Source organism: Dermacentor silvarum, chromosome 5, assembly GCF_013339745.2.
Source record: "Dermacentor silvarum isolate Dsil-2018 chromosome 5, BIME_Dsil_1.4, whole genome shotgun sequence".
Lineage (NCBI taxonomy): Eukaryota > Metazoa > Arthropoda > Arachnida > Ixodida > Ixodidae > Dermacentor > Dermacentor silvarum.
The window spans coordinates 139,330,516-139,402,604 of NC_051158.1; positions in this window are offsets into that span (position 1 = coordinate 139,330,516).

Genomic DNA, 72,089 nt, shown 5'->3' on the forward strand with positions numbered 1-72,089 from the left:
TTTGGTTCGATATATACTTCACGATAATACCTCACAGGAAGGATTGCCCTTGCACATGCAAGGGCAATACTTCCTGTCTTTTGAGTATCATTTTGCGTATCACATACAGTCACTAATGATTAAGTATTGGCTACACAGGCACGATTATCACAGCGTGAAGCGTGGTTCCCACACCGAATTAAAACCCTGTATTGCGTGATGATATATTGCAGAAAAATTCAGCAGAACCCATCTCGTTATGACTGTCAACGGAATTTCTGTTAGGTTAGAATCAACATAGCGACACGGCGTATTGCGACCATCGACACGCCTTGTGTATGAGGCGTGTAATGCACCGGGTCTCCGACGCCACCGCGAAGACAGCACGTGGCCTCCAAAAGCGATGGGTATTTCGTAGCCTACATTAGCACACCTGTTCGTGTCAATGCTGAGAGCTGTTCCTTTTCTGGCCGCACACCTAGTGAGAATACCTAGTGACCCAAGTTGGCGCCAGATTCATTGGAGAGCGGTACATATCCAGTAACTTTTACTATAGGCTGATTTCAAAAGCAGCAGTAGAAGGTGGAAGTAACGAACCAAGGCAACGATTGGGTAATTTCTCCCAAGTAACAAAGGACTTAATAAACAAACGACAAAGCATAAAAATGCCTAAATCAACAGATCCGATACAATTCGCTGAACTGTCAACGTGAATAGACAAGAATAAAGTAAGCGATATTCAAAATGATAACTTCGGAAAGATTGAGGAAGTAGTAAAACATGGCCGCCACATGAAATCAGTCAGAACTTTGCATAGGACAGCGCAAGATGTATGCAGTGAATAATACGCAACGTAACGTTATAGTATAAGTGTCATATAAGGATAAGCGTCATAGTGTAAGTATATTATTGGCATTCTTCCTGCTCTCTGGTACCCTTGAAGCCGTGAGGCATCGCATATAAGGGACCACATGCTTTTGAGGCATGATATCTCCTCTATTTTTGAATAAATGCACTGTTATTCCAACTTCTGCCGTTTTGCGGCCACCGCAGCCGGGATTCACACCCACCATCTCCGTGCTCAGCTTGCAACGAAGCTATATCCTACATTGCTTTCTTTTATTGCGATTGCAATTATATGGACACTCCAAAGCAGATTTCTGCCGTCGGCGTCGCCGTCGCCGTGAGGTTGCGTATGACGTCAATGGAGATGAAATCGTCGCCGCGCGCCGCCGAACGCTGTATGTGCGATTGAAAGGGCGCGAGGGACGCGCGCTTTCACGGGGAGTGAACGCTCGGCGGAGAACAAACGCGCGTTCTGTGCCGTGCTTCCTTAAGGGCTGCAGAAGTAGGCGTCTCTTTTCTCCTTTACCATCACCATATATGTAGACCAAACGCGCCTTCTTCTGACGCACGAAAGGCCGTGGGGGTGAGGGGAAGGGAAGGGAGGCGACGTTTAGCTGCGGCACCAAGTGCCCATTTATATCAGAGGCTCCGGCAACAGTCACCAACGCCGCACGCATTTTGTGCGAACGCGGGCAAAACGCCGAGGGCGTCGACAACAGTTCTGCGTGTTGCCGGTGCTGCTGCATGTCCAAGTTTATACAGCTGATAAAGCTACTATCATTACTCCGTATAGCTCTCTACAAATTTGCTATCGCAATTGATGCTTCGCCTTTCAGGTGAAACTGCGACAACTTTTTTTTACATAAAAAAAACTAACATTTCTATTTCCATTTGCAGAATGGTGCGCCTTTAGAGCACCAGGGGATTAAACCAGCCTTCCACACTTTATAAACAGACGCCCGTGGCCATATCGATCTTGCACCGTAGCAGACAACACGCAGTGTTGTAGCAGGCACTGGGTTAATTTTCTCTCTAAATCCGGCACATACTGTAGCATTCCCATCACGAGAGCTCTTCCAAACCAGTGGCCAAGATTAAAGTCTTTTTGTACAAAAAAATACCCGTTTCAGATGCACAATTTTAGATGCGAAGCATCTCATGCTCGGGGCTATGTCACTCCCTCCTTCCCTACCTCCCTCCATCCATCCAACCGCCGTGCGTCCACACCCTTACTGCGCATGCGCATCCTCCTCCCCCTCCTCTCCTTGTCTCATCTCATCTCTCGGCATTCATGCGCATCCTCCTCCCCCTCCTCTCCTTGTATCATCTCCTCTCCTCTCGGCATTCCTCCTCTCCTCTCCTCGCCGGCTCTCCTTTCCTCTCCGGTTTGTGCAACGAATGGCAACACCTGCGGCTCCCCACGCAATAATGCGAAACAGCTTAGGTTAGAGACGCGACGGTAGGCGCCCCAGAGGCACCGGCAAGAGTCACCAACGCCGCGCGCGTTCGGTGCGAACGCGGGCAAAACGCCGACGGCGTCGACAACAGTTCTGCGCGTTGCTGGTGCTGCTGCATGTCCAAGTTTATACAGCTGATAAAACTACCTTGAGTCGACCCCATGGCTGCTTCGCATACTACTCAGGGTTCCCCTACGGGACGATGGCGTAATTTTTTTTAACACGAAAGTGTTTTATGCCGGGGTCCACCAAGACTTCACTGACGTATTTCCGTCACGGAAATACGTCATACGGAAATACGGAATGACGTTCTTACAATGTACACGAACATAATACAAAGAAAGAAACCAGAAGAAAAAGTTCCACAAACATGCAAAATTTGGAAATCGAACCCACGACCTCTCGGTCCGCGACGATAGATCGCCGAGCGTTTAACCCATTGCGCCACAAACGCATTTGCAGAGAGCTACACAGACGCGCCTTATATATCTAACACTCCTCCGTGTACCCGCGCTCTTGCTCGGGCGGTGCTGCCGCCTACGAGCAGAAAAGAGAAGTACTGCATTATGACACTAACGCGCACCGACAGTGAACGCTTCGGTGGTCTCAGCACTACGACGCCTCGATGCCAGCATTCGAAGGGACGCTGGCATCAAGAAGCACTACCAACGCCACCTAGGTGGCGTTCACCGTACTCAGCACAGCGGAGCGTGGCCTCCGCAATTAGCTCTGAAAATGTTTCTGATGTTGATCGCGGAGGCTGCAATTACGACGCGCTGTACGCGCTGATTTGACTCGGTGACGATTCAGTTACGTGCTTTGTCTTGCGCGTTGTATTAGTGTGTCAGTTACGTGCTTCGTCTTTCGCGTTGTGCTAGCGTGTGCAGCGTAGTGCAGCTTCCATATGCACGACGGTTGCTCATGGTCATCGACGTTGGTAGTCGTGATGGAGGAGACGTGCCACCAGGCGTCAGCGTGGGTGCATCAACGCCTAAGGGCGCTTTAGCCACAAAACACCAATAGACATTATATATCAGTGTGCAATAAACATTACACTACTTCTGTGAAGACACGTTTCACTTTCGTGTTCTATACCGATTCCTATATAAGAGGGATCAACCACATTTTTTTTAGTGGGACTATTTCTTTAGTTGAGGAGGCAATCGGCTGCTGCGATTCGGTTATGTGGGTGGAGCCTCTCCTGCCTTCTTAAGTTGTACCCGACTATGGATAATCGTGCTCCTGCACAGACTGTTGAAACTGACTGACCATCATGGTTTAAGAGGAAGCTTTAGCTCGGGCCCAACTCCAATGTCTCCTTTTCAAACACATGTCAAACGCAGAAACAATTTTCTAAGATAACCAGCTGGCTCATTTTGATGAAATTTGATGCATTTGAAAGAAACAGTTGAATTATAGTGGCTCTTGCAAATAGAATTTTAATTTATTGTCTGAATATGTAAAAAAATCAAATATTGGCAATTTAGAAAAAAAAATGGAAGCACGATGTTTACATAATTGTAGCTATAGACCAAGAACAGATTTTCCAGTTGTGTAAACTGCAATCGTTAGAGCATCCAAAGTGGTCAAATTTGTTATATTAACTTATACCTTACGTGAACTTGTTAAGTCGTTTACAAGGCTTTCGAGCCACAGTGGTTGCTCAGTGGCTATGGTGTTGGGCTGCTGAGCACGAGGTCGCGGGATCGAATCCCGGCCACGGTGGCCGCATTTCGATGGGGGCGAAATGCGAAAACACCCGTGTACATAGATTTAAGTGCACGTTAAAGAACCCCAGGTGGTCAAATTTCCGGAGTCCTCCACTACGGCGTGCCTCATAATAAGGACTGGTTTTGGCACGTAAAACCCCATCATTCAATTTTTTCACAAGGCATTCGCAGAACTTCTACTCACATCTTAGTGGTCTATTTCAAAGCCATGTATAATACATGAATTTTGTCCGGTTTATATGCCGTATTAGATGTAATGTAGAGAATAGTGACGTCATTTTTCATTGCTGAGTTACAAAGTTGTAAACATGATGGCTTTGTTTTCTGAAAATTTTCGATTTTCAAGAACATTTATGAACGCACTGACGGCCTAAATCGAGAATCCGCTACCAACAGTCAGTAGATATTACCTTCATTTCATTTAAATGTCCCACACCTCATGAAATTTGGTGCAGTGGTTGACGAGAAAAGCGATTTCTTCTTCTTTCCCGTGCATTTAGATAAGATAGTAGCCACTGAGCTAAAGCTTCCTCTTAATAGGAGTGGGAAAATCACCATTTTCATCACGCGGCGAACATGAGAAACAGCGAGATAGTGTTGGAAGCAGTAACGTGTGCGTGCTTGTGCCTATCTTATATATTGCTACGCACGTAACAATATTGTACTGCGGTTCTGAGTTTGTAAGCTTCGTTACATGTGAGCAAATAAAGAAAAAAGAAAGTGTTTTAATGGTTAAAATGTTGGGCTGACGCGCTGTGCGGCAGAGGTTGGAGCCACGACGTAATTTAACCGCCGCTAGGTGGAAAGGTATATACACTCGGACATTGTTGTCAAAAGATTTATTCAGACACACGCAACGCGCGGAGTTCCCGGAGGTTACAGGAAGACACACTACATAGGTAGTGTGTCCCGACAGAAGCTTGAGAGAGGCGCGCGGCTTCGGAACACTCCTCATATTTGACCCGTTCCAGTGGTGGCAATGCGCTGTGTTGCTACATTGCTTCAGTGCTAATCACATTCACGTAGACAATCATTCTGAAATAGTTTCTGCTTGATTTATTCTGACTGCCCGTCATTTTTCCAAGCGGTAACCACTCTGAAATAAAAGATCGAGATAAACTCTCCGTGGGATTAATCCTATAGGCGTCAATACGTGTGTTAAACCAAGGGTTTTAGTTTCTGCAACACTTCAATTAGCTCAGGAAAAGCATGAAGGTGTGTTCTGCAATGTCGGTCGTCCAAACATTTCCACTCACGTGGTCAGTACAAGAAAACATGGTACTGACTTTTCCCCCACCGATATCGTTTGCCACTCGTTCTTGACTTGATCCGCTTTTATTAGAATGCTCACTTGTTTCCTTCATAATTCACACACTCGTTTAGGCCAGAGCCACAGTTAAGTTCGACGTCACGGCTCTGCAGTATCAACAAAATAGGGAAAGGTCTCGAGAAAGGCATCTGGCCATGGAACTAGAATTGGTAATTACACAGTCAATAGCAATAATCGAGTTCTCCACCAAAGCCTCTTATACGTGTCTCCAATGCACTTTTCTTGCTGATCGCCAATTGTCCTACTGGTAGAAAGAACAAAGGAACTTGTTTTTAAATATTGCTGATGACCAACTTTCACCTGCTCACAGCTAACCCTTGAAAACACCCAGAGTTATTGCCGTGAAAACCAGCCAAAAAAAATAAATGACTCTTTACAACGACATAGTTTTCATAAATGTGACGTTGTCAAAGAAGTTACTGCACAGTAAATGACAATAAATTTGTGTTAAGTAGTACTCGTGAAACATCGTATTGGATATCGTACCTTCGTCGTCGCTGGTAGCTACTGTACGTCTGTAAGCAACCAGATCTACCGCTTTGCCCAGATGACAGCGACTAATGGCCTGTACGTGATGGGAGAACGTGCACAGCAAAAAGACTGATCGGATTACAACAGGCGTTGGGCGCAATCGAATGCACGGTCAACTCGAAGAGCAACAAGCTGTGCGATACCTTCGGTCAGGTTTCATAAATGGCGAGTTTCCTTAAGCACCTTCTTGATTCGTTTTTTTTCATGGCTACCAGACCAGCAAGGTGCGATAGAGCAATTACAGAGAATGTCATATTGCTAGTTGACGCCTGCGTAAAGACGTAAGGTAGCGCATCGTAAAAACCACGAAGACACATAGGCACACGTCACCAGCGTTGTGACGTGTGCCTCTCCACATTTCTCATATAGTAATGTGTTGCTGCTGTTGTTAAATTGAGCATCCCCAGTGCAAAATATTTTCCAAAATTTGTAGTTGGCAAGGCTAGCGAAAATCTGGCTTATTTATTCCAATTGAAGGCGCTGCATGAAGCAGTTTGCGCATAATTGTGACCTCCCTAACAATTTTCGGGCACCATTGCTTCTTAATGGCAGTGGCCATTTGGACATTACCTGACTTTTCATATTAAATAAAGGATGGGATTGCAATGGACACTACAGGACTTTTGTACGTACTGATAGATAAAAAGCAAAATCAGCATAGAGTTATTAGTCAAGGTAGAGAACCTTCGAGGCATATCCTCTTTCTATTTGAGCGGGAACTTGATGCTGCACTCAAAAAATAACATAACAACGTAGAATTCATCTTATAACGAGAAGGTACGGTTCCGTGAAGCTCTTCGGTTTAGTAAAAATAAGGTGTCTTGGATATCGGCTTTGAGTTAGTCGATGATGGATGCATACCGGGGCACCTTCCACCCAAAAGAAGCTTTGGGTCGCCCGATCAAACATTCAGAATGATGCCACATAAATACATCCTTCGTACCCCTCGTATTTATAGAAAATAAGTCAGAAGACGTTCGGGAAAGATCGATTACTGACATATGTAGAACGGCAGCTGCCAACAAAGTGGGATTGTTTATATGCATCGGTCGCCATAAATAGCTTATTTTACTCACAGATAGGCTGCCCTCTGAGTTTTCATCCCCAAACTTCTAACTTATTCACTTCCCTTTCAATCTTCCTCTTGAAGCGATCTCAGGTGGGTAGGAGTGATCTCGAGAATCGGCATCCTTTCTGGGATGTCAAGAGGAAGACGGAGTAGAGAAACAAAGCTGAAGGAAAAAGGAGATCACTATGACAACAGAAAAAAACTCGGATCATGTGGAAGATCCACTGACGTAAATCGAATATTTTCTTTTTCCTATACGTTAATAAAGCGGAGCTTTCTTTGTGAACACTGCCGGACTTTGCTATGCCGGCTTCGGCGGCTGCCTCGCCGAATAACTCGCCAAAGCACAGCACTGATATAATGAATCGGCTCATATGTAGCCACCTTATATAGTTTATAGATGTGCCGCTCACTGCACCTGTGCCTTACACTGTAAAAGGTGCCCGTTTTTATCACGCATTTTCTTTTTCTGTAAACATTACGGCGCTATGCCTGTACAGAGAGAAAACGGAAAGGTTCCAGTTATCAAGCCACGCGCATGCACACTGCATGCTTGAAGAGCAAGTGAGACAAGCTGGAGCATAATAGTGAGAGTGTAATGCCTTAAACAAAAATAGTGTGGGCTCGCACAAAATGCGTGCGCAATTCATCATTTGCCTTCGCCGTGAAGCTTGGCGACTGCGTTCTACTGTAGGAGACACTGCAGGAAGAGTTCTGCACTGTCTGCTCTTGGGTGAAAAAGTTAGTGACGGACCTTGCAGGCGATTGCAGCAATAAGGTGATATTGTTTCACCACTTCACCTAGGATTGTTTCTTCTAGTGCGGCCGAGCATCTACAGTTGGGTGCGTACGCTTTGGGCTTGATAGTGTTTTGAGATTCCTGCTTACTTACAAAAACTTGGCGCAAGTGAAGTTAAAGGCAATACATTGCGTCCTCGCTCGTGTGCTCGCTCCCGTTTCTTCGCTTTACATAGCGCTCTGCGTAGCTCAGAGCATGCGTCCATGTCTTGTATTTGACGTTCATGTCACGTGGGGGAGCATCATGAGAGCTGGTCGGTTTCGGGGAGACACACTTTTGGGATGTGCTCGTCAGTTCGGTAACGAGAGCAGTCCTAAAAAACTACCTTGCTCTTCTGCTTCCTACTCTCGCGAAAGTGTGCCGTAGGCTACTGTGACGTGTCATATTCACGGAAACAAAGTTCACGAATGCAGTTGTTCAGGCTCCAACTTCTCGCGCTGAGCCGTGCTCCCTCAAGGGCTGCAGAAGATAGCGCCAACATTTCCCTTTCCACACGAACCACTTACTACTCCAACTTGTATGATCGAGCTCGTGGAATTATGAAGAAGCGCAAGCGATCCCGAAATTTTTTGTACCTTGAGGCAACTTGTAATATTGTTTGTCTTATTAGAAATCTCAACTTCACTACCTCTGCGAAGTAAACTACGTACCTCACTGTAGTTTTACTAAGAATTCAGTTTTAAAATGATTATCAACAAAGAGGTCAGTGCATTATTCGCAAAATCAGCTGTCTGTCTCTTTATCGATGAATAGTGGTGCCCTCCATTTGCATTGTTACCTTTCGTCGGGCTTATATGATAGAGTTGAAATATTACCGTATTTCTGCCTATTTAACAAACCTAAAACCAGCGACTTCAACTTTCTTTTCCATTCAGTTTACCTCCTTCCAGAACATGCTTCGCGATCAACCCAGGTCGTGGAATAAAATCAACAGCAACACTAACACGTCATAAAAGCTGTTAATCCTTGAGTATCGAATCATTAAACTACACTGACAATTTTGGTATGATATATTTTGGTATGATATATATACCTCAAGCGTGTTTCTTTGAGTGTGAAATTTAAGTGATTTGTGCGTACTGAGAGCGGACACTGCGCAAACATTTGCATACTCTAGAATTTATACATTGTCTGCGTTTTAGGCCCCACAGCTCAAGCATGCTGCCATTCTCCCGTATGAACTTCACGAATTTTGAATTGGTAGCAAAAATGCATTTATTCCGCACTTCCAGCAACCACTGTTGTGTGCAGTTACTCTCTACCTTTTTACTTTATTCTCCAGAGACCCAAACATAACGACCGTACATATTCGCTCTTCAAGGTTATTTTTATTGTCTATTGTTATGTTGTGAACTCGAAAAACAATTTTTTAACCCTTTGCGGTCCGTTGTCGGGCAGGGCCCGACAACGCAACACGGCCGTAGAGGTCCGCTGTCGGGCACCGCCCGACAAGGGTGTTCGGGGGTTAAATTTCGCGGTTTTTCTCAATGCAATTCGTGCGCATTCTCTGTATACATGATGCGCCATCTCTTGAGGGATAAATAAACATTGTTTGTTGAAGTTTATTTCTTTTTGCACTAGGGTGCAGCACAATGTTCAGCACGGCTGCTGGATACCAGAGCGTTCTCACTTGCGCGCGGAACAGCACGTTCGCGCGCAATAAACATGATGCGCCATCTTTTGAGGGATAAATAAACTTTGTTGAAGTTTACTTCTCTTTGCACTAGGGTGCAGCACAATGTTGAGCACGGCTTCCGGATACCAGAGCGTTCTCACTTGCGCGCGCAACCGCACGTTCGCGCGGTTCGCTGAGAAGCATGACCACATTTTCACCGCGTGCGTTTTACGGTGGTGCATTTAGTGAAAGCTTCTAGGGGTTTCCATTGTCAATAACTTTATTTTGAGGCGCACACAGCTGCAGAATCATGGTGAGATAGAACAGCGACACCTGCAGTACCGCCGCAACCTCGTCCTACAGCTGGTGGGTGACGTGAGGGCTAGAGCCAAAAATCGAGGCCCGTCTGCGCGGAAGGAGTGCGAGGAAAGGCTAGATGGGAGGATCCATTTCATCTACAAGCTCCCAGGCCGAAGCAGCAAGGACTGTGCCGCTTGTAGCGATCGAAAAACAAACGGAGGCAGCAGGGAAACTGTGTTTTTCTGCAAAACCTGCAGTAACAACCCTGGCCTGCACCCAGGAGAATGCTTCGAGCGGTATTACACGCTGCTCAAGTATACGTAGAGGTGTTGCCTGCAGAATGCAAGAGAAAAAATATATATCCTGTAGGTTTTTCTTCCACAGTTGGTGGTTTTGTTAGCGGCGCCACAAACAGGCAAAATAGTTTCGGACTGGAACAGCCGGAAAGTGGATAAAAGTTTTGGACCGCAAAGGGCTAAATATAAATACCGCCGCTAAATGCCAAAAGCTGCGTCTCCGTGTATTTGAAAAGAATAACTATCTGAATAATCTACTCATGTTTACTATGGTAAAAAAATTAGTAGATTCTCCCCTATTGAGGAAGTGGGGGTAAACGAAGCTTTTGTGTTTCCTCGCTGTTCCTCCGAACGGATTGCACTGACGAGTACGACGTTGTGTTCGAACCACAACTGGTAACAGGCACCGCAGCTGGCTCCGAAGTTCCGGTTGGGAAACTCGCATTGAAACTTGGCCGTCGCACCAGGGAAGTTGGCGCTAGCGTTGCCGAGGCGTGCAGTACCGTTGTCGGGTTCCTGGAGGACAAGACGACGCTGACTTTTGGCCCCGACATTGCGCTCCCGCAACTAGGAGTCGGCGGCTCTTCGCTGACGTTTCTCCTTAACATCGCGCTCCCTCAACTCGGTGTCCGCGGCTCTTCGCCGACATTTCCCCTGGGCTTCTGAAGCCCTCACGCTAGAATCGGCACGTCGACGGCGAGCCCTTTCCCGAGCGCGTCCATTCCGGATAGATTTCCATGAAATTTCTTCAAAATTAAATGTGTCCGTTACGTAAGACAATGAATGGTTCATACTTCCTGAAGCAATTGCTCATACCCCCGTAAACGCGGCCTCCCAACTACAACGACAGAAGTGAAATTCTGCGCGGGAATGATTAGCGGCAACGCAGCCAGCTGTGGAAGCAGACGACGACGATGAACCCGTGAGCAGTGGCACGTGCGCACGAATCCTTGGCGAGCACGAGCGCCTGATGACAACCTGCGCAGCTCTGAAAACAGTCGTTTTTTTTTAAGACGATAGTTTTCCTTGAGCTACCTAAACGGGAAAAACTTCTGTCACTCGATTCAAGCGCCCGGCCAAAACCGACTCAGCCGCCCACACAAAACCAACCAAGCAACTAGCACTGGTGGCACGGGGTCATACACGCCAACAATAGACATCGCAAAGGAAACCTCAGGCCTATTTGAGGCAAAATGTATGTACATAACCGTGATTCGCAGGGTTCATTTAATTAAGACTACACATTGGACTGTTTTTACGTTATTAAATGAAAAATCAACGCATTAGAAATGGCGTCGAAGGGACGCTACGCGTTAAAAAGAAGCCGACAGAAGCCGCGGCTCTGTAGCCGGCTTTAAGCCAACAGTAACAAATGGTCCCAACGCGCCATCTTAGGTATTGGATCTTAGGAGCGAATTAGGTTTCGATTTATCCTACATGCGTAATGGACAAATGGTGCAACAGAAGGTCCCTGGACTGATGTACGCAGACGACATTGTGCTACTAGCGGGCAATAAAAAAGACTTACAGATACTTGGGAATATCTGTGGCAATTCAGCGACAAATCTAGGTCTTAAGTTTAGCACAGAGAAATCAGGAATTATGACCTTTAATGAAGAGACGAGTAACTTCGTGGTGTCAGTTCAACAGCAAGTAATACCCATAGTGAAGCAATATTAGTACTGCGAAGTACACATAAACGAAGGAAAGAATTACTCAAACAACCACCAAGATAATCTGAAAATAAAGGGGAAGCGGAATGCAGCAATAATGAAACACAGAGCACTGTGGAGCCACAATAAGTATGAGGTGGTGCGTGGAATCTGGAAAGGAGTAATGGTGCCATAGCGCACATTCGCAAATGCCATTCTGTGCTTAAAATCGGATATCTTGTCGGGTTTGGAAGTTAACCAAAGATCAGTAGGCCGGTTGGCTTTGGGAACCCACGGTAATAACACAAATGAGGCAGTGCAGGGTGACATGAGTTGGGCCTCTTTTGAAGTCAGAGAAGCACAGAGCAAAATTAGTTTTGAAGAAAGGCTCAGGAACATGGATGAAAATAAATGGGCGGCTAAAGTGCACAAGTATCTCTACATGAAAAGCGTGGACACAGAATGGAGGAAGAGGTCAACGAAGTTGGCAACCAAGTACAGGATAATCGAAACTGTAAATAGACAACCAGGAGTCATCAGAAAGAAAGTGAGAGAAATAGAGACCGTTAATTGGATGCAAAGAATTGTAACAAAAAGGACAATGGAGATTCACAAGAATGAGAAGAAAGAAATTAGAAGGGAAAATTTGTACGATAACACAAAGAGCAGTGCCTTGCTATTTGAGGCTCGAGCCGGTTGCCTAAGACCAAAACATACTGGAGCAAACATTCGGAACTAGATGACGCATGTGTATGCTGCAGTAAAGATCCAGAGACCACTCAGCACATATTAATGGAATGCGACGGGATCCACCCAGCGAGAACCGTAGGTAACGTGCAACTCCCAGAAGCGCTTGGGTTTAAAGTGGAAGGAAACATCAACAGATCAGCCGTAGAGATATAAAAAAGAGACGAATAGCGTACTGGTGGAAAAAAAGCAGGGAAAAGATGGATACGACCTGATCTCTTAAAATCGTACGTAGCGGTACAAGGTAAATTTTTGAAAAAGAAAAATAATAATGAGAGGTATACAAAAATGCTAGATACAGTACATGTATAGTATACCTGATTAAATCAATCAGGCTAGGTGACTATTTGTCGCCGCCCCTTTTCAAAGGGGATGCCGTTAAATAATTATCATCATCGCGGGAAACAAATGGTCCCAACTCGCCATCTTAGGTCCCTGGACTGATGTACGCAGACGACATTGTGCTACTAGCGGGCAATAAAAAAGATTTACAGATACTTGGAAATATCTGTGGGAATTCAGCGACAAATCTAGGTCTTAAGTTTAGCACAGAGAAACCAGGAATTATGACCTTTAACGAAGAGACGAGTAACTTCGTGGTGTCAGTTCAACAGCAAGTAATACCCATAGTGAAGCAATATTATTACCGCGGATTCCTGATTTCTCTGTGCTAAACTTAAGACCTAGATTTGTCGCTGAATTCCCACAGATATTCCCAAGTATCTGTAAATCTTTTTTATTGCCCGCTAGTAGCACAATGTCGTCTGCGTACATCAGTCCAGGGACCTAAGATGGCGCGTTGGGACCATTTGTTTCCCGCGATGATGATGATGATGATTTATTGAATTCAGCAAAACCTCCATTGCATCCGGCATGGCAGGACTGAGACGGGAGGAAAAGAGCGTGAGTGGTGGGAAGGGGAGAAGAGAAGGTTTTACGTATCAGGGGCGGCAGAAGACTACCGTCTTTCGACGTCATTTGCAGCGAAGCAAGCAGATATGCGGCCAATTTTTTAGCGTTACATCGCCAGTGCAGGCTAGCGTATACAAGCTTCGCTTGAAAACTGCACTTCTTTTCTGAAAGGGAGACATAAAGATGGAATTACGTGCAGTGCTGGATTTCCTGCGCGACAAAAATGCAGGTGCTGGGCTGTGGAGGTCGCGTGCTGGGCTGTGACAGTGTAAACGTCACAATTGTCCATAGCCTGAAGCGAGCGCTTGGAGCTGGCGTCTCATCAGCGTGCTGGCCACGCACGCAGAAGGAGCACATAACCATGCGCCCGCAAAATGGCTCCAAAGCGTGCACTCAGCGCCGAGGACCCACAGGCCCGAAATAAGGGTCGCGCGGAACAGGGGCGTCTTCGCTACGCAGCAAAACGTGGTGCAGACCGCGAATGTATTCTGGCTCGAAGACGTCAGGCGCGACAACGACGCGTGGTGGCCATGAAAGACGACGACCGTCGGCAGCACCACGAACAGAAGCGACAAGCAGAAAAAATTATTTTTGTCAGTCAAAGCAAACAACATACAAAGCTTCACTTACATCGATTTTTAAAATCATTTTAAAACTTATTTCTGAGTTGATGAGGAAATTGGACTTATACTAGGTGATTTAGGATAATTTATGCAGCTTGAAACACGAATACTTCTTTCTTTTTCAATTCGAAGAAGCAGCCGTATCGAGTTCAACCCAAATTTCACTAACGAGAATCGCAACGACCTACCGCTGCTGTTTTCGAGGGCTGATCCCGAAGAGAGTGCAGTTTAAGTCGGTCATCTGGTCCCAAAGATAGCGTAGTGTAAAAGTGTGGGCTTATTTTGAAGGTAGTGAAGCGTAAAAATGTGAGCCATTCGCAGTGTTATGTGCCACTCGGTATGTGCCACTCTTCCATGTTTCAATGCAACTTGGGTGTATGGGTAATGGGGGCCGTTGCTGTGCACTGGGTATGTGCATCTCTTCAATGAACATCTTTGACGCCACATTAGGTCACTGGGCAAAGCGGGCCGTTCCTGTGGGTATGTGCCTCTCATCAATGAACCCCTTTGACGCATATTTAGGTTCCCGTGTAACGGGGGCCATACCTGGGGTACCTCCCTGCTTTTCCTCTGTTTCTCTCTATCTTATGTGGGTATGTGCAACTAGGTATGCGCCGCTCTTAAATGTGCCTCTTTGGCGCCAGCTTGGGTCCCCGGGCATCTCAACAACTCACTCTGCTGCAACAAGTCGCAACCCTGTGAAAATGGAGCAGCTATTACCCGGTGCCACTGGTTATGTGGCCACGCATACCCACTTCAGGAAGCAAGGAAAACTGCGGTTAAGAACTCAATCGCCTACCAGAGTGAGAACAAAGTAATCTACAAAGTAATCCACAGACGGTGACTCCGTATTTTGCGAGACTCCATAACATTCGAACAACGGCAAGTTGAGTTTCGTCATGAAAGGTTCTTACAAGATTCCACGGAAAGTATCGCCAGTGAACTATGAGATCAACCGCCCAGTGATGCCATTAGACGGAGACATTGATCATGTAAGCAAATTGCGGCGTTATTTTCCACCTTCTGAACTGCGATGTTATCGAGGGCAGGGGGAAACGTGGGACGATTGAAGAACGCTATCGCTGTAGAAGCGGACGACGAAGATGTGGCGCGAGCTTCAGAATAAAAAAAGTATGGCGTCTCAGCCACGGCCCGTCTGTTGCTTTTGACGTTACATAAGAACTTGGAATTATGGACCGTATCAATAGTGTCTTCATTTCGAGGTGGGGAACACCCGTCAGCCATTGTACACTTCTTGAGCAGCTTGTAGTCTACACAAAATAGCAGCTAAGCGGTTTTTTATAACAAGTACCACAGGCGCTGTCCATGGGCTTAAAGAGGGCTAAATGATTGCCGCGTCAGGTATTTCAAGCACATATTCCGCCATCACTGCCCGCTCTCGTTCCGCGTACGCCCACAGTTACACACAAATCAACTAGTGATCATCCATGGGTACACTGCCCCAGAAAACTAGCGCCTGGGTGGTCTGCCATGCTATGGGCGAGCAATGGCGAGGAAGTACCCAGGACGACGTAGGGGTAATTGAAGGATCATCTCTTGGTGACGGAGGGGTCGTGGAAGTGGCCATGCTGCCATGGGTAGGGCTATTCAAGCAGCAATTTTAAGAGGCACAAGAAACTAAATGCTCGAACTTATGAATTACAAGTTCTCGTCATGAAATCTGGCAGAAAATGTGGCTATAAATATTTTCATCAGAAATGCGGACGCTATAGCGGCAACCAGGCAAGCGGCCTCCTAAGGCATCAAGTTATATAAGGCAAACACATTGTTCGCTATCTCGCTCTCCGCGCGGCTAGGGTATTCCGCATTAGCGTCTCGAATTTGTTCAAAGAAAGATCTCCAGCCCCTCCCATGTCGAGAAAATGGGGGAAAGCGAAGCTTGTCGTGTCTGTATCGGACGATCGGGGTAATTTTCTTTATTTCTCTCTTTCTTTCTCTCTCTCTTTCTCTGTCTTCCTCTCTTTCTATTTCTTGCTCCTTTTCTATATCTCTTTCTTCCTTTCTCTTTCTTTCTTTCGTTGTTTCTCTGGCTTTCGTGGTGATTTTCTTTCGCTATCTCTCTCTTTCTTTCTCTCTCTTTCTCTCTATCTCTCTGTCTCTATTTCTTTTTTCTCTCTTGCTTTCTCTCTTTCTCTCTTTCCTTTTCTCTGAACTTTGTGGTGATTTTCTATCTTTCTTTTTTTCTCTCTCTTTCCTTCTTTATCTCTGTCTCTCTTATTTCCTCTATTTCTCTCTTTTTTTTCCCTAGTATGTGCCAATGAGCTGGGACCTTTTCTGCACTAGCGCCAGGATCGGCCCACTTTGGCGCAAGTTTTTGCTGGGCACATGAAAGAACCGTTGGTTGGTAGAGGCATATAGCTTCGCTATAAAAGCCTGCATAGTGATCTGCACACGCGTTCTCGATTCTTAAGTTGAAGTATTAAAGACCGCTTTTCTGTTGAAACAAACCGATGAGCCCTTTCGGCAAAGGACATGTCGACTGCTGCTGGTTTCTGTTCTCCAATGTATGCTGATTCTTGCGAGAGGTGTCCATGATTCTGTTACATTTGGGAAGTTTATCGATATTCGTACTCCTGAGGACTATTTGAAAAATGCTGTCGAAATAGAAAGATAACGCGCCTCGTAACAAGCGACCTTGTCATGTTTTGTAGCATCTTGTCATTTATTTCCGTTCTTACTGTGTTGCTTTCCGTAATGCGCACCTTTATGATGCACTTTTTCATAGACAGCACAGCATAACGAATCCTACGTCGATATATTTTTGTTCGCCATGATTTCGCAATGCGGGCTGCATTTCAAAAGGCCGTCTCCCAAAGCCCTATGATTTGCGACAATAATTTCTCATCACAAACATACTCAACGCATAGCAGACTAACGTGAGAAAATGCCTCCATTATAAGGCTGCCCGTGTGTCTTTTTACGTTCCACCAGTAAGCGGCTTCGTCGGAACATCACCAGTATTTTGTGCCACTCTGGCGCTAGACGTCGTTGCTGTAATTAAACATTCCTGAGCGCTGTCGCCAATTCGGTAGTCTCATGGGCGTATCCACACGTCCAACGCACGTCGCTAAAGGTGCAGTACATTCTCGGAGCGAGGCGTGCCACCTCCACTGCTCTGGAATGTGCGATTGCTGTACGGTAACTTCGGCACTCGAAAAGGAGGCTTAGCTTGCTCGTCCCCAGCGTGCTCGCCTAACTGTCGATTTGCTTCCTAAGCCCAAGATGAACCAGTAAACAGTTCTATTCTCCTCATTTGTATTTCTCGCATTTCAAAGTTTTGCTGTCCTAAAGCATTGTAGCAGTACCTTTGTCTCCCTCAGCTGCGATCGCCTATAAAGCAGGCACTCCAAAATTTTCAAATCCACAATGATCTGTTACCAGTGTTATTACTAGCGCAGTCGTGAGTGGTGAGCAACCATCTCTGTGCACTGTAAAAAGGACATCGACACAGAATGTGTTCAAAGGTCTCCTCGAGATCAAAGTCACCACGCATTGCATTGCCGAACGGACTTCGAACGGACTTCGAAAACATACGGAAGAGAGGGGCAGGAACGTACGACACCAGTGCCAACTAGGAAAAAAAATTCTAGAGGGAACGGTGATTTAAAAAGAGCACTCTTACAAGTGCCACCTTGTACTCAAATCAACACCGCAACAAGGAATTATCCAAACTATGAGTACATGCAGCGGCCCGACTTTCTATACCAATCAATCCTGTGACATGTGCTACGCGGACACGAGTATTCGTTTTCCGTCAACAATGTAGACGGCTGCCTGGCAAAAGTTGTTATCGGCACCTGTATTTTATAAATAGACAAAGATCAAACTGACAGTGAAATCATACAGTAGTTCCACATAAAGAAAACATGACATGCCCGTGTGTCTTTCATTCCTTCCACATCTCACTCCCTTGAATTCTGACGAACCCCTGGTATGAATCGTTACGAAGTCGGCAAGCTTTCAGTTTTTACACTTCTAGCCATAGCCGACCCAGCAGGTCAGATGGAATGTGGAAGAGGAGATTACTTTAGCTTTAAGGGATCTTCATTGGGCCGCATGTGGCCATGTGCTATGGTACAGGTCCAGGGTCGACCACATCTAAAGTGAACACCTCATTAGTACTTCTTTCTGGGGTTTTACGTGCCAAAACCAGTTCTGATTATGAGGCACGCCGTAGTGGAGGGCTACGGAATAATTTTGACCACCTGGGGTTCTTCAACATGCACTACAACGCAAGCACACGGGCGTTTTTGCATTGCGCCTCCATCGAAATGCGACCGCCGCAGCCGGGATTCGATGCCGCGATCTCGTGCTCAGAACACCTCATTAGTATTAAAGCCGGTAAAACTACAGCGTTTATTCTATTTCACGAGTGAAATGTTCGTTATACGATGTGTAATCACGGTGTCGATAAACACAATAATGATTTTTCGAGTTATGTACTGAACATCAGCTTCTATGATGTCTTGAATAGTAGTGAGGTGTTCACCTTAGATGTGGTCGACCCTGTACATACGCTGTGGTGATCGTGGTCTGCTGTGATCACGTGTATGTGCTTTGTCTCTCACTTTCTCGCTTTTTCTTTCATATTTTGCTACTTGTGCCTCCCTCCTAGTAGGGTAGAGAACAGGATTCTAATTTCGGGTCTACCTCAATGGTATACCCCTTTCCTTCGCTGCCAATTTTTTCGTCGTTCTCAATTTGACTTTTCGGTTAGTGCTTCTGTTTATGCGCTGCCACTAAACAGTGACGTCTGAAGAGGTGTTGTTCATGACAGCGCTCGACGCCGCAACACAATTCCACGTAACAAGAAGGGCTAAAAGTAGCAATAAAAAGTATTTGGCATTGTACGTCCTTAGATCTAGTGACGGCGTTACACCAAAGCTGTGTATTATGTTCGATATTTTAATCAATATATAGCAGACAGCCAAGCCCTAACGCCAATGTAGTGGGTCCGAAAGCAATTTTGTGGAAAATTAGCGCGCGGTACATGACTGCAACACACTGACCTAAATGCGCACACTAAGAACTCCCCGTAAACAAATGGTTCGAATGGTTAGTTTCGGAAACAACTACATAAGGATTACGAAAATATAGCCCGGTTGTAAATTTTAACAGCGAAAGCTGTTTGTATAATTTCTCTGAACGACGGGTTCTATGCCACGAGATGGTTTGCAGTGACCCATCATAACAAATAGCAGTGTAATCAAGTATTAAAATTCGAAACACAAAAAACATACCACTTTCTCTTGTTTCAATGGCATATTAATTGTGTTAACCGTAATAAACCTGCACTTAGTAGCTGCGCAACGCAGACTCCATTTTGTTCTATATCACACTTCTTCTTTATTCTCTTCCCATCCCCTGCCCCTTGTCTTGTTTCAACTTCTTCGATTTGCAGGCCGTCATAGGATTGCTTCATTCCCACCAGCATTGTTTGCATTGCTCCTGGGATGGTACTCGAGTATATTTCAAATAGCAGCGGATTTCATGGTGTCATTGGGACCAATGTACCATATGGTCTTGTTAGTGTCCTTGTTGACTTGCCGTCTTCATCACACGAAATGGCCCGTTATTGGACGCGTTCAGGCTTGGCCCTCTTTTTACCAGCACGAAGTCACCGACGTCGAGTGTTGGCAACGTTGTATTTTGCCTCTTGTCGAAGTTTCTCTTTATTCTTTCACGATACCTTGATGTACTATCTGCAGTTCTAGCTGCTTCTGTGAGCTTTATGTTCTTGTCAATACCAAGGCTAAAATCCGCAGGCAGATAAGGTGGTTTCCCAGTTGCAGCGAATAGACGAGTGCATCCCAGGCCGGTTGTATACGAGCGGTTGTAGTGAGCTACTGCCGCTTCCAGAGAGCATTTCCGACCACCAGGAAATGAAGGATATATGCTAATGTCTCTGATAGCCCTTTCAGCTAGCCCATTTGCTGCGGGATGATAGGGCGCAGTGAACCGTAACTTAATGTTACGCTTTTCAGCCCATTCCTGTAGCCGACGGCTTCGGAAGGCCAGGAAGACAATTACTTTTATATTGTCAAACATTTTCCGGTTCAAGAAAGAAAGTACGCTGTTGGCATCTTCTTTACCAGGTCTTGCGACAATCATCCTGGTGCACTCATCGATACACAACAGGTAGGCTTGTGTCTTCTTAACTCCTTCAGACTTTTTTCGTAGTTCTGCGAAGTCTAGATGAATAACCTGAAATGGCGTGATAGAATATTGTGGTATAACCATTTTTTGCGTTGGTTACTTAAATTTTACTTTGTTATTCTGACATTTATGACATTATAGTACATATTCTTTTGTGTTTTTTTTTTGCTTCATACGAGGCCATGAGAACCTTTTTTGTCAATTTCATGTATGTTCTCCAAAAGCCATCATGGCCTCCTGATTCGGGGCTATCATGATACAGTTCCAATATTTTTGGAACCAATGATGTAGGAACTGCAACTCGTCCACTTTTAGTGCGTTGCAAAACGTCGGTTTCTTCCCGTATCTTGGCAACATTTGCCTCTTCATGACTGTCTGGAAGCATAATGGGTTATCGCGACATTGCATCTGCATCCCCCATAGAAGCTCCCGGGCGATAAGCTACTTCAAAATCAAACTTCTGAAGTTCACCCATCCAAGGGGCTATCTTTCCCTTGAGTTCGGCCATCTCCAATAGGTACGTTAGTGCTTCGTGATCTGTGTATAGCTTGAACTTTGCACGTTCCAAATATGAACGGAAGAAGCGGACGGATTTTAAAACGGTGAGAGCTTCTTTTTCTGTCGTGGTTTAGATCAATTCAGTTTTGTTGAATGTGTAGCTGTAGTATCCAACTACACGGAGCTGTTGGTTTAGTGGTCGTGATGAGTCTCTCTGATATAAGACTGCTCCCGTTCCATAGTGCGATGCATCGGTGTTCAATTCAAAAGGCAGCGCAAAGTCTGGTAAGCACAAGATAGGATCAGAAGAAATGATTCGGACCAGTTCTCAGTAAGCGTCATCACATTCATCTGTCCAATAAAAGGGAACATCCTTCTGCGTCAATCTTGTCAGGCAGTGACTTTTCAGAGCATAATCTTGAATGAATGCCCTGAAATGGCCCGCCAAGCCTAGAAACACACGAAGTGAGTGCACGTCGTACGGCTTTGCTAGTTTTGCGATGCGAGCTACTGATTCTTCTTTCTTGTTCTTCGTTGTTCCCTTAAAACTCTGCCAAGAAACGTCACGTTAGTTTTGAAGAACTCACTCTTCTTGAAATAAAACCTTTAGCTCACCATCTGATCACGCTGCCAGAATATGTGCCAGGAGTTCTTCATGCTACCTTTCACTTTTAGAGTATATGATAATGTCGTCTACGTAAACATTGCAGAAGAGCCCAATGTAGGGATTCAAAACTGTGTTCATCATCTTTTGAAACCAACTAGGTGAGTTTTTCGATCCAAAAAGAAGGCGATTGTATTCGTATATGCCAAATGAAGTCGTAAATGCGGTGTATGGCTTGGTGTCTTCTTGTAGTGGCACCTGCCAGAAGCCCTTACACAGGTCTATGCGAGAAAAGCAGGAAGAGCCTCCGGTTTCATCGATGATGTCGTCTATCCTCGGCATTAGAAAAGGAATCAACAGGGTTTGGTTCTTTACTGCTGTGTAATCCGTACATAGCCGCCAGCTGCCATCTTCCTTTGGAGCCATGGTGATAGGTGAAGCAAAGGCAGACACCGATGGGCGAATTACATTAGTATCTAACATCTTTTAAAGTTCTTGTTTTAGCCACGCCTTCTTTTCTTTCGTCAAGTTGTATGGCTTTTTTCTTACAACTGTTTTGTCGGACAGGTCAAGTGGAACTTCGAACTTTGTTGTCGCCGGTGGGTATCCTCCTAAGCAGACCAGTTCGGAGTAGAGTTGAGGTATTACACTGTCTTTCTTCATCATCCGTAGGTGGTCTTCTTTTTGTTCAGACTCTGTTTGGTCAGCCTCTTGATCAACAGACACCGTATCGTCCCAATAAATATTCAGTCTCAGCAACTTCATATCCGGACGAGATAGGAGGAATTCGTATTCCACAGTGTCTTAAACTAATGCAACCACTTCTGTCTCTTTAGATTGGTACTTTATTTCAGGCGTGCCCACTCACGATACTCTCTCTTGCTTCCATCATACCCACGCACAATAACCGACCTTCCTCGGAACACCTCTGGTGGGTTAGCGTTGCTTTTCTTAAGGATGGACACAGAAGCTCCGCTGTCTATAAGTGCTCTTATACGTTGCCCATTAACCTCATGTTCGACGTGTAACACTCACAGAAACCAAACAGTCTCGTTTTTGTCATAGGGTCAGACTGATAACCCTCATTTATTAGTTATTTTTTCCCGTCTGGGCAAAATGCGTTCCTCAGGCAATGATTCTTTTTCTGCGGTATGCAGCAACCTATGGTGACTTCCCTGTGGCGAAGGCTTTGGTAAGCGTTGAGGAAACTCTCTGTTCCTCTATGCTTCTGCCCCTTGAACTTCCCCATGCGGCTTTTTCGTCCTCTGTCCAATGGCAGGCGATCTCTTGAAGTGACTCCAGCAAAGCGTCCATAGTTTTTGGTGCAGCAGCTTGAAGTTGTCACTGCAATTCCCGAGGTAGGCCATGTATTATCAGCGTTATAGCAGACTTCAGTGGAAGTTCCGGCTCTGCATGTAGAAGTAGTCAACGTTTTTCGAAGAAATACTCAAGTACTGCTCCAGACCTGTAGCGATAAAATATCGCTTGATCCCATCGATCAAGCGGGCTGCCACGAAATGACGAGATCAAGCTCTCCTGCCATGTGCTCTTCGCACCACAATCATCTCCCGTGATACGCAGCTCGTACCATTTTCTTGCTATGCTATTTAGAAAAGAGAGCATATGCTTCACTCTTCTTTCATCTGTGTCCCAGCCGTTTTGTGGACAGGCGTATTCAAAGAACGCAACCAAGTTTCTGGATTTCCCGACAAACCATCGAACGGTTCAGGTTGCACAACCTCTGTAGGAATGCTTTCCTTGAGACTGAGAGTCATGGCAAGAGTCTGAATCATTTCATTTTGCTGGGAAACTTGTTTTTGTTGAAGCTGAATCACCTGAAGCACAACGGATAGATCTGAATGGTAAATAGCCTCCGATGCGGCTGACTTCTCTACTTGCGATGGCACAAGGCGATAGCACAAGGCACAAAAGGGAGACTTGAAGATTTATCTTCATGGACCCTTTTTCCAAGAGTTCGTCCAGAGACATAGATGCCTTCTGCAGAACGACAGATACGAGCTCACCTTTCGTCACGTCGACGGGAAAATAGACTGGCGGGTCTCCAGGGAGCGCGTGCTTCGTGAAGACGAGGCTGTCTTTGTCTGGCTGAAATAAGAAGGTTACTCACATCATGGATCGTATAAAGCCGACTGTGCCAAAATATGTAATAAAACTGCACTTAGTAACTGCGCAACAAAGACTCCATTTTGTTCTATATCACACTTCTTTATTCTCTTCCCATACCCTACCCCTTGTCTTGTTTCAACTTCTTCTATTTGCAGGCCGCCATAGGATTGCTTCATTAGCTCTAACGATTTGCCGACGCCACGTGTTCCCTCCATTTCATTGGTGCGTCCTACGGTCAAACATTATGATCAGGGAACAAAATATATGCATAATAATAACACGCAGTACCGTACACTTTGGACAGGTAATTATGCAGAAAATTACTGCATTAGCTATCGTCGGGCTTCCAATAGCACGGAACTTAAATTCCTGTGACAGCATCGCTCGTAAAAGTTTCAATTATTCATCCATGATTGTATTGCGCTTAGTATTACACTGACGGAAGAACAAAAGAACGAACACAAAAAAACAAAAAGTGGGCGCACTTTGTAGATAAGAGTGTTCTCTAGCAGTATTAAGCGAGTTGGGAGTTTGCGCCATGTAGGTCCACTTTTTGTTATTTTAGGTTCGTTATTTAGTTCTTCCGTCAGTGTAATACTAAGTGCCATACAATCATGAATGTCCGCAAACTAGCGCCGTTCATTGCTTCCCTCATTAAGTTTTTATAACTTAGCAAAATGTGAGGCTCCTTTGAGTAGGCTCTCGTAATTAGACGGCGTCCCGGTTCTTGAATTATAGCAGCCAACTTCCTCTTAGCTTACAATGACAGCGCAATGTGTGTGCTCTGTGTAGGACATTGAATTTGGCCGATGTAGTCGCGCAACTAGTATAACTAGTTTAATAGCCAGAAATGGAGAACAAGTACTGTGTCGTTAGTGTAGCCACGCAGCAGGTACATGAATACTTTATATCCCTTAGACGAAAGGCCACCTGTGCTTTAACTGCGTCGCGGCGTTGCTACATGAAGAAGGCATTTCGAAATATGCTAGTTTTAGTATGTGTAAATGTTTTACTTCGAACAGCGTCCGCTTGGTTATTTCTTTTAATCTACAAAGCAAACGCGGTTGTTCTGTCTTGCCAACTAAGTAGTTTATCTTGCCAAGCAAACATTCCAATATTCATGGCGCACGTTTAACTTCCAATAGCTTAAATTTCAGTGACATAATCGCTCGTAAAAGTTTTAATTTTTTCATTCATGATTGTACTGCGCTTAGTATTACACTGACGGAAGAACAAAAGAACGAACACAAAAGAACGAAAAGTAGGCGCACTTTTTAGATAAGCGAGTTCTCTAGCAGTATGAAACGAGTTGGGAGTTTGCGCCACGCACGTCCACTCTTTGTTATTTTATGTTCGTTATTTAGTTCTTCCGTCAGTGTAATACTAAGTGCCATACAATCAAGAATATCTCACAGCTAGCGCCGTTCATTGCTTCCTCTTTAAGTTTTTATAACTTGCCCAAATGTGAGGCTCCCTTGAGTATGTTCTCGTAATTAGGGAGGAAGGCCACACAGGAAATAGCTGGAACACTATACGCCAAGAGCAATGTGCAGGCAAATTATACAGCGCCGGAATTCTGCGCGTCCAATGTTTATGAACTATCTGTCGTAGTGAATCACTTCTGGCTTTAATTAGTCTGTTTTCTTTTCTGGACATTTATTAGATCAATGAGTGTGATGGCTGCATCAACTGTCTATCACTCATACTCATACTCAGCATGTACCGCCATTCATGTATTCGCTCACGGTGTTCGCACCGTGAGTCAATATTTGAATGGCGGTACATGCGCATGCTGGCATACAACCATACGGCTGGCTGAAACCATGCTTCCTCGCCAAAGGCAGAATTATAGACTGTGATCATCTGTAAATCACTATACATGGGTTTCTATAGCCCGGTTGGTTTCCGCTGTGTAAGTTGCTTACAGCACAATTGTTGGATGCCATTAAAGCACAAATTATGTACATTTTCTTAACTTCACCTTGTAAATGGCTGATCTCATAACGTCCAACAATTTGGTGTCGTCATAAGGAGCAGGTTTATTTCCAAGCGCAAGAAGGCGTTCAAACCCGTTAAGAGCCTATTGCGAGCGATATCAGTACGAAGGCTGCTGGATTGAAGCGCGACTAAGAATTCCATGGGCAAAAAGTATAGGAGAAAACTAATTATGCCTCAATGTTGGCATGGAATGTATATTATTATAGCTATTATTGAACATCTATGTTTTCGGTATACAAAGCGGAATAAAGAGAATAAACAATTTTAACCGTAAGATTTATGTCACTTGTTGAGGCCGTGTGTGCACCTGAGCACAATTTTATTGAAAAAGTATTACATGCCCGATTACGCGAAAAACCGTCGGCGTCGGCGAGACCGAAAGATAGCACCAAAAATGGCCTGCTCCGCAAAGACTTTAGTCTTTGATGTTCAGATTGATGTCACATTTCTCGGGAAGCTTCCTGTAGACAAAATAATTTAATGGCCTTAAAAACTGAATTTGGTACATTCCGTTCAGGGTGAGAATCGAACCAGGACCTCCAAGGTGAGAGCCAAGCACACTTCCCAGACGTTACGGTGGCTCCACGGTCCTGGCTTCGGTGTGCCTAGTACATGCATGATTGCACACGTCACATCGCAGCCGCCAAAATAATCTGAGTATCCAAAAAATAACCTGAGTATCTCCAAGTGACGGTAAACAACATTACCTTCGTCCGGTCCAGCTACGTGGCGTCTGCATATTTTAAAGTTTGGCACTGTATACTCGGCCTGTACTCTTAGCAATATATTTTGCCAGTAGAGTGTGCACCTCTACGAAATAGTGCTGAATCGATTATTATATGTCGCTTCGCTAGCCTTCGGTCGACAACATCACGACCTCCAAATAATAGTCAAGCTACAGTATTAAAATAAAAACGGCGCTAGCGACTGCTTTTACTCGATGGTTCAGTTTGCCCCACTTTCCGCATGGTTAGTCCAATAACGGGATGCTCTTTAGACAAGTGGATGCATAGACAGACTACTCCCGACACATGCGGTTCTTTTCCGTTCGCTAAATGTCCAAATAAAGGCAGAGGCGAAATTTTAACGTGCAAATAATGCAAGCGAGATTGTTTCCGCTTCCCGCTGACAGATTAACTCAATGCATGATTCTGTGGTTCGCGGTATATTAGGGCAACGATGTCACTTGCTGCGGGCTGGTTCCACGACTCGTTCATAACTTTCAGCGGCACCAGTATATACCGTGAATACTTTACTTACGTATGCTGCAGCTGTGAAAGCATAGTTGATGTGATAGCTGTGAAAGGGGTGCTAGACTCTTGTGGCGTTTCAAGGCACAGATTGTAGCTGTGGGTGCAAACGAGAGCCCATGTTCAGAAGAGGTTTGGTACGCTGAAAGAATATACAAGCGCGGACAAGAGGGAATCGTAATGGCGAACGTACTTGTGCTGGAGCTCGGTGAATGAAACTGTTTTATTTTCCCCGTTATTTATAAACACGCGACTAAACGACTTCAAGCTGTGGAGCCATCATTAAATAATGAAAGTTGGGAAAAAATGGGAAGTGTAAAGCGTTCCGCCGTAGAAGAGCGCCCTCTTTATCAACAAACTTGTGCTCTTTATTTAGGTATTGCGAGTGGTGGGAGAGGATACAAGCAATTATGATGTGCTTGAGATGTTAGCCTGGCTGATGGCCTGACATGCTTCTCCAGGTGCTAGGTATACTGCGACTGGTGAGAACCTTTGTGTTTTGACGTTTGCCAAATCAAATAGGAAATAAATGTAAGTTTGGTTAGCGTAAACCTCAAAAGTAAGCCAAGTAGGCAGGTAATAATCTATGTTGATCCGACAGACAGAACTCGCCCTTCTCACCGGATTGTTCTCTTTGTTAGGTCTGCGTTCTAGAAAGAGAAAGGATGCTGAATTCTAAATAACATTTTCGGCCAGAAAGTACTGTACAAAAATGAGGCAATGATGATTTGACTAATATACACGGTAATAATTTTGAAGTATTACGGATTTTTTTTTTAAACCGCCCGTGGCAGATAATAGGATAATTCTAGTCGTTTAGCTCGATTATTTGAAGAGGCGGCCATTATTAAATAGGAAAAATTGACTAATGAACGTCTTAATTATTTACTTTACGACACATGTTGCAATTTACAAATAGTAGCCTGTGAGTTTGCAAGGCGCATCCACTTGAAATAAATTTCTAGGGTTACACAAGTTCGAGATATTATGTTGCAAAGTTTCAGAAAAAATACATGGCCCTTCCAGTTACTTGAGTGCGTCAGTGCATAAAATAACATTGTGGTGCAGAAGTAAGTGGGCCAACAGTCTATTTTTACGGTGAGTTTGATGGCGCATATCTCCAAACTGGTGTCATGCTGGAAATTAATTCAAATTGGTATGTCTGAGAATCTCACCAGCTATAATTCGTAAACTTAAGTATGCGCAGCGCATTCAATAATTAGGAAGGTAATTAGTGATTTTTTGCTAATTAGTTGAATATGCGCGCTTTTGCTCGTGCTCTGCGAGGTAAAGAGGTTTTGCGCACTATAGAGCGAGAAAGAGAGAGAGAGACGCATTCAGGGAGCCGGTCTCGTGGAACGCGGTGTCGGTGTTGCAAGCTGCGTTATGCAAGGCGCCCCGACGGCTGTAAGTCCGAGACCCTTGAAAAGAAATTATCATCATCATGAGTAATAAGATGAAAAGTTCGCGCGCACTTCTGGAAAATGCTGGGCTACGATGGCCCAGCTTCCCTGTTTCAAGCGTTGCACGGCCGAGTGCAAGGTTAAGCGTTTTTTTTTTTTTCGAAGTGTGCTGTAAAAAAACTGTGCTTACGAGCCTGCTTAACTAAAACGCAGACGTGCCATGCACTGCGCTCAGACAAGCTATGCGTCTCTGGCTGCTGAGGTCAAAGTAAATTTTTTTTAAACTGTCAGCCCTTCCACTGGGGTGGACATGGAAGACCAGCGAAGCTGTACTATGGTGAGAATTATGTATTTCCAATCATGACAATTAATATGTGATGGTGTAATTGGTTATTTTAACTATTTGAACTGCAGATACGGTGCGCGGTCGCACGCACCGTATCTTGAAAGCGATCTGCAACTCGGCTCCTATCTTTGTATGCTTTCGCCGCTCAGCTTCCGGTGAAGCGATAGACCGCATTAACCTTCGCTCGCTGCTGCTGGCGCGCTTAATCACGCCAGCGTTTTTACTGCGGTTGTGTGCGGTCATCGAGTTTGATATATTCATGTTTGCGGGTGCGCGCTGACACTATGCTTGTTAATTCAGTTAGTAAGCGAATGTGTCCAAGTTTATGCAACCGATAAATGTACTATCCTTACTCCGTATAGCTCGCTCTTAATTTGCTATCGCAATTGATGCTTTGCAACGCGGAGAACTGTTGTCGCCGGCGGCGGTGTTTCGCCCACGTTCGGTGCTAAAGCGCGCGGCGTTGGTCACATGTTTATGAAGAACGTGCCAATCTTTGTCGTACACACTATGGCGGTGTACCGTAGCGACATTAAGGCCATGGTCTCTGTGGTCACTAAATAAATTAAAACCACCAGATCATATATATTTCTCATTCTTTAGTAGTTCAAGTAACCAATTACACCATCACATCTTAATAGTCATAATTGGCAATACATAATTCCCACCATAGTACAGCTTCGCTGGTCTTCCATCTCCATCCCATTGGAAGGGCTGACAGTTTTTTCTCTGCACTTTCTTAAGTTTGATGCTATTAAAGAACGCAACGACAGATGCTCGTTGCATTTTCTTTTGAGTGACCGTTAAGTTGTAAGCTAATAAAACCTAGATGTTCTTATCGAAGCAATTACATTTATCGACTCAGCCTGCACGCTGAACAAAAAAAAAAACTCAATCTGTGGTACAAGCTCGTCAAAATTGGAGTAGCAAGAGTGAATTCTATTGGAGAGGCGCGGAATGCCATGTGATGACAAAAAAGAAAAAGAAACGTAGCTTATTTCGGGAACGCTGAATAGTTGAGCAAGAGTTACGTTCCTAATCGCATTCCCAAGCCGCCCATGCCGGGTAAAGCAATCCTTCGGGGAGGTCGACGGTCGTCATGGTAACAGCTGCGTATCAGATAACACATAGCGTCCTTGCCCCAACATTAGGGTTGGGAAACGGGAAGGGAGCACAATTGAATGCCTACGTTGAAATAAAAGTATACGCGAAAACAAGTGAGGCAGTCCGATGTCAAGTAACCTAGTCCGACAGAGAAGGAGTAGGACAAGCAAACGGGAATCCACGATAAGTGAAAAAGTTGACTTCACTCTAAACATACGCAAACGCATACAAGTAAAGCGTCCGTGAGACGCATAGCAAGACCGCTAGATATGGCACCGTGGAATCAAGCAGAAGTACGTATGGTGGTCATGCTGAATTTAAATAGAGCAGACACCACTTCAAGATAAGCGCGAACGGTCATGGTTTCGTTTTTGTTCTCGCGTGTTTCATTGCCGCGAAGTATTATTATCAATATTATCAATACAAGAGTCTTGCCAAGAAGCGATGTGCTGGTTGCATTACTGTACCGCATAAGCAAAGGCCTGAGGCCTTTTGTGTATTGTTTGTCGACATGTTCTTCAAAAAACCTGATTATGTCGTGATATGAAAACCGCATAGTACTGAGGCGCTCGACAACAGTTCACATGCCGGTGGTCTCAGGATTTTGTGATACATTCGACATATATCTGACGCGGGTATGATTCTTCCTTCAGCGTCAGCTAGCAGCTGCTCCCTGCCAGGGTTTCTTAACTGTCCCGACTTCTGATTATTAATGCCCTCTTGTTGAAGTCCAAGGCGATTTACCAGTATTTTCGTTGAGTCCACCTCATACGATCAATGTTGGTGGTTAAAAAACAATTACATGAATGCAAATGGACCATATTTGCAGTTCGGTGCATTGAAAAGTGTAATACATGCAGTTTTATAAACCTGAATTCAGCAGTAAAGAGAAGACGTCAATTTTTTTCAGAACACCACAAATGTTATATATATTGTAAAACATCTTTGTACTGCACACAGATTATATCGTGAGCCTTTCAATCACTTGCGAATTCCTTCGGATCGATCATTTTAAGGCAACCCTGCATGAAATCACCAAGAAGTAAATCAAGTTTGAAAAGCTTCAGGTAACTGTATTCTCGACAGTTCAGCAGGTCGTAACAATACGCGTGTTAAGTCATTTCATTTACGAATATCTAAAATTTGCTAGTAAAACATTTAACATGACCCACCTTTAAATACTGTAAGCTCGGCTACTAAATCTCGCTAGTCTATGGCACAAGCTGCCTCCTCGTCGGAACTGCCACAGAAGTGGTCCTCGTCGAATGCATCACGGGCGATCTCGGCGGCCTATAAACGACGTCATCAGCGGTGCCGTCGAGTGCGTTCGACATGCAGCAATTCTTAAAGCCAGTCTGGATAATCTCTAGACTGGCTTTAAGGTGGGCGCGATGGAGGAACTCTATTAGCACGGTACTTTGCTAGCTTTTTTCGCGAATGCAAGTTGAGATTCATTGGTCACGAATTTTGGTCGATAGCAAATTTTGGGCAACATTCTCAAAAATATAGCAAGGTCAAGTTATGTTTTAATAAATACGCTATATGTGAACAAGAAGAAAGGAAACCAAGTGGCACGACTTCTGTCACATCATTGGATGCCAACAAACAATGACATGACGGACAGGTTACTTGCTTATATATATGTATATAGGACGAAGGCCGGATCCTCGCCGAAAGGTAGGAAATAAAGCATCGTGTTTTTCGCACGGGCATCCTCAACCGACACGTTCCTATATATATATATATATATATATATATATATATAAAATCACAGGAGACGGCACAGATCTAGTTGACGCACGAGAAGCTCGTAGGAAAACAGTTCATACGTGCTTCTATTCATTTACCTGTATTATAGTCATTATAACGATATTTTACATGGTGTTCAGTCGTACGAATCTTCCCAACTTACTACAAATCTCACAAAGAGAAAAATCAGAACGCCATTATGCGCGCGTACAGCTTGTGTGCTTACACAGAAGGCAGCTTGCCAACCCAGTCCAAAACAAATGACCATCCCATATATGTTCTGAGCAAGCCAGACAGCTACGTGGTCACCTTCAATGTAAAGGTTCAAAGCCCATATGGTCCCAACTGATAAGGTGTTATGGCAGTGCCGCAAGTTTATTAAAAGGGTTTTACGGCGAAGAGCCGCATTTGCCGACTAGCTCGAAGGCTCCAGTTTAGTGAAGACGTGGCTCGCAATAGCCCCTTCCAAGTTGGTTATGAAAGGTACAGGACGTTCTGCGACCCAGGGCTGGCGTTCTGCGATGCCGGCGGCAGCATTGCAACAACGAGTAGACGACGGGACCATTCCGAGTGACATGTTAAAACGCGCGTGGTTACAATAACAGCAGACTCAGAGACAGAGACTAGCACAGAATGAATCCTGGAAAGGTTTGCCTGGCGGCACCTCTAGCAGGTTAGTCTAGATGGGAATGGCAAGAAGATGAGATGATAGGCAAAGTGCACGTCAACCAGACCTAAATTTAAAACAGGCAGCTTTAATATCTGCACTGTAATATCTCTGTCACAGGCTACCATGCCTCGAGCCACGGCTCGTACTTCGCCCACAGTCTAGCGCTGCGTGCGCCTTGGGCAACGAATGCAATTTCCACTTCCATGAGACGCATTGGTTTCAAGAAGAATAGCAACAGTATGACAAGGAGTGCAAAATGGAATAAGGCGCTCAAAAGAGCACAGCTTTTCTATTCTTTATGTAACATTTAAAGGAGCGGTTTTAATAATAATAATAATAATAATAATAATAATAATAATAATAATAATAATAATAATAATAGTTTATTTCTGTATCGAGAAATACACACAGGGGAGCTGCTGAAAAAGCTGTTTTATTAAAGTTGACCCACTCACCAAAGGAAGAGAGCACTTCCGTTCGACGCAGCGCTGAAGATACTACTGTCCTAGTTTTTAACGAGGCTAGAGCATGTGTATAGACTTAATGAATTAGTATATGAATGCATACCTCGCAATTGTATAGTTTGGCGCTTACGCCAGTTCGGAAACGGTGGCATATTAAAATATGATGTTTTTGTGTCACATGGTATGATCGGTATGGTCATGTTCTCTTTTAGCAGGCAAACGTAGCCTTATGTGCCGCTATTTGAAGTCGCAGTTTATGGTTGCTGTGTTTGGTAATTCTTCGGCAGAGACCGAACAGAAAAAATTAGCAGCAGTCATTCAGAAGGCAGTTCTCAGCTGTTTTATATTATAACATGCTGTGAGTCCGAAGTAAAACCCAAATCATTTTCCTTTTTCATTTTCAGTCACCTTATGGAAATCATTCGCTGTAAACGAACATAAAAAAAGGAAGGAGCGCGGAAAGTTATCGCGATACAGGCGTAATAGCGACGTAGTAACCTCATAAGCACATTTTCGAGGTCTTCCTGGGGAATTAAATTCCTGAAAAGACGCTTCCTCTTTCCGAAAACGCTGCAAAACATTTAAACTGTACCATCTCCGCGGAAGGTTATACTTCGAGATTAAGTAGCTAACTTTGCGCATTTTTCTCAGCATAAATTGCGAAAGTTAACTGCCATGAAAACAGAGTTGATTTACTTACAGATTGTATGACTGATACGGTTCATTTCCAACCGCGATGCGGCGATCATTAGAAAGGCCGCTGTGCAGACGAATTGTGATTCATTTGAACCACCTATAGGCTCTTCAATAAAGGCTCCATGCGTGAGTGCATTTGCATGCCACTGGGAAACGGTTTCAGCACCTTGAATCAAAGCCGGAGAAAGAAGTTTCAGAATTCAATCCCCTCTCGAGGCTGTTATTATCGTGAGTTTGTAGCTGATAACCACCATATTGCACTTTCTAACACTGGATTAAGAAACCTCTACAGCGTAAGCTGTTATGTGCTCAATGCAATAGCCGTTGAGGTTGGCGATGTTGTCCACCGCCGCCGCCAGTCTCCTTCACACCTATCGCCGGGAATTTGAAAAAAATCCACCCATTTCCTGCCGGGATCGAACCCGGGCATTCTACGTGGATGTCATCTACTCTACCACTGCGCCACGCCAGCGCTCGCTACCTGCTGCGGAAACATGCCCAATACAGGCATCCGAGTTCGCCAGGAGTCACGCGATGTGAGATGCGTGCCTCGTAACGTCGATACGTGCACGCTTTGCGTTGCAGTTGCGTTGTATTTCATCAAGTGGCGCGACATGTCCCAGTTGCATCGTATCCTGCCACGTGTCAAGGGATGTGACGTGGGCGCCACGTTGTCTCGATTCCTGCGTTTACTCTTCGGCACGTTATGCCACCTCCTCGCAAGGTATGAACCGCTGCTCTTTGTAATGTCATCCATCATGCGCTGTACGGCGTGTCGACCGTTTTGCCTGTTACGATGCGACATGGTGGCCAGCACGTTCGCGCTGTTTTCATGCCATTACGAGGTGCATTCGCAAGATACAAATCTGCGAACAAAAGGCGATGTGTCGCCGTGGTGGTACGCCTAAAAAGGGCTCGTTCTCTGGGATGTCCGTGTGCTCAGAAGTGAACTCTACCCATCTACCCCACGAAGCAGCTTTGTGACTGTGCTGCATGGGCCGTGCCGTGTAGGCCTGTCAGTTTTTTTACTTTAACCTCACACAGGAATTTGCCATACGGCATGTTTTGACTAATTTTGCCAAATTTGATCTCGGTAGCATTTTTATTTCTGCCAGAGAAAGAGGCTAAGCTCTGCGCCGCTCGTAAGACACCCTCAAAACACTCCAGAGTGTTTCGATACGCAGTTCATTGTGAAGGCCCCATTAACCTACGCACTCTTGAATTTGCCTACGCACCAGCCATTGCATGGCTCTTACTGACAGAAAATATAAAGCAGTCTCGTTTATTTCACCGACGATATTAATTCAACGTCATAACACGTATAAAAAAGGAATAAAAAGAGGGTTGAATATAGGTCTCTAACACTTGCAATTAATGCGTGAAAATGAAAAATTCCGGACACAGTGTGGTTACCTTGCCTCGTATATGTACAAAATATTACCTTGTGGATTGCAGAGTTCTTTCGAGATATTGCGAAAAATAGCTTTGAAAGGCAGCGTTACACATTCAAAGATAAACTAAAGGAATGTTACCACCACGGCAATATTTTAACCACATGCGTTTAACTTGCTAGTTTTTATGGTTACGCCAGGGACAGCCGGAGAAATATTACGCCACTCATAACATCCTGAAAAAGCTCAGTAGCATTTTATTATCTAATTCATTGCAAGGACTATAGTTAAACGAAACATTTACAATTTTTCGAACACACAATTTCTCGCCGCCTGTGTAAGACACACTCATAAGACTCCGAAGCTCTTACAGGCCTTATTGGTGTGGAGGTTACGTACTCTTGCATATGTAAACTACACACTTAGAACTTTTACACATTGCCCATAACTTGCCCCACAACGTTGTGAAATATGAACAAAGTGGCTTGCATAGTTCACAGACGACACCGGAAAAGCTAAGTACAGTCCACTTGTGACCCAACAAAATACAAAAATAACAAGAGTTTATTACTTATTTCTAATGCTTCTGTTGCCCCCAGAAACATGAAATTCGCGCAACACAGTACACTTAACATTCCCCCTCTTTTCAGTCAAGTTGAAGTTAGTTTCTTGTATAGTTGTTTTATGACGCAGGGAAACATTGCGTATAACGGCTACGCGACACTCTGGAGCACTTGAACGAGTAACTTTCTAGACAGGTTATGAATAACGCACACCGATTAAACATTTATTGTTTTCTACTCAAAAAATGCATCCTAGAACAACTACGTAAATCTGAACACTATGCCTCACAACTTATAACCCGAGGAGTCCTCGGAAAACAATACCGCTCTTGTACAACGAATAAATGTTGGGTGAAGAGTATTAGGTAGCTATCTTCAACGCACATAATTACCCTACGCAATTCAAACTTTCGCCTGATGTCAACCATGGAGTGGACCCAATTTCCCGAAGGTATGAATTCTCTGCCGTTGTCCGTCCCTTTTGCCAAGCGAAGAAACCTTTGAAGCCCTTTGTATAAAGGCTGTATACCAGCTGAAATCGAGGGTTCAGCAATGTTCTTTCAACTTGCATTTGCCACACACTTCAAAATGTGTGTCATTTCTTCCTACCGTCACTTCTACCTTCACTTCCCAACTCGCCTAGCTCACTATTTTGCATGCCTTATGCTAATCAAAGCAATGTCACGAATGGGCGCGTAGCCAACATCCGCTATTGGTTTGAATTGCTTTCCAGTTTACACTTCAACACCAGCTGTTAACAACTGTATCTAAGAAAATCAAGTTTGGTCTGCATTCAGCCATGCTCTTGGGCAGTGTCAGTTTGTAGGGAGATTCAATTTCAGCGCCATATCACTGACAAGATAGAAGCTTGCGTAATTTACATGCATTACATTCCAATAAATGGCTGCACCGCTAAGCACACGGCCAGATATTAGTCTGACTTGCGATACACGATACTTATGCAGGTAAACAGTGACATTACATATAACAATAACGACTGTATGGCTAACACGCAATGATGGTCCATGGACAGGTTATTGACGTGCAGGATGTTTATCCTGCTGCATCCTTCACGTATGAATGTTTAATATTATCTTTAATGTCTTGACTTATCTCTTGAGCCGTTCAGGACAAGATATTTATGTAAACTATTTATGTTCTAAAGCACCCTGCAAGCAGACATTCATTTGCGTTGGTGACTACCAGGCTGATAATAACGCTGTCATTGACTGTTTTTTCTTTATGCAGGCTACTAAATTAGTCATCGTGCCGCAACAAAAAAAATAGTTTAGCCAATAAGCGATAGTCAAGTCTTGGTCTACAAAATTGTAATTTTTCTAGCAAGTGTTTACAGACGAAACGTGGACGGATCTGAAAAAAACGCTACAGCTTCCTTTACCAAAAATTAGGTCCTAATTCAACGACGACGGGCAGCCAGGATTCACCTGCATGGAGGTTTTAATAAAGCCAACTCGTAGACAATGGTGAAGAACCCTAATCAAGTAGCTTGAAAACACGAATATACCAAACAAGGCAGCCCATTTCAGCTGATCATAAAAGCAAATCCACCGCTCTCTTATGACTGACGACTATGCTGTTCTTCTAGTTGTCCGGACAAAGACGTCAATCGATGCGGAAGTATCATGATGAACGACTACTGCCCGCAAAAAAAAAAAATTATCCAGCGCTCGCTTTTGTCTTCTCGAATCGGTGCGCCTTTTCTTCTGCACTGCTTGCAACGTGTGCGTTTTTCGATAATGACGATGCCCGCCCATAAAAGCTTTTCAAGGATGTCACAATTGCGCAGAGGCTCAAAGAACGTGCGTGCTTTAGTCTCGTCCCACGAAAGACAGCCGAAAGTTCCACGGCTTCATTGTGCTCCCTGGATTGAATTATCAGCACTAAATGCACACTCAAAACCTCAGCAAGAAGAGGGATGAAAGAGCACCTACTTGTGCAATAAAGAAAAAAAATTATTACAAGTAAGTTTGTCCGCAGTAGTTAGTTTAGTTATGACTTAGAGCCTTCGTGTTTTGAGTTGTTCTTTGCGAGGCCAGTAACAACGCTTCTGGGAGTTCCTCAATGACAAAGTTCGCATCTGGATACCAGAAGAGGCGATGGCCCGTATCTACAACAGTTCTCGTGCAAGCGCTTCCCGAGTTGTTGCGTCCAACGATCATGACGGTGATAGGGACGATAACGACATGCTTGCCGTTGCAGTGGCTGATTCCAGAAAGTAAATGCGAAATATGTTTTTTATGAATGCTGGTACAAGGACTGTATTGACAACACATCTTTAAGTAAATGCCATCTACGAATGCCATCACTGCAGCTGCCGCGTGGACATTAGACTGGTCGCTATGGTGAGTAACGATAGTCCCAATAGCGCTGAATAAATGCTCTCTGGCAACAGTGCCAGTATTCACAAAAAGTTCGTACGTTTGAAAAATTTTGTAAGCGCACATGCCACCTAGTCACGATGTTAGATATGTTATTATTAGCCTACGCAATCGGCCAAACGCAACCTGCACTAGCATGTACGCACCGAAATTATTGCAAGTTAAATGCCATTCAGTTCCGCATAGTGTTTAACATCAGTCAGTCTCCTTACTATAGACGTTTGTCCTTTATTTTACGTGTATTATGAGCTAAGAAAAAGTACACTCAAATGAACGGCGCTGCTTTCGCAGCAATGAGTCGAGGCATCCTTCAATGCATTGTGGTGCACGTGACTGCTTTCGTATGCACACAAGTTTGTGAGTGAGCACACAGAGTTATGTGGTCTTCATGCGAAATTTGAAGCTAAATGCGCTGTACAAGGATACCATCACTACATGAATGGCACTACTAACTTGGCTAAGGTTAAAAAAAAGCAGTGACTTGTACACGTCTAAAACAGTTGAAAAAATATGAAAGAATGTAGCCATTATTTTATAAATAATTTACCACTTCATAAAAAAACGAACCGCTTGAACGGCTTGATAAAATATTTCTTGCAGCGAAGGCCACACTTGTCGTCTGCTTCCCAACAATGCCGGCGTATTCTCGCTATCACGCTCACCTCTCAATATTTCGCGCGTGTATGCCTATTTGCTCACTAGAGATAGAAAAATTGTGGTAAAAATGTTCTATCGCCGTTTACGAGTCCCAACTGTATGATTGGACAATCTTGGGAGCAGTAGAAAAAAAAAGAAAGGTAACTTTCAAATTGGTTAAGAGTCCCTTCAAAATTCAGCAGCGGTCTGCACCAGCGAGAATGACATTAATGGCTTAGCCTCAAGAGGAGCTCTGACATCACTCGTTCCTTGTATACGCTATTGACAGCATCCTCGAACTCCTGAAAGGCACAGCTGTTGTAGTGTACACCAGCACAACAAAAAGAAATGTCACTACAATAAACAAAAATGAGTTTCCTTTACATGACACAGCCATTTGCACGTTAAGTTGCGTGCAGTACTCTAATTTCGGCTCCGAGGTATCGTAGTACTTAAATGAGTTGTCCAGCTTCGTCACATTCAGTCACCAAGAGGACTTCCTTGCCCTCGCAGCATTTGCATGAAAAAAAAATTACATAACCGTCTGGGGAACAACCTAGGAAGGGAAATTCCTCGCACAGAATAAGCCCTCTCTGGCGCACTTCAAGTGTGTGCCCCAGTGCTTCTCGCCATGTCTTGTATAGATCACGTGCTGCACTTTCCTTCGAAATCTCAACATGTATTTCTGGTGTTGTAACAGTTCTGCTTCTTACAGTAGGCATAAGAAACGGGTCAATGTTGGCCGCACCTTTCTAACGAAAAAAAGTCTTCGGTCGAGTCATACATGCCTGAGCAATGCTTGCAGTTACCAGGCCCTTTCGATATCTGGGCCATTCTGGAGAATTAGACTGTCCCCGTGGTCAAGGATTCAATCTCACTCCTGGCACGCTCTCCACCATAGAATTCACACAAATGCAGCATGACTTCTTCTGGTGCCTTCTGCTTCCGTTCATTTGCTTGACCCTCAGCATTTCCAACATAGGAAGTGAGGCGGAACGGCAGGCTTGTTTAGCTGCAAACATAAACACAGACTGGCGTCAGGTTAAGGAGAAAGAAAGCAACTGCACAGTAATAAGTCTGCACCAAAATCGCAATTCTCCAGCTATGAATATCAAAAAAAATGATTCGAGGGCAACATGCAAAATTTATAATATAGAAAATGCTACTGAAATGCATGAAACTCCCAGTAGCATGTACTTAATAACCAACTATATATGGCGGAGATCTTACGCTGGTGGGGGAGGCACCATTTCTAGATTAGTGAGCTTGGTACTGAGTTGTTGCCACCTGCTCATTTAGGTCCAGAAGAAAAAAATATTTTTAATGTCATGAGTTGCCGCCTTGTTTACGTGCCCCCACACTGTCCAAGTACAACTGCTGCCATGCTTAGCCATTGTGATCATAGTCATCATCGTCATCATCAGCCTATTTATGTCCACTGCAGAGCGAAGGCCTCTCCCTGTGATCTCCAATCACCCCTGTATTACGCTAGCTGATTCCAACTTGCGCCTGCAAACTTCCTAACTTGATCCCTCCACCTAGTTTTCTGCCGTCCTCGACTGCGCTTCCCTTTTCTTGGTATCCATTCAGTAACTCTGATCGACCACCGATAATCCACCCTACGCATTACATGGCCTGTCCAGCTCCATTTCTTACGCTTAATGTCAACTAGAATATCGGCTATCCCCGTTTGACCTCTGATCCACACCGCTCTCTTCCTGTCTCTTAACGTTAGGCCTAACATTTTTCGTTTCATCACTCTTTGTGCAGTCCTTAACTTGGTTAACAAAGAGGTTAACAAAGAAGCTTGAGAACAAGTTAAGAACCGCTTAGCCATTGTATGCCCTCTCATGCAGGCTACGTGTAGTTGTAGCAAATAATGCATCCTGTTATTGTGGGGAGAGCTGCAGACGGGTGGCATCTAAAAACTAAAGCATGGCATACAGAAAAAAGATTCTTTCAAAAGAAGGATGCCAAAAGGCAAAAAGCTGTGTAATCTGGTATGTCACATTCCTTTTTGCTGCTTTGCAATTTTTAACCTTTTGCGCACTCTCAAAGGAATTATAATTATTTAGCTGTGATCACGGTTTGCGCTACGCATTAAGGCGTGCAGACTCTTCCAGGAAAGGGATGTCTGGCTTTCCGTGGAGCGAAATACAGCATTAGTAACAACTTGATGAGGGCTAGTTGGTTCATAGCTGAGCGAAGGTATGAAGTAACAGCGCGTAATCAACAAGGACGAGAAAGGAACGAAGACCACAGGACAAGCGCTGACTGCCAACTGAATGTTTATTGCAAGAAAACCAGCCTTTTTTATACATACTCAAAATACATGCGCACATCAAACACTCGCTAATCACAATGCCAATCTTTCTTTTTTTGGCATTGATTGATTGATTGATTGGCATTGAGAAGTATGTAGAAAAAAGGCTGGTTTTCTTGCAATAAACATTCAGTTGGCAGTCAGCGCTTGTCCTGTGGTCTTCGTTCCTTTCTCGTCCTTGTTCATTACGCGCTGTTACTTCCATACCTTCGCTCGAAATACACCAATTTGGGCCAGTGCCCACACTGTTGGTGACAAACAAGCAATTAAGAATGGCGCTCCGGGTACCGGCAAGTTCCAATGGCCGAACCTGACCGTCCGAAAACTGCATTAGTTACACCCGATGACCTCGACGCGTTTAACGCCATGCCCTTCGGGTTGTCCAACGCACCTGCTACTTTTGAGCGTATGATCGACACCATCCTTCGCGGCCACAAATGGAAGACATGTCTATGTTACCTCGGCGACATCATCGTCTTCTCAACCGATTTTCCGACACACCTCCCTCCTCTGCATAGAATTCTGACCTGTCTCGCCTCTGCCGGCCTACAGCTCAACCTCAAAAAGTGCCGTTTTGCTGCAAGCAAGCTAACCATCTTGGGTCACGTAGTGTCAAAAGACGGCGTCCTCCCGGACCCAGACAAGCTCCGCGCCGTTGCAGACTTCCCAACTCCCACGTCTATCGAAACCCTCAGAAGTTTTATAGGCTTACGTTCCTATTTTCGTCGCTTCGTACGCAACTTCGCATCCATCATGGTGCCCTTGACAAGTTTACTTTCCGCCAATAACGGCATAGAAGCATGGTCACGTGAATGTGATGCGGAATTTCAGCAGGTGCACCACTCGTTGACGTCACCACCGATTCTTCGCCACTACGACCCTGCTGCTCCCACGGAACTTCACACTGACGCCAGCTGAGTTGGCCTTGGTGCTGTCTTAGCGCAACGGAAAGCTGGCTATGATGAATACGTCGTCGCTTATGCGAGCCGTACTCTAAAGAAAGCAGAATTAAATTACTCAGTGACAGAAAAGGAGTGCCTAGCGATCATCTGGGCACTAAGCAAGTTCCGCCCATACCTTTACGGCCATTCCTTCGCCGTAGTTACTGACCACCATGCCCTTCGTTGGCTTTCTTCCTTGAAAGACCCGTTGGGACGCTTAGGACGTTGGGCGCTTCGCTTGCAAGAGTACGACACCCACGTCATGTACCGCTCCGGTCGCAAGCACTCCGACGCTGATGCGCTCTCCCGCTCCCCACTGACGCCTGACTTGGCGTCTTTGTCAGACTCCTCGTCCACCCTGTCACCGTTGACCATCCCCGACATGCTGACAGAGCAGCGCAAGGACCCAACACTTGCAATGTTACTTGACTACCTTGCCGCTTCGTCTGATGTCCCTTCGAAACGAGCACTGCGTCGCCAAGCAACCCACTTTTCCGTGCGAGACAACATTCTATATCGCCGCAACTATATGCCCTACGGTCGGAAATGGTTTTCTTGCTATACCTCTTTATATGCACTCTGACATCTGCGCGTCTTTTCACGCTGATCTCCTAAGCGCTCATGCCGGCGTCCTCAAAACTTACACAAGGTTGCGTCAGTGCTCTTATTGGCGAGGCATGTACAACTTTGCGCAAATGTACACTCATTCTTGCACTACGTGCCACGAGGCAAGACACCTACACGGCGTTTCACAGGACCGTTGTAGCCGCTACCATGCCCGGCTCGTCCGTTCAACCTCCATGGCCCGCTCCCATGCAGCGGGTTTGGAAATCGGTGGATTATTGTCGGCGTAGATCATCCTACTCGCTACGCTGAGTCTGCAGCTCTGCGGGCAGCGACCACCCGTGAAGTTGGTTTTTTTATCCTTTGCAATTTTGTTCTTCGCCACGGTGCTCTCCGAGAACTACTGAGTGATAGAGGCCATGTCTTTTTGTCAGAGGGTATCCAAGCCCTCCTCGCTGAGTGCAGGACCATTCACGAAAAATAGACCGAATACCTTCCCCAAACCAACGGCCTAACCGAGGGGTTCAATCGCACACTTGGCGACATGTTTAGTGCGTGAGTGACATAACTTTATTTGAAATCCGGTGATTGGGAGGCCCGGGCTTGGGGCCGCCTAGATGGCCACTGGGAGTTGTTGCTCCCGCACGGCATCCATGGCTCGCTGGACGGCCCAAAGTTGGTCTTGGAGTTCTGAGCTGAGCAACGTGGCCGACCACCGCGCCCGTAGATTTTCCGAGGAGACTGACATTTTTTCTTGATATATTTTACATCCCCACAACAGGTGTTGAAGGGTGGCTCTAGCAGACTTGCATAGCTTGCATATATATATATATATATATATATATATATATCGCTGGCGTATATGTCAGGGTAGAAAGTCTTTAACTGCACGGGACTCGCATAGGTTTCTGTTTTTAATCGCCTCCAAGCAACGGACTCAGTTCTGTTCAGTTTAATGTAAGGCGGTGGTAATATTCGCCTCTGATTTTGCTAGAGTTTTGTAATATCGCTAAATCTTGTTAATCTGTCTTTTTCTCTCCAGATCTCCTCCTACGCGTTCCCCTGACCAATGGAAGTCACTCCTTGCTCAGCTCGGCGAGTAAGACCTCGAGCTTCGCGGTGTGCTACCTCGTTGCTGTTGATTGCGTAAATGCCTGGAGTCGTATGCGCTGGGAACCAGAGCAATTGCCTGTCGTTCTTTTCTGCGTTAGAGAATTTTGCTTTGTTGACTATGATGATGTGCCATGCCTCAGGAGAGATCCTACCCTTAGCATAGTTTCTAATGGCCGCCTGAGAATCGTTAATTACGTATTGAGCATTTGTGGAGACCATTGCTAGTGCAATGGCTACCTCCTCTGCTGTCTCGGAATGTTTGGTATTAACTGACACGCTTGTAAGGGGCTTTTGGGTGTGATCTACGACTACTGCCACGTAGCTATTTCTGTGTGGGTATTCAGCCGCGTCTACGAAGGCTGCACTGTCGTCTGAGCCATAGCTTCGGATCATTTTCTCTGCTCTACTCGTGCGTCTGCCCTTGTTGTAAACTGGATGCATGTTCTTGGGTGTATTTATTACTAGGGGTTTGTCGCGAATATCTCTAGTTATCGTCCTCTTTCCCCGTATTGATAGTGGTAATTCATTCCTAGCTTGAGTAGTATATGCCGTCCTGCTTTAGTTTTGGTTAGTCCTTCCACCTGGGATGTTTGTTGTGCTTCTATGAGTTCGTCCAGTGTGCTGTGGAGTCCTAACTTTAGGAAGAGATTTGTGCCCGTACTGATTCGAATCCCTAGTGCTAGTTTGTATGCCTTTTTTATGAGGATGTTAATTTTGGTCTTTTCAGCTGCAAACCAATTGTGGAGGGCTGCTATGTATGTGATCTGACTGATTATGAATGATTGTATGAGCCGTTTGATACTTTCTTCCTTCATACCCTGGTGCTTGTTAGTAATTCGTTTGATTAATCTCATGGTGTTCGTTACCTTTGTGTCTAACTTCCTTATGGTTTCCCCGTTTGTACCTTTGTTCTCGATTATTAGACTCAGTACCTTGAGCTAATTGACTATTGGGATATTGCGCCCGTTCTTGGTGTGTAGCTTGATTTCCTCATGAGCCTCGTTTTTGTCGCATCCTTTGGGAGGCCTGCCCCTAAGTATGGGGCGGTATAATGGAAGTTCAGACTTCTCTGCAGAGCATGTGAGGCCTGTTCCTATGAGGTGTTGCTCTACTGTGTTTATTGCGGTCTGGAGTCGTTGTTCTATTGATCCGTCGCTACCATCATAGACCCAGATAGTAATATCGTCCGCATATATTCTGTGATTTAGTTTTTCGGGGAGTCCCATCAAGACGAGATTGAACAGCATCGGGGAGAGAGCCTTGCGGCGTGCCGCCCCCCCCCCCCCGCCCCCCATGTCGATTTCGGGTGACGTGAGTCCTCCGATGGAAAAGACTGCTTTCCTATCTGATAGGAAGCTCTTGATATAGTTATACGTCCGTTGCCCTAGTCCTAATCACTCGATGTTTTCCAATATGGTTGTGTGGTTTGCATTATCAAACGCCTTTTTAAGATCAAGGCCCAAGATGGCCCTAGTAGAGCACTAAATAGTTGATTATCTGATGCTTAAGTTGAAGCATCGCATCTTGTGTCGAAAGGTTTTTGCGAAATTCTATCATTGTATCTGGATATATGTTATCTCTGTTTAAAATTACACGTTCCATTAATTTGCCAATGCAGGATGTTAGGGAGATCGGTCTGAGGTTGTCGATCTCAAGCTTTTTACCAGGTTTTGGAATAAGCGTTATCGTCGCTTTCTTCCATTGAGCTGGTACTTTTTCCCTTTATCCAGCACTCGTTTATATATTCCGTTAGGTTGGTGATCGATCCATCATCGAGGTTCCTCAGAGTCTTGTTTGTTATGCCATCTGGGCCTGGGGCTTATTTAGTGTTCAACTTTTGTAGGGACGCGCGGATTTCTGCCTCCGCGAATTCCTCGTCTAATTTTGCGGTGATATTCCCGTTGTAGATAGGATGGTTGCAAGGGGGCGCCTGTATTATGTATTTCTGCTCTAATTCTTTGATAAATTCCTCTTCTGTGCCCTCATAGGCGTGTATTAACTTATTCATGACTTGTCTGTGGATTTTGTTGTTATTCTCAGAGTCCAGCAGGAACCTAAGCATGTGCCAGGTTTTGCCGGTGCTTAATTGTCCGTTCATGGAATTACATATCTCGTCCCAGCTCAATTGCGCAGCATCTTCTTCTATTTCTTTGTTGAGGAGTGCTATGCGCTTTCTCAATTTTCGGTTATGCTTCTGACCTTTAAGTCTATTTTGCAGCGACTGCTTAGCTTCCCACATGTGGAGAAGTCTGCTGCCGCATTTCTCCAAGTTAGATTCAGGTGTTGCTATTTTTGTGGCAGCTTTGAGGTCATCGCTGAGCTCTTAAGTCCAGTGCTCTATGTCTGTGATGGATCGTTGGTGTGTAGCCTCTCGCCATCTACAAAGTAGTTCCCAGCCTATTAATTTGCTCTGTCGTTCCGTGGGTCTATTCGGCCGTTCTTTGACGAGTAACTCCGATATGCGGTGGTCGCTGCCCAAATCTTCTAGTGTGTTGCGCGACGTCACCTTTTCAATATTCTTGGTAAATGTTAGGTCTGGGGTTGTGTCCCTGTTTAACGCCGTGCCTACTCTGGTTGGAGTACAGGGGTCTGTGACTAGCGTGAGGCCTAATTCTTGCGAGTCATTCCGTAAGGCCCTTCCTGGTGTGAAATATAATATCCCCACGCAGTGTGTGGGGCATTAAAGTCTCCTCCTATGACTACCGGATTTTCTCCAGCTAGTTTGAGTGTTTTCTGGAATAGGCTCTTGAACTTGTCCATATGTTTAGTGGGATTGCTATAAATGTTCAGAATAAATAAGCTAGGTCCTCTCTTCTTTTGTGGGTTGAGATCCAATAGCATATCGTCTATGTGCGCGATGCCTGTATTGTGTTGCACGCACACTGTGTCTCTTTTTACCAGCGTGGTTAATGCCCTGGTCTCCCCTTCGGCATATCCAAAAGATCTATATCCTGCCAGCTTTGCGACCCCATGTGTTTCCTGCAGAATTATGGCGTCCGGCTTATTCTTGTCTTTTAAATACTGCTGCAAAACTGACTTTTTGTTTTTGTCTCTCCTACAGTTCCATTGCCATATCCTGGACCCTTTTGTAGCGCGCCTCATTACGGGTGCGACCATGGGAGGGAGACGGGAGGCTGGAGAGAAGCTGATCTCATATTGTCGCGATGCACAAATCTCAGGAGCTTTATTATAGAAGCACCGCGCCGTACTCGGGAGAAGGAACCAGAGAGGCGCCAACAACAAGAATCTCTTCTTCTTCTCTAGATGCCCTCCGGAATCTCGAGCAGCCCGGTCGTCGTCTTTGTCGGCGCCAGGGTGCACTTGTGCACGAATACCGACGCGGCATTACCTCCCTCCAGAGCGAGCATCGTCCCGATGCTGATCAGATCGTGGCGGAAAGACTCGTAGTTGATAGCTTGGCGGTGTCCACTTCACTCTGAATGATAAGGCTTCATGCGCACTACGTGCACTACCTCAGGCACCTGTTGACGGCGTTTCGAGCAGCATGAACCATCACCAACCACCTCGTAGGTCACGTCGCTAATACGGCGTAGAACCTTGTATGGTCCGAAGTACCAGCGTAGAAGTTTCTCCGAGAGCCCTCGGCGTCGGACGGGAGACCAAATCCAGACTCTTTCCCCAGGCGTATAAGCGGCAAATTGGTGGCGGAGATTGTAGCGTCGTGCGTCGCGTTCTTGCTGACTAGTTATCCTGACGCGGGCGAGCTGTCGTGCTTCCTCGGCGCGCTCAGTGAAATCTGCAGCATCTGCATCTGAACCATTGCAGTCATGAGGCAGCATAGCGTCAAGCATTGTAGTGACTTCTCGACCATGGGCCAGAGCGAACGGCGTCATTTTCGTTGTTTCTTGGCGTGCCGTATTGTATGCGAATGTGACGTATGGTAAGGTTGTGTCCCAGTTCTTGTGCTCCACATCGACATACATGCAAAGCATGTCTGCGATGGTCTTGTTGAGGCGCTCGGTAAGCCCATTTGTTTGTGGATGATAGGCCGTCGTCTTCCTATGGGCTGTGCCACTCAGCGTGAGCACAATTCGCAGAAGCTCAGCTGTGAATGCGGCTCCTTTGTCGGTTATGATGATCGCTGGAGCACCGTGTCTGAGGACAATGTTCTCGATAAAGAATCGTGCTGCTTCAGCTGCCGTGCCGCTCGGAATCGCCTTGGTTTTCGCATATCGGGTTAGATAGTCCGTCGCGACTATGACCCATCTGTTGCCGCTGTCAGATAGTGGAAAGGGGCCCAGGAGGTCTATGCCAATTTGAGCAAACGGCGTTTCCGGTACTGGAACGGGGTGCAATAGCCCAGCGGGTTTAGTCGGTGGTGCTTTGCGTCGCTGACACTCAAGGCATGTCCTCACGTAGTGCTTCACCTCTTCTGCGAGCCTAGGCCAGTAGTAGTTTTGTTTGATTCGTGCTAGTGTTCGCGTGTAACCAAGGTGGCCCGAGGTGGCTTCGTCGTGGCAGGCTTGCAAGATTTCGCGGCGCAGAACTTCGGGAACTACTAGCAGATGGCTCTTCCCTGTTGGAGAGAAGTTCTTCCTATAGAGAACGCCATCGCGCAAACAGAATGAAGGTAGACTCCGGGAAAATAATCTTGACACCTTCGTAGCTCGCCCTTCCAAGAACTCGATCAAGGTGTTGAGCTCTCGGTCGGCTTGCTGTTGCTGAGAGATGGCGGCCGCATCAACAATCCCTAAAAAGCCTGCGCATTCATCCACATCTGCGCTCGGTGATTCAATAGGTGATCTGGAGAGGCAGTCAGCATCGAAGTGCTGTCTTCCCGATTTGTACACCACTGTCATATCGTACTCTTGAAGCCGTAAGCTCCAGCGTGCCAAACGTCCGTACGGGTCTTTCATATTGGTCAGCCAGCAAAGCGAATGATGGTCGCTTACTACTTGAAAGGCGCGGCCGTATAAATACGGGCGAAACTTCGTGACTGCCCATACGACAGCCAGACATTCCTTCTCCGTGGTTGAGTAATTGGACTCGGCACGTGACAATGTTCGACTTGCATAAGCAACTACTCTCTCGGCACCGTCTTGCCACTGAACAAAGACAGCTCCAAGGCCCACGTTGCTGGCATCGGTATGGATCGCCGTTGACGCATCCTCGTCAAAGTGAGCGAGTACTGGCGGAGTTTGTAGACGCTGCCGTAACTCGTTGAACGCCGCTTCTTGCTCCTCTCCCCATACAAACGCAACGTCGTCTCTTGTGAGGCGGGTGAGTGGAGAGGCGAGATGTGCAAAATTGGCAATAAATCGTCGGTAATAAGCGCAGAGACCCATGAAGCGTCTGACCGCCTTCTTATCCGTAGGCCGAGGGAACTTTGCGACTGCTGCTGTTTTATCGGAGTCAGGCTTAACTCCTTCTTGACTAACTACATGACCTAAAACTGATGCTCCTCAAACCCGAAGTGACATTTTTCAGGTTTCAATGTGAGTCCCGCGGACCGTATGGCTTGAAGAACTGAAAGCAGCCGCTTTAGATGTTCTTCGAAAGTGGCGGAAAAAACAATCACATCGTCGAGGTACACCAGGCATGTCTTCCACTTCAGACCGGATAAGACAGTATCCATGAGCCTTTGAAACGTGGCTGGGGCCGAGCATAAGCCGAAAGGCAGAACCTTGAATTCATAAAGCCCATCAGGCGTCACGAATGCCGTCTTCTCTCGATCACGCTCATCTACCTCTATTTGCCAGTATCCACTCTTAAGGTCCATAGAGGAGAAGTAGCGCGCATGCCGTAGCCTGTCTAAAGAGTCGTCAATCCGCGGCAGCGGATACACATCTTTCTTTGTAACATGATTCAGCTTGCGATAATCAATGCAGAACCGCAAGCTACCATCTTTCTTTTTGACAAGCACCACAGATGATGCCCATGGGCTGTTCGACGGCTGGATGACATCATCCTGTAGCATCTTTTCAACCTGCTGCTGTATCGCCTCGCGTTCTTTCTGAGCTACACGATACGGGTTCTGTCGGATGGGTCTTGCTGTCTCTTCCGTGATGATGCGATGCTTTGTCAGCGGCGTTTGACCAACTCGCGTCGTAGACGAGAAACAGTCCTTAAACTGTTCAAGCAGTTCCATAAGCCGGTGTCGATCTGCAGGTGTTAAGCTCGGTCCAATATCGACGGCAGGTGTGCATGGCGTTGTAGGAGCCTTGGCTTCTCCTTGCATAGCAAAAGAGTCTTCAGTGTGGTCGATATCATCGAGATACGCGACAGCGGTGCCTGTACTGATATACCGACGTTCTTTTGTGAAATTTGTCAATAGAACATCTGTACGCCCGTCGACTAAGGAGACGATGCCACGGGCGATGGCGACTCCTTGGCGGAAGAGAAGTGTGGTTGCATGTTCCGCGACCGCTTCTTCGGTGAGCTGTGTGCCACAACTGACAGAAACAAGGCTGCAAGACAGTGGCGGTATGCAGACGTCCTCGTCGATAATACGTAAGGTGCGGCGCTGTCGCTCTGTTCCATTGGCCGTGTCGTTAGCAGGAGAAAACGTTACTACGCCGTCGCGTATGTTGACAACGGCACCATACTCCCTTAAGAAGTCCATGCCTAAAATGAGTGATTTGCAGCACTCCGGCAGAATCACAAATGTGGCGACAAAAGCTGCGTTCCCGATCGTGAGCCTTGCAGTACATTTGCCTGTAGGAGTCATAATCTGGTCGCCAGCATTGCGAATATGGCGAGGCATATGGCGAATATGGCGAGGCCCGTCCATTTAGTCCTGACTTTCTTGAGTTTGTCTGCCAGCGGCTCGCTCATAATTGAAAAGTCCGCGCCAGTGTCTACTAAGGCCGTCACTTCGTGCCCGTCAATCGTAACAGCGAGGTCGGCAGTTACAGTTTTGTCGGCATTTTTTACGTTTTGATCGGCGCCTTCCTTTCTCGGCAACAAGGGGGGATTTTCGGCAATTTGAGGACTTGCAACCTTCCCCCTTGAGGTCGCTGCTTTCAGTTTCCCCGCCGTGGGCTGGGAGAACGACCTCTCACGACTTCAGCAAAAGTGCGGCTGTTCGGCGAGGCGAAACGTGCTGGAGACAGTGAGCGCGACCGGAGATTCGAAGAGCTCACTTGCCGGCCAGTGCGGCTGTCGTCTAAGGGGACACGGTTTTCGTCACCCAGGCGACGCGTAGTGCCATATGGGTCACCCTGGTAGCCAGCTGGGCGATGAGGGCAGAAACGATAGATGTGTCCTGGTTCGCCACAATTGTAGCACAATGGCCGCCGATCTTCAGTGCGCCATATATCGGTCCTACGGAGCTGGGGCCGTCTGACAGGTTCCCGTTGGGCCCAGGCTGCGACAGGAAGCCGTTGACGGTATTGTGGCGACGGCAGGGAAGACAAGGGACGGTAAACAGCGTCTGTATGGCTGTATGTGTTCGGCTGGTACGGCGGCTCAGACGGCGACGGACGGCGGACCGCGTCTGCGTAGCTATATGGATTCGGCTGGTATGACAGCTCGGTACGAGGCTCGGAAGGGGCAAGCACCGGTCGGAGTTCCTGTCGTACCACTTCAGCGACGGAGGCAACCGGGAACTCGTGCGGCGGTGCGAGCCTAGCGTTCTCCTTCGCAATTTCCTCGCGCACAATCTGGCGTATCAACTGGCGCAAGCAGGATTCATCGTCCGTAACCAGTGCTGCGGCTCCTGTCGGTGCCCCGGCAATCAGACGATCGTACTGTTGGTACCGCTGCTGCAGCGCCCGCTCGATTGCTGTGGCCTCTTTAATGAACTCGTCCACTGTTGTCGGTGGATTGCGCACAAGGCCAGCGAACAGCTGCTCCTTGACACCACGCATGAGATGGCTGAGCTTTTTAGCCTCCGGCATGTTGGGATCTGCGGGCGAAACAAACGCGCCATGTCTTCGGCAAACATGGCGACACCTTCATTTGGCTTTTGGATGCGCGTATCGAGAAGGCGCAGTGCGTTTTCACGTCGATTTGTGTCCCCGAATGTGTCGAGAAACAGACGCGAAAAGTCCTCCCACGTTGTCAGACTTCCCTCGCGGTTTTCAAACCACATCTTTGCACTTTTTTCGAGTGCGAAATAGATGTTGAAAAGCTTCTGGTCGGGGCGCCAGTGATTCGATCTCGCTACCCGTTCATATTTCTCCAGCCAGTTCCAACGCATCTTCATGCGCGTCACCGTGAAATGGTTCAGGAATCCGAAGGTTTTGAACGGTTACCTGAGTTGGGCTGCTTGGAAGTGCCATTGCTGGAGCTGGGGTGGCGGCCGTTGATGAAGACGATGTTTGCAAGACGCCAAATTCGGAGCTCAAACCTTGCAGGCGGCGGCTCGTGCGGTGAACAGGCGTCTCGACGCGTGGGTGTCTTGTGGGACTAGATGCAGGGCTGCTCGTAGGAGTGCCGATCATGAGGCGACGGTACCCAGCACTTCCACCAGTGTCGCGATGCACAAATCTCAGGAGCTTTATTATAGAAGCACTGCGCCGTACTCGGGAGAAGGAACCAGAGAGGCGCCAACAACAAGAATCTCTTCTTCTTCTCTAGATGCCCTCCGGAATCTCGAGCAGCCCGGTCGTCGTCTTTGTCGGCGCCAGGGTGCACTTGTGCACGAATACCGACGCGGCAATATAGTTTTGTTGCGAATGTATATTTAATCTGTCCACTCCAAATGGGGCACCATACTCCCCTTTGTCACGTTCGCATACAACACCGCGACGCAAGCGACTACCGGCTTTTCCCCCTTTTTGCTTGTGTATGGCCGTGAGCCTTCATGCCCTTTGGACACCATACTGCCGTACCAACCTGAGGCCGCAGAGTACACTCCGCTTTCCGAAGTCGCCAATTATGCTGAAGATTGCCGTCAGCTGGCACGTTCCCTCACTAGCGAGACTCAAGTACGTCAAAAGACACGATGTGACCATACTCATCAACCGCCACCCAGCTTTGCTCCCGGTTCGCTTGTTTGGCTCTGGATACCAGCCCACATTCCTGGCCTCTCTTCCTAACTCCTGGCGCGTTATCACGGTCCGTACCGTATCATCGATGCGACTTCAGCGGTCAATTACATCGTTGAGCCGCTCACAGTGTCGCCAGGCGTACGTCGTCGTGGGCGAGAGACAGTACATGTCAACCGCCCGAAACCAAATTACGACCCACTCATCTTCTCTGCGCCCTGAGTCGCCAGGATGGCTATGCTTCGCTCCCGGGGCATTGTAATGAAGCAGAGGCGCCCCTGTGTATGTGCCTACTGAAGAAGAAGACAAACGACCGTGCCATGATCGCGAGTGAACCCCATGCTACGAAAAGCCTTTGCAGTACCTTCCTGTACCTAGCCTTCCAGCAACGTTATCAATGTCAATAAACCTCGTCGTAATAGTAGTTTCTGTTGGACCTAAAGTCATAACACTAGGTAATTTTCCTCTGTATTATCTACAAGTTGCTCTGAAATGGCTAATTTATTCCTATGTGAAAGCTTTCCAGTCAGAAAGAAGCGCTGCCTTTGAATTTTAGTTAAGCTGCAGACACTTCAGTTCTTCTTAAACAGTGGTGTAGCAGCATGCCGTGGTGCACAGGACAGGCACAATTAAACGTGAAACATTGACAGCGTGGTAGCACATAACACCAGAAGGACTCACCATTCTTGGTCCGAGACTGTTGTGGAGCTGTTTTGCCCTCTTCTGCGTTTTCTGCGTAGGAATAAAGAATATGGTAGTGGCAACAAATAAAATAGCATACAGCAATCAAGTTTTTACCATCAACCTACTAGCATATGCGGCTCTTATAGCAATCGTGCACCCAAAAACGAAATAGTAATTACTATGCTACAACTGCCTCCTAAATTTCCACGATAATGGCTTTCTTCATATAAAGCTGTTTGGAACAATCGTTCCTTCAATAACCTAAATCAGCGTCACAAGATGGTTCTCATAATATGAATACAGAAGAAGAAAAAAATGCTTCCCGTTTATTTAAATTCACTGGTCCTATGGAGGAAGAATACTGTACCTCCTCTTGAAAGTTACGAGGCTGCTGAACTTTACATTGTGAAAAAGAGCTGGAGGACACAGCCCGCTCTTATCATTTGAGCTAAAGAAAGCGAACCAGATTACGACATTACTTGGCTCTACTGGTTTTGAACAAACCCTCAGATTTACTATATTTGGTGGAGAGCCCTAATGTTGTCTCATTATAAAACGTACAAAAATCTCGCTTAGGACATGCACCAACTTGTCATGGTTTTTGTATGAGCAATGCATTCACTCACTCCTTGGTATACTTTCACTTTGTAGCTCATGCAAGGGGATAGCAGTTACTTCATAACAGTAATGATGCGGCATACAAAACAGGTTTTCATCATCTACCCCTGCAGAAGTTTAATTCATAAATTATAACGCTATCGATCCCCTTAAATTATATGGTGAATCCATATGTGTAAATGAATGTGGCCAATGGCTCAGCAACTGCATTTACCACACTACAGAGAAGTAGCTGTGTGAAGCACCAATGAACCTGAACATCTCTGGACATTTCATGTCTCGCACGAGTGTTTTTTATAGCACCGAAAATTGCATTGCCCAGCCTTCGCTATAGAGAGGGGAAAATTAGGTTTATTTTTGTCAATTTGGCTGTCACCTGCGTTTCACAAGCACAAATCACTTTTGGGTAAAATATGAACATTCGAGACCAATCTCACATACATGAGAAGCAATTAAGATACCTCTTTTCAACAAAACATCAAATAGAGCATGAACAAGCAGGTGGATAATCAACCTTGGCATCTTGCCTTTGTTCAGATCAAAATAAAATTCTTTTATTAACTATTGTTTAGGCTACAGATTGTAGTTGGTGCTACTATGTGATTGTTGTCCCCATTTTTTTGAGAAAAAGCTACAGCAGCCAATGTGCGCCAACTAAATGTTACGAGTGGTCTTTGCAGGTAGTTTGGCTAATTCTGTGTGTTTCAGCTCCCAAAGCAAGACCCAGGCCATACAAGACACTGTAGTGCACGGCTCACAATTAATTTCGGCCACCTGTGATTTTTAACGTGAGCCAAACTAACACTGGTTTTCGCATTTCGCCTCCATTGAAATGTGACTGCCACACCCTGAGTCAAAGCTGTGAACTCATGCTCAGCAGCAGGACACTACAGCCACTACGCTAATTTGGCTTTTCAGAGGCTGGTGCGCTTTACTGGCTGCTTCCTTTTCTATGCGTTTGCAGGTGCTTGCACTGTTGCAACCTCTTTGGACATTTAGAAAGATTGCTCTCAAATGTATCAGTGACCACATATTGCATGTATTAATAACCTCTTCAATCGCAACATACACATTTACGTATGTGACTTGCTTTTGCTTTCTATAGGCTGTGATAATAATAATAAAAACACAACATAGCTCAGAACAATAACTCTGCAGAAGATCACTGGTGGCATATGCTGCATCAATGCACCAAGTAATACATAGTTCTGAGAGACCGTGCAGTACACTATGAAAAGTTGAAATAGTTGCTGTTCATGAATTATGCGAACTCGTATTTCCAAATGTAACCATGCTCCTAGCTCATCAGTGATTTCCAGTCTTGTTTTCAACCGTGAGTGCAACTCTGTTCTTGAGAAAAAAAAAGAACACGTTGATTTCGTAATCACACAAACGGAATAAGCTGGGTCTATATGTTCGTTTACCAGGCTATAATTGTTTCCCTGAGAAGCAAGCGCCACATTCAGTTGAAAATGTGTAAGCATTCAAGCAATGATCTAATATTAGCGTCTGAAAGAAATAAGCAGTTGGGAGGCAAACATAGCCTTAAAATGCAGAATACATTAACAGAGGAACATGCAAAGTCAGTTCAGGTTCGCGCAAGAGGAGAGTCGGCACTAGTTTCCACAGAGGCCAATTTTACCCTTTCATTAGTTTACATAGCAGCCTATGGTGGTGGCACAAGAGGCAGGCAGTAATCAGTAGCGATCAGGTCATGCACCACAAGTGAAATCTGCACCTGGTTTGCATAAGTTATAGTTCTTATTGAAAGCAGGTTATTCGATTTCCTTTTCGCGCTTCTTTCTACGACAGAAACAGTGAGCAACCTACTGCAGTAACTACGCCAAAGCGAATCACCAGTCATCATCGTGCGCTCATCTTGAATTTAAAATACAAAATAAAAGTTTCCGGAACGCAAGACTAGGAAGATAGCTTAGCCACAGCCTCGCGAAGCAAGCTAAATTAGGCTGCATGGCATAGTGCAAAGCTCGCGTTTAGATTCCTTGTTACACGCTTAGTATGCAAGGATATCATTTTTTTCCTGACTTTTATGTTTGAAAAAATGTGAGCTGTGTTGGTGTAATGTAACCGACTCTTTTCCTCGATTCCATTCCTAACCCCGACAACTATTTGGAAACAGCACCTTTGGCGTCGATCGCGGTGATGGAATAGAACAGGTGTGGAATAGAAGCAAAGTCAGTTACATTATCCCGGCCCTGCTTCAAAAGCTGTGGAAGCAGCGAGCTTGCTCTTTGCTCCCATGGGAGTCGATGTAGTGACTCAGTCGCGGGAGACTTGCGTGTGACAGTGGATCAAAACAGCTGAGATGTGCTTACACTTTTGCGACAATCCAGCAATGCACGAGCACTTTGCCTCCACGATCGATGGGTCCCGGAATGTGTCGGTGATTCTCACCACAATCTCGTGCGGCTCCGCTGTCACGCCGGAGGTCTGCACACACAGCGCGACCTCACTGACTACTATCTACAACTACCTCACTACTCACTGTACCACTGGTACCGACTAAAATGAGGGACTCGGAGTCCACTACCCGTTCTCCCTCCACAAAACAGCGCGAATCAACGTCGCACTGCAAGAAACTTAATATTTTCACCAAGGACAGCGCACGCAGGGACCTCCGTAAAGCCGCCGTGCTGCACAATGTAGCCAGACCGGGCCAGGTTTCGCAGAACCGGCTAATGTTGATTTGACTTGCAAATTGCGCGATTTCGTTAATCACTGAGAAGAAATATAGAAGCCTGAAAGAGACAAGGACGAGGCGAGAAGGCAGAACTGGCACTTCCCTAATGTAGGAGAAGTATGCCTTATAAGAACATTTTATAGCGTGAGTTGGTTCATCAATGAGAAGAAATATTGTCACGGGACTATTCCTCAAGAGGAGCGTCGATGAAGAAGAGGTTTTTGATCGGGCGCACTCTCGCCCATATGGTTCAGCACTTCATCGCCTTGTAAATATATTGTAAATACGTTTTACTGTTTTGTATGCCTCCCGTAACATCTTGGTGGGCGTGCTGGGGGCCTAACGCCAGACGGAGCTCCGCAGCGGCCGCCAAGTCGCCACGCTCCGCATGTCTACTGGCGGTGAAACTGCGTCACCGGCGGCCGCCATGCCAGCCGTCATCCTGGCTCCACCCCGTGACCCTGGGATTGTTTCGGGCACTGATGGCGAGGACGTCAACGAGTGGATTCGCCTCTATGAATGCGTCAGCGCACATTACAGGCGGGACCCGACCTTGATGCTGGCGAACGTCTTATTTTATCTGAAGGGAACTGCGAAGGCGTGGTTTCATAACAACGAAGAGGTCATCACGAGCTGGAGCTTATGTAAGACTCAACTTCGGGAGTTGTTTGGCCAACCTGCAGGCTGCCAGTGTGCCGCCACAAAAGAACTTGACTCGCGTTCGCAGACGTCTACCGAGTCGTACCTGACGTACATTGAGGATGTGCTGGCCCTTTGCCGGAAAGTTGACGCCAACATGACAGAAGCCGATAAGGTCGCGCATGTGCTGAAAGGGATCGCGGACGATGCGTTTCAGCTGCTCGTATTTAAAAAGTATTCGACAGTCACCGAGATTCTCAGTGAATGCCGACGCTTAGAAGCTAAAAGCCGACGTATTGCCCACCACTTTGCCCGCCTACGGAACACGGAAGCGACATCAACCTGTGAGGACGTTCCTATGACGACTCAGCCTTCCACGTCGGAGACTATCACCCGAATCGTTCGACGCCAAATCGAAGCCGCATCGCCTGCACATTTCATGCGAGGGGAGCCCAGTGATACCCAAGCGACCATTTCACTGATACAATCCGTTCTTCGTCAAGTACTGGCAAACGTGGGCCTTCAAAACATCTGCTCTGTCAACTGTCCTGACCTTTACCCTTCGGCCGGCTTCAACCCTATACAACACCATTATCCTACTCTGAATTATCGTGCTCCGAATGCGTGGAGGACTCCAGACGATATGCCAATTTGCTTCCGATGTGGGCGTGTTGGACACATTTCACGGTATTTCCGAAGTCCTTGGCCCTCGCCTACTGGACCAAGCTTCTCCAGCTTCCGCTATCCACCCCGAAGTCAACCCCAGGTACCATCCCAAGCTGAACCAGCAACATTTACTGAGAACGCTAGGAACGCCGCCCAGTACAGCCGCTCGCCCTCACCACGACGCCGACCTTCTCGTTCACCTCCACCACGGCGTTCCCCGTCCCCGTCCTACGCTCGGCGGTTTTCTTCGGAAAACTGACGGCTGCAGCTCCTGGAGGTGACGCTGCTGTAATGACCTGCCCTCAAATTCCTTTGTTGACTCTCCCTACCAATCAGAACCTGATCGACGTTGAAGTGGATGGCCTAGCTGTTAAAGTTTTGACTGACACCGGCGCCCATATTTCTGTTATGAGCTCTCACCTCCGTCAGCAGTTGAAGAAAGTTAGGACCCCTGCCCCATCACCTGTTGTACGTGTGGCCGACGGTGGTACGCATGCGTCACTGTTGCCGGCCGTGAAACTTGTGTTTTGTTCACCGTACTCGCGCGCTGTTCCAATGACGTCATCCTCGGTCTTGACTTATTATCCGCCTACTCCGCCCTCATTGACTGTTCCGCTGGTACAGTGCAACTTGACCTACCAAGTGTAATTGATAACCCGGACCGATCACAAGCTGCCTCTGTTCTGCTGAGCACGTCTCTTTGCCACCGCAAGCCATGACTTGTGTTGCTGTGACGCCCTCCCCACCAGCACCTGACAGTGACTATGTGCTCGCTCCCATCACTGCCGTTCTGTTGACGCACAGTGTTGGCATTCCTCACACTGTTATAACTCTACGGGACAATCTTAGTTGTCTTCCTGTGGTGAATTTCGGACTGTGCTCACAAGTGCCCCCACAGGGCATTTGCCTCGCTATGCTACGTCCTCCTCCCCGTAACAATATAGAAGCGCGAAAGAGACGAGAATGAGACGAATAAAAACAACTGGCACTTACCCAATGTAGGAGAAATATGCCTTAGGAGAAAATTTTATTGCTCGAGTTGGTTCATCACCGAGAAGAAAAACGGAAGCAACGATCCTCTATGCCGGTATGTTTTCTTTCTCTGTGCCGTATCTAGTATTCTTTCGTTGTTATCTTCCGCAGCCCTTCCTAATGACTGGTTTACTGGGCGCTTCGTTCCCTTCCCAAGGAAGCGCGATTAATATTAGTGGCAATGTTTTGTCCCATACCGATACCGTCAACGTCCTGCAACGCATAAAACTTAATGAAGATTATGAAATAAAAAGTTATTTCCTAAAAATGTACTTTCCTTTTACCATCCCTGCTTTCGCAAATGAATGTCTAGAGTAACACAGTTAAGGGAAAGGATTCATAACTTTACTTGTGCTCTTGGAAGCTCAAGCAACAATGACGGCACAAGCTTGAAATTTAAGACAGTGTTTCACACAATAAACATTAAGAAAAGTTAGAACATTTCACACTCTAGCTCACTTTATTTTTTGGGTGGTGACCTGCCGGAATGTTGAAACGTGGCTGTCTTAACTGATCATTATTCTTCCAATGAACTCTCAGTAACCTGAGCAATGCCTCCATGCAGTGTCCTAGTACCTTTATTTTGATATACATACACTAATAACCTCGTTATCGAAACTTATCACCCTGTTCAATATAGACTATTAGGTTACTTGCCAGCAGCATGAATTATTGCCTAACTTTAACCTTCCAAACATTCTCTCCTTTTGTGCTTGCCTGTGGGGTATAGAACTGAACTTTAATAAAATGGTGTTCGTGTTTATTACCATCAAAATATTACATTGTCTTTTGTCCCGAACTTCACCAAAGTGAGTCAACGCAATAGAATGGGAATCACTATAACTTGTAAACTAAGGTGAAACAGCCAAATTTCAAACCTGCACAGCTCGTCGTTTAAGAAACTCTCTGTTGCTAGCGACGAACTAAAGCACGCCCTTCCTTGCCCTATAATAGAATACTGGCTTTTATGTCATTTGGCACCAATCTTTTTTCTTTGAAATAGACTGCTGGTTTAAGATCTCTTGTCAGTCCAAGCAATTTTTATTTCTTTCTACGTTTGTCTTCTTTAATGGTGCGAGAAAAAAAGACAGCCGGGAAGTGTTAGTGAGTGAGGGAGGGTCAAAGATTGTAGGGGAAAGGCTGGCGAAAGCCGAAGCTCGGGTATTCGCCTCGAGTCTTCGCCTTGCGGGCACCGCTGTGGTTGAACGAGCTCAGTCATAGTAACGCGAAGTCCCGTACACTTGATATTATTCACTGTGAGAAGAGGTTTATTGACGGTGTCCTTCAAGAACGCTACGAGTTCCAAGAACGGCGAGGCAGCGTGGACCGTCTCCAAAAACACCAGCGACCAACAGCGCGAGCAGAGCGGGCCGAGCGTTAGCGATGCCGCTGGACGGAGGCGCATCTTCTTCCTCACAATCGCCCCCGCAGAAAAAAAGCCATCCTGGCGACCTAACAGGTTGTTGACAGAGGGTCATGGTAGGGCTTGATACGCGCCACGTGGACGAGGTCACGTCCACGCCGACGCATGTCGTCAGATGGAGAAAGTGGCTCGATGAGAAAATTCACCGGGGACGTTCGCTCCAAGACGCGGTAACGCCCTTCGTACTTTGGAACGAGTTTTGAGGAAAAGCCTGGAGTTTGGCAAGGAACAGCCAGCCATACAAGAGACCCTGGGTCATACGTGAGACTGGGCAGTGAGTCGGCGCGTCCTTCCTTCTGGCGCTGTTGTTCTTATGAAGTAAAGGTGCGCGCTAGCTGGCGGCAGTCTTCGGCTTGTCGGGCAGCTTCGTACACAGGTGGGCACTCGGAAGCGTCAGGACGGTATGAAAGGAGAGTGTCGATGGTATGCAATGGCTCCCGTCCATATAGGAGGAAGAAAGGTGAAAATCCCGTAGTAGCATGTATCGCGGTGTTGTATGCGAACGTTACAAACGGAAGTACGCGGTCCCAGTTGCCATGATCCGATGCCACGTACATCGCGAGCATATCACTGAGAGTGCGGTTAAATCGTTCCGTGAGCCCGTTAGTTTGCGGATGGTAAGCCGTGCTCGTTCGATTAATAATGTGGCATTCCGAAAGCAGAGCTTCGACGACCTCGGAGAGGAAGGCGCGACCTCTATCACTGAGAAGTTCTCGAGGTGCGCCATGTCGAAGGACGAAGCGATGCAGGACGAAAGAGGCTATATCCCGCGCTGTAGCATTCGGTAGAGCAGCAGTTTCGGCGTAGCGTGTCAAATGGTCCACAGCAACTATGATCCACCGATTGCCATCCGGTGTCATGGGAAGCGGGCCGTAGAGATCAATGCCTACGCGATCGAAGGGTTTGGCAGGGCACGGAAGCGGCTGCAAGGCACCAGACGCACGTAAAGGTGGTAATTTGTGACGTTGACAGTCAGGACAGCACTGAACAAACTTTCGTACAAAAGTGCACATTCCCCGCCAGTAGTAGCGATGGCTTATACGTTCGTAAGTCTTAAATACTCCGGCGTGGCCACATTGCGGATCGTCGTGAAAAGAGGCACAGATTTGGGATCTCAAGCTGCGGGGAATGACTAGTAGCCATCTACGGCCTTCGGGAGCGTAGTTGCGTCGGTGAAGCAGCTGATCATGAATGGCGAAATGAACAGCTTGGCGTCGGAGGGATCGGGATACAGGAGTGGTCGATGATCCAGAAAGATAGGCGAAAAGAGAAGCGATCCACGCGTCACGGCGTTGTTCGGTGCCAATCGAGTCAAGGTCAAGAGATGACCGGGGGTGAGCGCAAGTGGTTCCGCAGGCCGAGTCGGGAGGTAGAGGTGAACGGGACAGGGCATCTGCGTCAGTGTGCTTGCGTCCACAGCGGTAGACGACTCGAATATCGTACTGCTGTACTCGGAGTGCCCAGCGTGCTAAGCGGCCAGATGGATCTTTCAACGTGGCGAGCCAACAAAGCGCGTGGTGATCCGTTACCAGATCAAATGGGCGGCCGTATAAGTACGGGCGGAACTTGCCAAGCGCCCATACTAGAGCCAAGCACTCTTTTTCAGTTACGCTGTAATTGGCCTCTGCTTTTGTCAGCGTACGACTCGCATAGGCGACCACGTATTCGGAGTAGCCGGGCTTGCGTTGCGCGAGGACGGCGCCAAGACCAACCCCGCTGGCGTCTGTATGTACCTCAGTTGCAGCTGTCGGGTCGAAATGGCGAAGAATAGGTGGAGAGGTAAGAAGACGACGCAGTGTAGCAAACGCGGCGTCGCATGCAGGGGACCAGGAGGAGAGGTCCGCGCCACCGCGTAGGAGCTGGGTCAAGGGCGACATGATCGATGCGAAATTGCGGACAAAGCGCCGGAAATATGAGCACAGGCCCGCAAAAATCCGTAGTTCTTTGACGTTAATAGGCTTCGGGAACTGAGCGACTGCACGAAGTTTCGAAGGGTCCGGTAGAACGCCTTGCTTGGACACGGTGTGGCCTAAGATGGTCAGCTCCCGCGAGGCGAAGCGGCACTTCTTGAGATTCAGTTGCAGACCAGCGTTGGTGAGACACATCAAAACATGTCGAAGGCGAACTAGGTGGGTCAGTAAGTCAGGCGAGAAAACCACGACATCGTCGAGGTAACAAAGACACATAGACCACTTGAGGCCACGCAGCGTATTGCCCATGAGTCGTTCAAACGTGGCAGGCGCGTTGCAAAGTCCAAAGAGCATCACGTTGAACTCGTATAGACCGTCAGGTGTAATAAACGCCATTTTCTGGCGATCGGCTTCAGCCATTGGAACCTGCCAGTAGCCAGAACGCAAGTCTAGGGACGAAAAGAATTCCGCGCCCTAAAGGCTGTCAAGGGCGTCGTCGATGCGCGGCAAAGTATAGACGTCCTTGCGCGTGACCTTATTCAATCGGCGGTAGTCAACGCAAAAGCGGATAGACCCGTCCTTCTTGCGAACGAGAACAACAGGAGATGCCTAGGGACTGTGAGATCGTTGGATAACACCACGGCGTAGCATATCGTCGACTTGGTCGTTGATGACGCGACGCTCGTCGGCGGAGACGCGGTACGGTCGTTGACGCAACGGCTGGTGCAAGCCGGTGTCAATGTAGTGCTGCACTGCCGACGTTCGGCCCAATTGCGGCTGAGACACATCGAAGGAATCTCTGAAGTGGTGTAGAAGCTGAAGAAGCTCGGGGCGTTCGGCAGGGGTTAATGTAGTGGCGATGGAACCGGAAAACATGTGACTCGATGACTCGTCATGCGTTGAAAGGGCAAGGAGTTTGTTCGAGTCAAGATGGAAAGATTCGTCTGGCACGGTAACAAATAACAAAGAGTCAAGCGGTTCCGCGCGGCCGAGACATTCGCCGACAAGCAATGTAATCGACGCAGAGAGTGGATTGTACACAAAAATATTGCTGATGCCGGCGGCGATGTCAAGCGTTGCAAAAGGCAGTGGAACGGCTTTGCGACTCATAAAGATGTCAGATGGCGTAAAGAAGACCGTCGCATCGGTGACGGCATCGCAGACGACTGGGACAAGGGCAAAAGAGCCAGGTGGAATGTCGGTGTCCTCACGGACGACCAGTTCAGGCGGCTGATCAAGAGCGTGGTGGGATGGTGCGTCACACAGCGGCGAAATTTCAACTTCAGCTCATGCGCAGTCGATGACGGCATTATGACGGGACAAGAAGTCCCACCCCAGGATGACGTCATGTAAGAAGGCAGGAAGAACAATAAACTCGACAATGTACAAAACGCCTTGTAAAAGCACACGGGCAGTACAGGCTGCGAGAGGTGTTACGTGCTGCGCGCTTGCCGTGTGAAGCGACAGTCCAGACAGCGGCGTGGTCACCTTGCGCAGCGAACGGCAGAGTTTGGCGGCTATAATAGAAACGGCGGCGCCGGTGTCCACAAGCGCAAAAGTAGAAATACCTTCAACAGATATTGCGACCATGTTAGCAGGAGAAGAGCGAGGACTTGGGCAGTTCGAAGATGGCGCAGTTCTTACCTCGCGAACTGCGGCGCTTAGTTTTCCTGGTCGGAGGGTGCGGGTCGGCGACGCATTGGGGAGAGCGATCGTCGACGAGGAGACGGAGATCGGCGCGACGGAAATTCACGGACGTCCGAAGAAACGTACCGCTGGGAGGGACCCGGGACTGATTGGCGCATGGGCTGACTGCCATACTGGAACGGCCGGGCAGCGGCGTCGGGAGTTGGAAGGCGACGGCGGCAATAGCGAGCGACGTGGCCAGGCGTGCAGCAGGCGTAACAGATGGGACGATTGTCAGGCGTCCCCCATGGATTGCTGTCTCTCGGCCCGGCCCAAGAAGCAGTAGGAGCGGCGGGTGGTGCAGACTGTTGCAGGATCGAGAAAGGCGGCTGGGGAGGCCCACGCACTACCTGCGCATAGGTAGGAGGCACGGCAACAGGCTGCACTGCCTGCGCATACGTAAGAGGCGCGGCGACAGGCTGGACTGTCTGCGTATAGGGAAGAGGCGCTGGTGGTGAGCGACGGGAACAGCTTGTGCGACCTGTTCAGCAAGGACAGTACGGAGCGTCGAAGGCAGACGACAGGACGGCTCCTGAGTGAAGGGGACCAAGGAAAGTTGACGGGCAACCTCCTCGCGCACGAAGTCTTGAATCTGCTGAAGCAGTGGAGAGTGGTCGGAAACGGCAACCAGACTCGCTAGCGAGTCGGCGGTAGACAGAGGTTGCCGAGTCAGGGTGCGTTGCTTCTTCAACTCTTAGTAGCTCTGGCATAACGTGACTACTTCAGAAACCGTGCGCGGATTCCCGGCCAAAAGCATCTGGAATGCACCGTCATCGATGCCTTTGAGGATGTGCTGAACTTTATCAGCTTCGGGCATGGCGGCGTTGACACGTTTACAAATGTCGACGACGTCTTCAATGTAGCTAGTGAAATTTTCACCACTCTGCTGTGCACGGGCTCGCAAGCGCTGTTCAGCGCGTAGTTTGCGCACAGCAGGTCGACCAAACACTTGAGTGAAAGACGTCTTGAAAGTTGACCATGTCGGGATGTCGACTTCATGGTTGTGAAACCAGAGTTGGGCAACGCTAGTCAGATAAAATATGACGTTGGTCAACTTCGCGACGTCGTCCCACTTGTTATGCACGCTCACCCGTTCATACGACGCAAACCAGTCCTCCACGTCCGTTTCATATGTACCGCTGAAGACCTTCGGATCACGTTGCCGAGAAACCCCGGTGCAGATGACGGGCTAGGGCGCAGGCGCCGGCGGGTCGGTGTTGTCGGTCATGATGGGCGGAAGCGTTCGGGTTCGAAGCTCCAGGGTGCAAGCGGCGGGGGAAATCCAGCAACCTCCACCAATTGAGAACAGGTTTATTGACGGTGTCCTTCAAGGACGCTACGAGTTCCAAGAACGGCGAGGCAGCGTGGAGCACCGTCTCCAAAAACACCAGCGACCAACAGCGCGAGCAGAGCGGGCCGAGCGTTGGCGATGCTGCTGGACGGAGGCGCGTCTTCTTCTTCACAACTGCAATATTGTTTCATGATTTACAAACGGAAAATATTAGAAAACAAGTCTCATAAACTCTTTGTGTGCTGACGCGTACCGCGTGCACTCCTACTGCTTCTACATGGAGAAATCGCCTGAAAACGCTATGTCCCGGATACACATGCTCGTGGAAAACTTAGCCTTGAAGAGTAGAATCCTTAGTCAATCCGCACGTTTCATAGGATAGAAAGCTATAGTCAGATACAACTTTAGAAGACAGCGGCATTTGCCCCTCAAAGGTGGATGCACACGAGCCGGCACCAATAGGCACGCATTTCAGGTGACGTCATGATCCGGACGGCCGGTGTCCCCGCCGACGGGGAACATGCCTAACATGGCCGCCCTCGCTTCGAACTGGGCCGAGTCGCGTCAGCTCTGTGCGTCCCCCTTCGTCAGAGTGAATTCGAATTGTTTGTGGTGGTCTGTCATGCCGGAAATATTATTGTGAGCTTACGATGCACAATTTGTGCCGCGTGCGTTTGTTCTGAGCCGTGAGCCGGCGAACATGATTGCAGCGAACATCGGTGGCGCTGCGCTGCGCTTCGTGTGGAAACAGGATCCCGCGGCGGCATACCGCTGCAAACAAACAACGTACGAGTTTGTTCCGTGGTGTTTTGTTTTGCTCCTAAGTGAAGTTACGAAGAGAACAAACTGGGATAGCCGATGTTCTAGTTGACATTAAGCGGAAGAAATGGAGCTGGGCAGGCCATGTAATGCGTAGGATGGATAACCGGTGGACCATTAGGGTTACAGAATGGATACCAAGAGAAGGGAAGCGCAGTCCAGGACGGCAGAAAACCAGGTGGGATGATGAAGTTAGGAAATTTGCAGGCGCAAGTTGGAGTACGCTAGCGCAAGACAGGGGTAATTGGAGATCGCAGGGAGAGGCCTTCGTCCTGCAGTGGACATAAAATATAGGCTGATGATGATGATGATGATGATGATGATGATGATGATGATGATGATGATGAAGTTACGACGAGGAGAGTTCGCCAAAGTCTGGTACCTACTGTGAGTGGCGGGTGTGTTTGTGTACTGTGCCCCTGCGTTTCTCGTCGGACGTGGTGAAGTGATTGAGCGATAAATGAGAAATCAGGATAAATGAGAAAAGCGTGCGCGGATGAAACCAACCTGCGAGTTTCTCAGCAGAAAAGATTGTGAAAGCAACCTCCAACACAAAAATTCGTTGCTGCCAGCTCAGCGTGCAAACGACCGATCGTTGGCAGCAGTGTGATAAGATAGCCGAGCGTCTAGCAGCGTCGTTCGAGTGTTGTGTAGCACCGTCGATTGATTGCTTTCCACCAATGCTAACAATCAGTGACTAACACGCGCTGCTTGAGCGAATGTCATTTGATTGTTAACGGTCAGGCGTTTGGAAGCAGTGTTTGTTTCCTTAATGTCAGCCTGAATGCTAATATAAAATTATGACTGATACACTGGTGCCGTTGCAAGGGAGCTTGGCATGAATTCGCGTCGCTGTGTGGCTTACAACTCTCCGCTCACTGCACGCGCCAGCTGTAGAAAGCCTGCTGTGACACAATCGCGCATAAGCTGTGCTGTCAGCGCTCGACTTGCTTTCCCACAACACAGCTTTGCGCTTTGTCGTGATATGTCGCTACAGAAAAATTCCTATGACAGTGAAGGCAACAGAGCCAATATGTACATTAAAAAAAAGTACGACAAAGTAGTCAAATCTGCTTGTGAACTGACTCCTAATAGTTCTACTCGCGTCTGCGTTAAATGTGTGTGCGTGTTTTCTTTTGTGTTTGTGTATATTTGTTATTTTGCCCTTTTTTGTATTTTATATCTTAGTTTTCGCGCTCGCGTTTGCGTTCATGTCTGTGAATATGTGAGTTCTTCCGTGAGTGTATGTATTTATTCCTATTTCTATCATTTTATTTTTGCATTTGTTCTTGTAAGCATGCTGCAGCCACCACTTTCTTTACAATTGCATTAACTCGTCTCCTTCAAAGCACTAAGTCCTGTGAATAGCAGGGCTGGCCTCTTCGATGTAATTAAAGCCATTCTTTCTTGTCTACCTTGCCTAGGCAACCTCAGTCTGCCACCTTGCTTTGTTTTCTCCTACTATTCTGACCTTGCTTCTTGTGCTGTTGCTGCAGCGTGATTAATCAACTTGCACCAAAGAAAGTTCTATCAGCTGTGACAACAGAAACATTGACAGATACAAAATGTTAAAAGCATCACGTGGCTTGCACAGTTACTTCGTCTCTTTCCCCTGTTAATGTGTTTATGCATCAGTGCATACGGTAGCTTGCCAGAAGTGCACATGAAAAGGTGCCATATTGTGAAACAGCACCTTTCTATGTTGTCGCATTCAGTCTTAATAAACAGATGGTTTTGCTGCCCGTCACATGTGGTGGTACACATATATAACATTGTGCAGTGGGGTATCATTTCCTGTCTTGAAGCTTTCATCATTACAAATGCAGTTTTCTAGTGAATGGAGTCCAGCAAAGCTGTGCTTTGAGAGCTTTTGCAGCTTTCACCATTTATTACTTCCCCAATATCACTGTCTGAATCTGTCCGTCACTTTGCCTACGGCTTGTAATGAACAAAGTGACTCACTAAAACACGTACAACTTTGCTGAGCATTTTTCCGGTACGTAAATATGACAAAAAAATGCTAGCAAAGTTAATCACGTTCATAATTGTGCTCGCATTCGCATTACTTGCTCGAGTCAGAATAATTAATTGAAAATTGGCTATGACAACACTTCAATTATCAGTGCAGACTGCTAACAGAACCATAAAGCGTGCTCTGACTGCTGCTATTTCACTATGGGGCGCGTCAAACTCGACGGTGGATGCCTGAATGAGAATTTTGGGCCTCACTAAGCTAATGATGTCTTATATTTCTTCTCTTAATTGCATTACTTGTGTGAGCCAGATAACAAAATAAACAATGCAACCACATGAATGTGCTTTGGCATTGAAGCTGCTGACTGTGGCTGTCAGTTTCGTGTTGTCTGCTGCCGTGCCGTGTTGTCGACGGTCATTTGCTCGAGCGAACAGGCGTCCGCGCGTGTGCACCACAGTGTCTGTCCACACGATCGACCGAGTGAGTCCCGCCGTCACCCATGTCTCGTCCAGGTAGATCTTTCGGCCTTCCGCCCGGTAGCGCTGCACGTCACGGAGGTAGCGATTCCGCGAATCGGTGATGTCATCCCGGTCGATAAGCAGTGAGTTGCGGCTGCTCTTTTCGTGCTTGAAGCCGATCTCGGCAAGCAGGTGACGCACAGTACACCGCCTTAGTGATGGTAGTTCCATACGCTCCGAGAACTCGGTAGTTATCTTTTCGACCGTCGGTATCTCGTTGCGGCGAAAGAAATCGTGCACACATGATCTCAGCGCGCACAACTTGAAGCTGTCAAACTTCGCGCTGCGTCTCCTCTTCTCCGCATTGCGCGGGCGCTTTCGTGAGGGCATCGTCAGTTTGCCACCCGAAAAATGTGAAGCTTTAACTTCCTCCCTCACCCTGAACACAGTCCTTTCGCTGACACCAAGCATGTCGGCGACAAACTTGCTCGTGTCCTCCACGCTGCGTTCAGACTGCCTGTTACACCAAAACGTGTAGCAGTGGAAGATCATGTTGCGTGAATCGCTGTTCAGGATGTGGCCGCTCTTGTTCTTGCCGACGCTCGTTGGTGGTGTGGTCATCGAGGCGACACAAGGCTCGTTCGGCAACAAAGGATCGGGTTCCGATGTCACCTCGCTGGGCTCCATGGCGGAAAACTGGCTCGGAATGCCGCGCGCGATCGTACGCGAACTCACGAGATCGCAGGTCCGCAACCGCGAAAAAAAATAACAAAATATTAATTAAAGATAAGCCCAACACATCAAAAATAGTCTCAGCATATCCACGGGGTGAATGATGATGAGTGGGCGAAGCTCCGGAGGGAATCATCGGATCTCCCGCTTAAGGGGACGCTAGAACAAACGCGTTAGAAACGTGCAGTGCTCTCTAGTAAGGGGGAGAGGCCACAGCGTCTTACGCAGCCGTTTACACATGCCGGAACGTGCACCGCGTTTGCCGACGCCATCACATGACTGCTGAAAGAGTATAACCCCCGTATTCATAAACGCTCCTCGACTTGAACTTGACTTGCCACCGCCTTGGGCAGCGCGTTCGAAGCGTTTATGAATACGGGGGTAAAGCGGAGAGGCCACAGCGTCTTACACCAGCTTCTTACACGGGCCGTAACGCGCTAGCACAAACGCGTTAGAAACGCGCTAGAAACGCGGCCTTTCGTTAATGTTGGGTATTTATTGCCATCGTGGTGCGTGTGTCTATGTGCGCTTCGTGGCGTAGTGGTTAGCGCCGCGCGTTCGGAAGCGAGGGGTCCCTGGTTCGATTCCGCGCTACGGACACAACTTTCGGAATTTTTTTTATTGCGATAGCAATTATATGGACACTCAAAAGCAGATTTCTGCCGTCGGCGTCGCCGTCGCCGTCGGCGTCGCCGTCGCCGTCGCCGTCGCCGTGAGGTTCCGTATGACGTCATTTGGAGATGAAATCGTCGCCGCGCGCCGAACGCTGTATGTGCGAGTGAAAGGGCGCGAGGGGCGCGTCTTTCACGGGGAGTGAACGCACGGCGGAGAACAAACGCGCGTTCTGCGCCGTGCTCGCTTAAGGGCTGCAGAAGTAGGCGTCTCTTTTCTCCTTTACAATCACCATATATGTAGAGCAAACGCGCCTTCTTCGGACGCGCGAGAGGCCGTGGGGGAGGGGGAGGGAAGGGAGGCGACGTTTAGCTGCGGCACCAAGTGCCTATTTATATCAGAGGCTCCAGCAACAGTCACCAACGCCGCACGCATTTTGAGCTAACGCGGGCAAAACGCCGATGGCGTCGACAACAGTTCTGCGTGTTGTTGCTACCAAAGCCGCTCACCTTACTTCGTATGACATTGCTGTGTTGCTATCGCATTCATTGCTTCGCCCTTAGGGCGAAACTGTGACATTTTTTTCATAAAACGCCGCAAGCGTTCTCCGGAAGCCGGAAGCTGGCTTCCGGAACCGGAAGCGCAACCGGAAGTGGAAACGGAAGCGGAACCGGAAGTGGAACCGGAAGCGGAAGTCGGCTTCCGGTTATACTATACATTTACATATATATGTATATATGGGTATACATACATATACGGACACACAACGCCAACTGGTTACACACTACTACTACTACTACGACGGGGACGAACGGGTGCCCTAAAAAAAGTCACAGCCCGTGGTCACAGCATATCCACGGGGTGAATGATGATGAGTGGGCGAAGGTCCGGAGGGAATCATCGGTGAACCGTGAATCTTCCGTGTAATTCGCCCAGTCGATCATCATGTAAAGACGTGAGAAACACTGTGTGTATATATACACACCAGCGCCCTTCATTATAATTGCACCATCTCCCGCTTAAGGGGACGCTAGCACAAACGCGTTAGAAACGTGCAGTACTCTCTAGTAAGGGGGAGAGGCCACAGCGTCTTACGCAGCCGTTTACAGATGCCGGAATGTGCACCGCCTTTGCCGACGCCATCACATGACTGCTGAGAGAGTATAACCCCCGTATTCATAAACGCTCCTCGACTTGAACTTGACTTGCCACCGCCTTCAACACGTTTCGAACCCGCTGCCCAAGGCGGTGGCAAGTCAAGTTCAAGTCGAGGAGCGTTTATGAATACGGGGGTAAGGCGGAGAGGCCACAGCGTCTTACACCAGCTTCTTACACGGGCCGTAACACGCTAGCACAAACATGTTAGAAGCGCGCAGTCTTTCGTTAATGTTGGGTATTTATTGTCATCGTGGTGCATGCGTCCATGTGCGCTTCGTGGCGTAGTGGCTAGCGCCGCGCGTTCGGAAGCGAGGGGTCCCTGGTTCGATTCCGCGCTACGGACACAACTTTCGGAATTTTTTTCTTCATAAAACTAGACGTGGCTACCTACTACGACGACTACTACTAGTACATATTACAGAGGAGGGACAGACCCACACCCTAAGGAGCTTCGCCCCTAAAATAAGGTTGTGCAACCACACAAAAAGTATGTATGAATCTTATGCTATTAAGCCAGCGACTGCTACGCCCGGTGCCATCGATCTTGCTCCGTAGCAGACGACGCACAGCGTTGCAGAAGGCACGGAGTTATTTTTCTCTCGCGATCCGGCATGTGCGGTAGCATTTCCATCATGATAGTTTTACCAAACCACCGTCAAGATACACAAATCTTAATTATAGCGACAAATACGCGTTTTAGAAGCAGTCACAATTGTTTGAGCGGGACTATTTCTTTAGTCGCGGAGGAATTGGCTGCTCCGCTTCGGTCAACTGGGCGGGGCCTCCTCCTGTCTTCTAAAGTGGTACCCGACTATAGTAAAGGAATTATTCACACAAATCACGACAAGCACGGTGCAAAAAATAATATCCACCGAGAAAGCCACCGACAAAACACCACGACTGTATATTCACCAGAAAATCAAGCTAACTAAAAGAAGGCGGAAATCTTGACCAGGAATATAGCACTAAAAAATCGGTAACAGCCTATGTCACGATGAATGTCGGCGTTAATGCGATTTCCATCAAAGCAATGTAGCAACACACCATATTGCGGCCACCAAAACGTGTCGTGTATGCGGCACGTGTGCAGCAGAGACAACACAAAACCCAGTTGGACGCATGTTTTCCCCTGACAATCCTTTCACTCAGTATAAACTTGTTGCGATATATCTTGCACATCTCACTCACGTCGCGGACGGATTGACCACAGTGGCATGAAGATGACGTTATATCATTGTCGTACAGACAACGATGAAATGTGGTCAATGGCTTGCCTACAATGAGATGATGATACAGGAATCAGAACGGCAAATTGAGGACAACGAAACAAAACTTTTAAAAAAGAAACTCGGGAGTTTTACGCGCAAAAGCTACGATCCCATTATGAGGTACGCCGTAATGGAGGACTCTGGACTAATTTGGTACACCTGGGGTTCTTAGCGTGCACTAAATCTAAGTACACGGGTGTTTTCGCATTTCGCCCTATCGAAATGCGGCCGCCGTAGCGGGATTTGACCACTGCGACCTTCTGAATAGCAGTCCAAAACCTTAGCCACTAAGCAACCACGACGGGTGACTCTGGAACAACGACGACGGCACGACCTGAATGCAAAGATGATAGTCGCATGTCGATCATCACAACGGCATGGCGGCCATGGGATGAGCAATCTGGAGCCAATGGGATGGCATGAGGATGGCAGCAGGACCACGGTAGCCTGACAACAACGCAATGCTCTTACTTGAAAGATGCCAATGCTTTGGCGACGGCCGCATGAAGACATCGGTGCGATGAAGGAGTTGCGGATCTTGAATGATGATTGCGCGTGTCGACC